The sequence below is a fragment of the Sapajus apella genome, unplaced genomic scaffold (genome assembly GCF_009761245.1).
Source record: "Sapajus apella isolate SASKATOON/1434 unplaced genomic scaffold, GSC_monkey_1.0 scaffold101, whole genome shotgun sequence".
NCBI classification, from domain to species: Eukaryota; Metazoa; Chordata; class Mammalia; order Primates; family Cebidae; genus Sapajus; species Sapajus apella.
Genome location: NW_022437041.1, coordinates 6,611,361 through 6,683,449, shown reverse-complemented (window position 1 = coordinate 6,683,449; position 72,089 = coordinate 6,611,361). Strand labels below are relative to the sequence as shown.

The 72,089-nt window shown below is 40.6% G+C and overlaps 1 protein-coding gene across 1 annotated transcript; it reads left to right on the top strand.

The window, feature by feature from the left end:
• The first annotated feature begins 16,976 nt into the window (after nt 1-16,976).
• Nucleotides 16,977-47,059, top strand: TMEM212 (transmembrane protein 212). The gene is made up of 4 exons (XM_032258297.1): nt 16,977-17,272; nt 26,128-26,187; nt 27,644-27,967; nt 46,409-47,059. The coding sequence occupies exons 1-4, from the start codon at nt 17,114-17,116 to the stop codon at nt 46,427-46,429; spliced, it is 564 nt and encodes a 187-aa protein (XP_032114188.1). The 5' UTR covers nt 16,977-17,113; the 3' UTR covers nt 46,430-47,059.
• Nucleotides 47,060-72,089: the final 25,030 nt, after the last annotated feature.

Here is a 72,089-nt window from a genome sequence, read left to right as displayed (position 1 = left end):
TTTGCTGTCAATAAGACCTTTGTTAGCCAGTGTGGAATGAGGGAAAGCAGGCAGGCAAATTCGTCGTTGAGAATTTAACTTTTTTCAGGATAATTTGGCAAATACATATCAATACATTCAAACTTTTTCCTTACCTTTTAGCCTAGAAGTCCCAATTGTAGGATTTTTATCCTAAGGTAACAACTATGAATTCATTTTAAAAATTAAAAATAAGGGGCCGGGCGCGGTGGCTCAAGCCTGTAATCCCAGCACTTTGGGAGGCCGAGGCGGGTGGATCACGAGGTCAAGAGATCGAGACCATCCTGGTCAACATGGTGAAACCCCGTCTCTACTAAAAATACAAAAAATTAGCTGGGCATGGTGGCGCGTGCCTGTAATCCCAGCTACTCAGGAGGCTGAGGCAGGAGAATTGCCTGAACCCAGGAGGCGGAGGTTGCGGTGAGCCGAGATCGCACCATTGCACTCCAGCCTGGGTAACATGAGTGAAACTCCGTCTCAAAAAAAAAAAAAAAAAAATTAAAAATAAGAATATTAATTATAATATGATTTGTAATCACAAAAAATAAAAATCACATAAAAATCTTATGTGTATCTAAATTTTTGTACAATAATAAAATACCATAAAATTATTTAAAATAATGTTTTTGAATGATAGTTACCAATGTGAAAAAAGTAATCAAAATTTAAACTTAAATCTTAAAATCAAGCTGCAAAACCTGATTGGCCTGGGCCTGAGAATTGCTGTGTAAAACTAAGCAAAGCCTTTCCTTTCAATTACCTTTACAGGCACGGACTTAGACATAAAAAGCCTTCTGCGGAAAAATATTTGCACCACATCCACATTCAGGTTCAGTATAACAGATATGTCCAGCAGACTCATGGGGACAAGATATAGAGGACAGGAAGGGACTTGCAGAGAAGGATTCTGGGGCACTTGGGTGATTATATGTCACAGAGTAAATAGGAGACCGGTGAGTTGATCTGAATTTAGCAAGTTTCAAGCACAGCAGGAAACGGATCTCAAATGTGTCATCCCATGTATTTCAGAGGATCAAAGACAGTAATCACATAACCCCAAAGTGGTATTAGAGGTAGAGGTGTGTTATTTAAGAATGTGGGGCAATCAAATTGCTTCCAAGCTTGGTGTTTCATCTCCATTTTAAATTCACATTTTGCATTTTAATCCACAGTGCTTCCTTAATTATTTTTAATATAAAGCTAAAGTTCCTTCTCATATCCTTACGTTAAACCGATGCTCCAAAAGATGCTCTGTGGGTGTCCTGAGGCATTGAGTCCCTCCGGCACCCCACTGAGTGCACCAGGATCACAGGCATCTGATTCAAGAAACATTCTGGTGGATCTGGAAAAGTCCTGGACTTGCTTGTGCCCGAGGAGTTAAAGCTGTGTGAACATCAAAAGAGCAATCTAACTAGATGCTGGCGGAGCAGACACTGAGCTGCCAGGCACCAAGCGAGCTGAAGGCATCAAGACAAAGCAATGCGAGAGGTTGATGTTTGGGGGTGCAGCCTTGGCTGGTTGGGTAAGAAGGCATTCAGTAGGTCTCCAGCTTCTGGGGTTGGTGGCAGCACCTTCCCTTTGGCAGAGATAAAGTAGCTGTTTTGGCAGAGCCTCAGATTGACAGAAACAGAGACTCCCCAAAATACATATGTTGGAGGGGAGATGGCACTGATTTTACTTGGGTCTTAAATTCATTTAATACAGATAAGTCTTTGTACTAAAGTTGAGTGATCTCTTCTGTGATATTATTTGGGGCCATTGAAGAAAGGGCTGTGTCAAGTGGGGCAAAGCCTTGGCCACAGGTTATGATGTAAGACAATTTACTGGCCACTATGGGCTGGTGGCTTCCACTGGGCATCAGCACTACTGGGTACCACGTGACTCCCTGGCGCAGGTGATGGGTAGTACTTGCGCTGGCTGAGGCTGTGTTCTCTTGATCTTGGTCTGCCCCAGGCTGTGATAACTCTAAGTCTGTGCCTCAGATTTCCTTGGCTTTCTCTGACCTGGTTTCAAGAACAGTCACTGTTACAAATATGTATGCAAACATTTCTATTTTAGACTTACAGTTTTTGACCTTAACGTTCTGAATTTTCTCACCGTTTTTTCTGGTTTTGTTGTATTCATATCCTCTCAATGTTTGAGCTAGGGGAAGGACAGGAACAGAGTGAACAGTTGAGGGGATTTCATGAGATGTGTGGAAGGCGTGAGGTCAGGGATGGAGTAGGGAGGAGTGAACATAAAAAACAAGCTGAAAAGAAATGAACCAAAATGCATACAGTTGTGGGAGTGAGATTCTGTGTGGCTTTGTTTTCTTCCTTATGCATTTATTTTCAAAACATTTCTACAAGTAGATACTTACTACTTTCATAAACAGAAAACTATTCATGAATGTTATTATTTTCTAAGATGAGGAAGAATCACAATAAGCCAGCAAGAATTGTCTCAAAATGAGTATCATAAACAAATTTGATGTGATATTTAGATAGACCTACTGTGCTGGTAAATCCGAAGAATACAGATACATGGGCTTTCTGATTATTTTATTATGTGAAAGCTAAATTGGTTGAATAAGCATATCCAAAAAGTGCTTATTATAACGTGTGACTATTAACGTGGTGCTATGTCTTCAGTAAATTGCCACAGGACTCTGTGTCCCTTCATCTAATAACATAGATGGAAGTTTTTAAGTTGTGGTTATTAAATGTGTAGATGAAAACTAGGGAAAATATCAAAATTAAGATTCGCAATGATTTAGCTTGAATTAGAGAGTGGGTTAAAATTACCAAGAATTTAAACAGTAATAGTGTCAAGGTTGACAAGTCAACTCCACATATATGGGATTGGGGAGACGGGTAGTTTAACAAGACTTCGTATTAAAGATAATAAAAGGTCTATAATAAAAGACCTGAGAGGTTCAGCTCACTGCAAGCTCAGTGGTATCTCAGAGCATGGCAATCACAGAGCAATGCTACTGTGATGATACGCAGTATTAAGAGGACTGTCATTCCTGGAACAGAGAAGTGATATCTCTCCATTCTCTGACTAGATGACAAGTTTTATCACCTATATATATGTGCCGTTATTGGCCCAATTGCACTGGGTGTGTAGGATGTGGAGGCAGGAGGAGGGTGGTACCTCGCAGTGCCAGGGGGCACTGCTATGGCTGATGGTGATTTTGGAGTTTATACGTAATTCTACACCCAATACTTCCATGTGCTAAAGAGTGGACACCTTATGCAAGTTCCCTAAGTTGTAACTTCCTCCTCTGTGAGAGTATTTGTGAAAAAATATTGCATAAGGTCTTTAAAAAAGCTGTTAGAGCTAAGTTTTGTTCTGAAGTCTAGGCCAAAATTGGATTTGAGATTGATGGATAGAAGAGGTTTTCTACTTTCATTTGCTAAAACCATGAACTTGGATTTGATCCTGGAAGGAGAAAATGTTTCTTGCGAGGATAGTTATCAGGAGCTTGCTGGTTGGCCTGATTGCTATTGATTGACTGCTTACAAAAAGTTTTTAAGATGACCTCTAGATATGCTCTCTGGTTTAGTAATCTCATTGTAAAATTTGCAGAGTATTAGCTATGAGTGATTATAATCAAATAGACAATAAACTTCTTACAGTCAGGAAACATGTGCCTTTTGGGATTTTCATTTCCAGTCCTTCCCTTCCTTCCTCCTTCCTTCCCTCCATCCTTCCCCCTTCCTTCCTTCCTTTCTTCCTTCCTTCCTTTCTCTTTCTACAATGTCACATAATGCTAAGCACAATGTAGTAGATGACTGATTGATAGTGACAGTCCCAATCTTTATATAACTGAGCACCCCCAGGTCAGGCTAAACTGTTGCAAATTCAGACAAGACTAAGGAGGTTCTACAGCCAGCTGTATTTGCATAAAGCTAACAGTCCACTGGGGAAGAAAACTCCCATGGAAGGAAAGTCAAGGCCAGTAGCTGGGTCCAAAGATAATGGGCTAGACTACACTGTGACCATCTGCCAAGGACAAGCAGCAGGAGGAATCACTTCAGCAGCTGCAAGAAGGCATGGGGCCCAGGGCCACCTAGAGGCAGCTGGAGGAAATCAGTGTGGGCGCCTGTGTGGCCAGAAGGGCAGGCTCCTGAGGGAGACATCTCCTGGAACAGTCGTGCAGCCCTGCAGCTGGGTAAAGTCAAAGAAAATAGTGTAGCTTAGAGAACCAGAGTCCTTGTGTGTTTTAAATCATTCTGGAAAACAATCAGAAGAGAAAACTGGTGTACATCCTTCAAAGGGCATATTCCGGTATCATTCCTCATGAGGGAAAGCTGGTGAAAGCAGCACCCCCTCTGTGCTTTAGGAGTGCCTGCTGTTGACAAACACCACGTTTAGATTAGAAAGAGTCTAGTGATTATTCTTTCCAAAGTTATGCTAATATATTTAAAAAGAAGGCTTTTATTCACTAAAAGTGCACCAAAAATGATGCAAATCTTTCTTCTAAGAAAATAGAGCATAAAATTTTCCTAACTGAAAGAATTGTGTTTTTCAAAATGAACTATAGAAATGATTCCTCACCAGACGTCCTCACTCATGTGAAAGCTAAAAAATGTTGATCTCATAGAAGTAGAAAGTAGAACAGAGGATACTAGAGGCTGGGAAGGATAGGGGAGGAGGGAAGGGTAAGGATAGGGAGAGGCTTATTCAAGGATGCGATATTACAGCTAGAAAGGAGGAATCAGTTCAGGTTCTACACCACTAGAGAATACTATAGTTAACAATAATAGACTATATAGATTCAAACGGAAGATACTGAATGTTCGCAATATAAAGAAATGAGAAACATTTGAGATGACAATTATGCAAATTAACCTGATATCGTCATAATAGATTATGCATTTTGAAACACCACCACGTTCCCCATAAATATCTAATTATATGTCAATTTCTCAAAATGTAATTAAATATATGTTGTAAATGCTTCTCAGATTTGACAAATGTGTATGTGCTCTTTGAAATGTCTTTAGTAATAATAAAAAAAAAGATCGTTTTCTCTAGCCCAGAATTAACAAGCAAAATTTAAGCAGTTTTTTTTTTTTGAGAATTTTTGTTGTTACTAATACATAAAATGAATTCTTCACAGTGTTGGTGGGCTTGGTCGGTCATAAGCAAACATTTCTAGTACTTTAATAATGCTAGATTTTAATGTGCTTTTTAGTAGCACCTTATAATCATATGGTCTGCCCTCATTACTCTATTTTTTGATTTGTGGATATTGCATCTGTACATCAGTGAGCAATCCTCAGTTTTCAGCTCAGGCCAGCTCTGACCCTGATGTAGGTAATTAAAAGCCTTTGAGTTATCATTGGCCTTAAAGTGCATGAAGTTGGGTTTCATGATTTTTTCTAGTTGCTGTTTTTTTCCTACATGAAGGAAAGACAGAAAAAGGGAAATTGCATGTGGCCTGAAGTGGATGTCTTCTGAGGATCACAACTTGTATTAAATGTGCTGAGCCTTACCTTTGTTACACAAAACATGTTCCATCTCCATGTTTACAAAACGTGTTATTAGGAAGCATAGTATAATAAAATACGAAATGAGGCAAAAGGGTAGGAATTTGGCTTTTATTTTGCTTTTGGTAGGGAGCTTTTGTCTCAATCTTGGAACAAACTGAAAACCAGGAGTGGCTAAATTATGCTGCAAGAAATGATTAAGCAAGAGCAGGACCCAGATTCACCTCTTTGGAATTATGTGAATGAAATCTGCTCGGAGGAGAAAAAGGGATGGAAAAGATTAGTGGATGACCCTAGAAAGGTTTGTGTTTTTTTTTAATATAACTTGGATCAATTGAGTATTAAGAAATGCAAAGGGCAATTTTTTGATAATTTTTGTGTGCATGTCTGTATGTGTGTGTGTAAATGGTAAGTCTATATTCATAGATCTTACTATTTCTTACCCCTTATACACATGCCCATAGACTTACTTATAAATGATCTATGTAAAAGTGGGTTTGATCAAACATAGCAGAAACTTCTTCACTGTTCTTCCTACGCTGTTTCTTTTTTTTTTTTTTTTGAGACAGAGTCTCACTCTGTCACCAGGCGCCAGGCTGGAGTGCAGTGGCGCAACCTCGGCTCACTGCAGCCTCCGCCTCCTGGGTTCAAGCAATTCTCCTTCCTCAGCCTCCCAAGTAGCTGAGACTACAGGCGCGCACCACCATGCCCTGCTAATGTTTTTGTGTTTTTAGTAGAGACGGGGTTTCACCATGTTGGCCAGGATGGTCTCGATCTCTCGACCTCGTGATCCGCCCGCCTCGGCCTCCCAAAGTGCTGGGATTACAGGCGTGAGCCACCGCGCCCGGGCTTCTTCCTACACTGTTTCTTACCTTCCTGCCTTTCTGTCATTTACCAAACATTTATTTCCAAAGTGTTCTTTAAAAAATTATTTCTGTCCTCTAATTTATAGGAAATAGACAATTCACTTGTCATATAAGCACCTCTTATACCAAGTTTACAAGAACATCAATTAGAGTCTTGACCTAGCACTTTTGAAAAGTTTCCCATCTTTGATATAGAGCATAGCAAAAGAAGGGGAAAAGCCAGCCATGGTGGCTCACGCCTGTAATCCCAGCACTTTGGGAGGCCGAGGTGGCCAGATAACCTGAGGCTGGGAGTTAGAGATCAACCTGCCCAACATGGTGCAACCTGTCTCTACTAAAAATACAAAAATTAGCTGGATATGGTGGTGCATGCCTGTAATCCCAGCTACTTGGGAGGCTGAGGCAGGAGAATCAGTTGGACCGAAGAGGTCGGGGGTTGCAGTGAGCCAAGGTCGTGTCACTGCACTCCAGCCTGGGAGACAGAGTAAGACTCTGTCTCAAAAAAAAAAGAAAAGAAGAAGGACAAAAATAATGGTGGATACTACTTTTGAGCATTATCATCCAGGCTCTGAGTGGTGGGGAAAGGAGGACCCCTGTAGAGAAAGAATTGGGAGAAAATATACAGTTCACTCCATTTTTAAATATCCTCAGTGAATGTGGTATAAAAACCACAAGTATAGTTTTATCCTCAAAGGACATAAAGGAAATAAAATCTTCAGAAAAGAAGGGGTGTGTTTGTGCTGGGGAGAGAGTTGGGAAGAACATTTTGTAAAAAAAAGTAATACTTCAGCCAAGTACTTTGTTCTTTCAGCCTGAGGCCAGAACTATAAAAATTAGAAGAAACCCTCTCTTTGGGACTAGAATGAAGAGTTCATATGATAGATCCTGGTAGCTAACTCTGCATGAACATTACTCTAAGCTCCTTAAGGTGATGAAAATGCTGCCCATCTGGACTCCAATCTTCCACTTTTCTTTCCAGTGAAAATCTAGGCCTGTTATTAGCATCACTGCCTTGATCATTGTTGTTACAAATAGCTACTGATAAATAACCAAAACTGAAATACATGTTTAGCAGCAATACACTAGACATGGCTTTGTTACATATATCCAGAAGATTTTAAACTCAGCATTAGACGGTTATAACAAAGGTGACTTGGAGAATTTGAACATTTATGCTGAGCTTATGCCAAATCTATCCAAATTTAAAGAACCAAGTGATGATACTGAGGACTCATATGTAATAGGGGAATTTTTTATCCTTTAAAACCTAAAGGTGAAATGAAAATTTGCCCTCTTCCTAAACTATAAATTTCTTGGGACACGGCTTCTTTCTACCTGTGGTATTACCACTCAGATTTTGAACAACTGAACTATTCTAAGTCATGACTCATCTGTCACTAGATGGGGTTAAAGCATTTTCATCCCCTGTTACCAAGGGGAAAGAAAGGTTCTAGTGGACTATCCTTCCTCCCACTCAGCATATGTGGGATTATTAAGCCCCAAATAGAACACTGCTAAATGTTTTTTTTATATTTTGTTTTTCTATAAACAAACTTTATCTGTGGCCTTGTAGCAGTTAGTCAGTTCCAGGAAACACACAGCTAACAATGTCATTCCCCCTGTATTGCGCATAATATAAAAACAGAGTTTAAGTAAATATTTGAATTAGGACAAATTGAAAAATTTAACTTTGGAATAGCCTGCCCCTAGCATTTATTGACCACTTCTTTCCAGGATAGCTGTTTCAGCTAATTAACTATGTCATCCCTGTTCCATTTAAATGAAGCTAGTTCAATGTAACATACTATGTACTAGCAGAGTACGATTTTAGAAACTCAGCACTTGCAAAAGGGAACTCAAATTGGAAGGTTAAGCTCCTGCTGGGTAGCAGAGGAAAGCTAGTCTATAAATAGCAGTATAGCAACACCTAGTGCTAAACACAGATATAGCAGAAAGATAATCAGTCACAACAGCCTTATTAAATATTAGGTTAGTATTGCAATTGGATGACTTTTTCTTGGTATTTTAACTGGAATTCTTTTGTGAAATGGCATGCTTGGACTGGGTAGTCTCCAGGGTTCTTGCTGGGTCTGCCTGCGGCTCCCCAGTTGGGTTATTACTATGTGCCTTTCATTGTCATTGCCCGATATTCTTTTTAGTCTATTAGATAAAGGGTCCTTGCAGAGGCCTAGCTTTTATCTTTTATGTCAATTTGCCTTGTGTGCATTGTGTGGAAGAAATGGAAGGGCTTCTGTACTGGGACATTGTGACACAGAAGTCCTACAAACATCCACTTCTCATATTGTGCCACCTCAAGAAAAAGAAAAACCAGAGCAAGGCCAGGATACGTGGGCTGCTGAAAAGAGAAAATAAACCGCGGGCCTTGTGATACAAAACTGATTCCCTCAATCTGTCGTTGGCAGGTGATGTTTAGAGTGTGTTACCTGGCTCTTTATGTCGTAAGGATGCACTTGATCAATTTTCCTACTTTAGAAAAGATCACATTATCATCTGTATGAAACTACACAGAAACGTGATTTGCACAGCCACATAGTTCCAAGTCAAAACATTCATATCAGTATTTTAGTTTTCTACAGAATTAGGGGAAAATATTCTCTATGAAAAGAGGTCTGCTGAAGGAGATAAAAGCTTTGAACATGTAGAGATATTAATACATAAAACCACAGGCCAAGCGAAAGAGCTCTTAAATTAGATACATCATCATGAAGAGCAACGACTTTAAAAGTCAACACCACTAGTGGATTTTAAAGGTGTTTACCAGAGCTTTCTCCCAGAGACGGGCAGTTAGTCTGTGACATTGCATCTTCCTCGGTTTAACACAGAGTCATGTGGCAATGTGTCATGACCTGACATAGCAAGGCCAACATAATCTCAGCCATGGGTCACTTCAGTACACCTCTCCCATACATCTACATAAAATGCACATGTATTCACAATGCAGTTTCCAGGTGAGCTAACGTGGAAGATCTTTGTATTTCAGTGTGGATTTTCATAAAGAAGAGGACTGGGGCAGTTTAAGACCAGAATATTAAATATCACGTTTCTAAGGGAAGGCCTGAGGAGTTAGCTTTCACAGTAAACTGGTCTGTATAAACCAGCAATTGTAGGCTTGGTGGAGTGGCTCATGCCTGTAACCCCAGCACTTGGGGAGGCTGAAGCAGCAGGATCACTGGAAGCCAGGGGTTCAAGACCAGCCTGGGCACATAGCAAGATCCCACCTCTACAAAAAATAAAAATTAAAAAAATTAAAAATAAACTAACAACTGTGATGATAAGCAGTGGTTTTATTCATTCACTCACTCACCCATTTATTCATTCATTAGTTCGTTGACTCAAGTTCATCCATCTACTGTAGACCACGGGCATTGTTCTTGCCTCTGGGATGCAATGGTGAATAAAACAAGATCCTTGCCTTAATCAAGCTGTTATTCTAATTGGGAAGACCCACAGTGAAGACATAAGCCAAGAGCTCTGGAGAATAAAGTCAGGCGGTAACAAAACCATGAAGATCGTTAAAGCTAGACAAAGGGATGGAGGGGGAAGACTGATGAGGGAAAATCTTTGAGCAGAGGTGTGGATGAAGTTGAGCGAGTGAACCAAATAGTTTGTACCAACCTTAGCTCACTTTACTTTCTGTGTGTGTTGAAATATACAGAAAACTGACGCTCCTGATATTTTTAACATTGCTTAGAAAACACAGAGAAAGGACTTTGTTTCCTGATCAATCAGAAGCTGGTTTACAGAGATATCCTCTACCTAGCGTTGGCCAGTAGATGGGGATTTGCCTTTGAGCTCTCTGCCACACCAGATCCTTGTTGAATTCTCATTTCTCCCTTCCATCTGTGCCATCAACTCCATGCCTACAAATGTTATTAGTTTTTTCCCCCAGGTTTTCATCCCTTTCCAAGAACATGGGAAGCAACAGTGACATGACTTTATGTTCCATTGTTCCTTGGCCATCTTGGCATCTGCTGTGTTTGTTGACCAGTTTTAATTATTTTATGACACAGACAACAGGAGTGGGGCTGAGGTCACCAATTTGTGACTCACAGGCTGCTAATTATTTAGCTGGTAGATGCTGGGTCCCAGTGATTGCCTTTTTGTGTTCTGCTGGGGTCAAAGCGAGGCCTCCTTAGAGCAATACTGGGTGAAATCTCTTGAGCAAGAATTCAGCTGGCCAAATCACAGTATATGCAGCGCTTATTATATGCTCAAGGTTTGTACCAGATAGAGGGGAACACAAGTTGGCATATCTACTGTAACAGATAAAGTCTTCTTTGGGACAGGCAATCTGGTCACATAGGTATTTTTGCTCCTTTGGGATTTATTTTAAGTTATGGAATCTTAGAGACAGAAGGAGTCTTGGAAATTATCCAGTCCAACCTCCACATTTTACTGAGAAGGACCAAGATTACGGGAGGCTTCAATTTTCTCAAGGTCACACAGCCCTGGTTTCTTTCTACAGCAGCGGGCTGTTCCTTGTCCTGTTCAGGAACCTTGCCTATGACAACCATTCCAGTCGATCTCCACATCAAGAGCAACAGTCTACTCATAAAGCAATGGAAAACAGAAAACTATGCACAGAAACACTCGAGAGAGATATGCTGAGACTTTTATATCATTGCATAGAAACAAACCTTTGCCTTTGCTTTTAGCTCTCTCCTCTGGCTTAATTTGTTTTTTAAGAGAAAGTAAGGAATCTCTTGATTCTGTTCTTTTTTTGTATGTAACTGGGTGCAGAATCAGCAATTCTGATCATACCTCCTCGGTGTATACACAGCATCATCCCATTCCTCTTATGTCCTCAGTTTGAGTACAGGCTTATATGTTTTTGTATGCTTCATGGTAAATTTCTCAGATGTATGTATCTCAGAACCTCAGTTTCACCATCTGTACAATGGGACCAGTAATAGTAACTGTTGAGGGCTTTAGCAATGCATTCTCATCATTCCTCTCCTTTGCCTCTCACATGGGTATAACTGGGTCAAAAAGTGTGCTTAGTTTCTCATGGATCAAATTGGTTCTTTCCTTTTTCAAAAATGCCAAGAGAAGAAACTAAATAAATATACATTCCTTGTTTAAGAGGACTTAAAAGTTCCTCCCTAAAAGCAATTTTTAAAACAAGCATCATCGAAGAATGTTTTGCGATACTCAGTTTCTCGTTTCTCATTCTGCTTTTTTACCCTTTTCCTCTATGTATTTCCCTTTTGTCCCCCCTACAAACAGCTTTTGTAAAACGTACATGAATGACCCAAAGCTTCCATGGTGCCTGTGTCCCTGAATCAACTGTGTCCAGACCCGAGCTCTGGATCTGCCAGTGACGCAAGAAGCTGTTTTTGGCTTCAGGAATGTTTTCCTCTACGTTCTGACTCCTCTCTTGTTCTTCTTTCCTCTCCATCTTTTCTCCACCTCTCTTCCCCAGACACCCCCACTGTTTCTCTCTTCCTGTTTTCTTAGTTTCTTTTCCTCTCCTTGGTGGCCGAAGCACCAATCAATCACAGCTGTGGTCACAATCACAGTTCTGTCTGTGACTCCTCTATCTCCATGATAGAACAAGATAGGAGTAGCCTCTCCAAAAGGCAGCTGATATCCGCAGTAGGCAGTGGGAGGCTGCCTGGCGTGGACGAGTCAGCCAATAAGAGGTTTTCCTTGCAGCTGCAAGCCTTGGGGAGTGAAAGGACACTTGCTGGTGACACAGTTAAGTGTTTCGCTTCAAAAAAAACATGGGAAAACTCTGATACCTTCCAGATAATTTCAAAACGTATTTGCGGGTCAGATATACAGAAGGCAAATAAAAATCTGAGTTAGCTAAGTACAAGCTGATGTACAAATCTCTATTTAGGTTCAAACAGCTTGCAGATTGGATGACATTAAATTTGACGATTCCCAGTTAGGGATGATAAAAATTGAACTTTTTTTTTTCTCTTTAAACCCCAAGCCATTACAAGAAGAGAGGGTTTACTCAAAGTTGAAGTTGAATAGCTAGTAAAAAGCAAACGGAAATGTGCATTACGGGTAAAGATTGGAAAGATTTTAAATCCAGTTAAGAAACTGGACTATTTGGAAAAACACAAAAGTCTATTTTAAAATACCCGTATTGTGTCTGCACGGGTGGAGCAACTTCACGGTCTAACCTAACACACCTGCCCCATCATTCCTATTCTAGGAAGACAGGTTCTGCTTGGTGCTGCGCAGGGGCAGAGCAGCGTTTGCCTTGTGTTCCCTGCACATCCCAGATTCATCAATATCATCCGGGTTATTGAGCCAGCATGGTGGTGTGCCTGAGCAAAGCCTTTTATTTCATGCAGTTAATGCAGCTAAATCTTTTTTTTTTCCTTCTCTCAACTTTTATCTTCACATTTCCAAACTTTGGGGGAATGAGGTTAGAGGAACACTTGAGGCCATGAGTTCAAGACTAGCCTGAGCAACAGAGAAAGATCTCATCTCTACAGAAAAAAAATAATAATTAAAAAAATTAACCAGGTTTGGTATGCCCCTGTTGTCCCGGCTATTCAGGAGGATGAGGCAGGAGGATTCCTTGAGCCCAGGATTTCAAGGTTATAATGAGGTATGATTGTAACACTGCACTCCAGCTTGGGTAACAGGGCAAGGCATTATGTCTAAAAATATTAAGATTACAAAATTTTTAAAAAATTAAACCTACAAAAAACTTGAAAAAAAATGTAAAGAGCCACTAACATCACCCAATTTCACCAATGGAGCATTCTCTTATGTAAATATAATGTCAATCATCTTCCCAGCGTACTTAACATTGATACACTAGTATTATCTAAAATAAACTCCATACTTAAACTTCCTCAATTGTCCCTGTAGCCTTTTTATTGTCTTTTATGACTTGAACAATTTTGAAGAGTCCAAGCCAGTGTTTTGCAAAATGTCCCTATAATCTGAATTTATCTAATTGCTTCTTTATAATTAGATTCACGTTAAAATATTTTTACCAAAAATATGACACAGATGATGGTGTGTGCTTGCATTGTATTGTATCTGGGGGCAATGATGTCTGTTTGTCTTGTTTTTGTGAAGTAAAGTTTGATCACTTGGTTAAGGTGGTAACTGCCATATTTCTACTTTGAAGAGATATCCTTTTTCATCATAATTTTTTTCTCCATTTACCCAAAGGTTTTAACATCTATTGATGATTTTTGCTTTATTGCACTGGTATTAGCAGAGTTAATTTGTCTGATTTTTTCGATTCCTTTTGTATGCATCAGATAGAACCGTCAATATCGGGGTCTTTCTGACACTGAAGCTCATACTCTTTCTAGTACACGAGCTATCTTTTTAATATGTAAACAAATAAAGCTAGTCATCTGAAGCCGCTAGGAAAAAAAAAATTTTAATTTTTCTCTTGTTTGGAGATCCATCATGTTTCATCTTGGCAAAAATGAACTCCTTCTGTAGCTTTGAAACCTGCTTTTAAAATCCCAAGACTACAGCACCCACAGAGCTGTTATTTTTAGGGCTCACGTTTGAAGGAACGGACTCGAAAGATGTTCCCATCAGTTTCCCTCTCTCAGCATCACTGACATTCTTCCGCTCCGTTGGGGGTCCAATTTCGCTTGACTGATTTACTGATTGATGATTTCTTGTGTTTGGTGTGGAGGGGGGAGCATTGGAATAAAAATGTCAATTTGGGCTTTCTGTTTGTTTTTAGTGGCAAAGCTGGCTTGAAGAGTTTGGTGAAGCTACTGCCTTTTTCCCTGAGGCAAGATCCTGGAATTCCCTGGGTTGAGGAGAAGGTGGAGTCTGCAAAGCAGCCTTATGGAGACCTTGACCGTACCACCTCCAAGGAGAACTTACAGACCCAGTTCTAGTCAGTCAGTGCCACGTGGGATGACTAGAGGGAGCCGGGGCCCTACAGGCCTTGCTGGCTGCTCCGACGTGAGTACACAGACACGGCTGATCAGAGAGGAAGCCCAAGACGGAAGCAGTGACACTTTCTTTTCTTTCCCAGTGCCTGCTTTCACTGAAAATGTCCTTGCTTTAATGAAATGAGCGTGACTAGATTCCCACGGGAAACCACACAGAGAGAAACCCTATTCTACCTCTCTCCCTTCTCTGTTATATTAAGTGGCAACAGCTCCTCTCATCACTAATAAATTCAGGTTTACAAGTCACAATAGCAGTGCCGGGGTTAGGCTGTGAGTGTTACAAGCACTCAAAAGGGCCCCCAAATTAAAACAAAAAGTATTCTCCTTGTTTGCGATCTTTGTACTGTTTAACGTGAGTATTTCAACAGTCTTTATTTTCCAAACATGCAAACAGGAGAGCGTGATCTGACCCACAGCGTATTGACATATTATCTAGCTATAACCCTGAGATAAAAAGTAAAGGAAAAAGTCAAAACAGCTGCTCAAACCAAATACTAATGCAAACAAGCCTTTCTTCACTCCCAACCCCTATCTCCAATATCAATGGAACAAACTAGCATTAACACTCACAGACAGTGGTGGATGCCCTTGGAGCTGTACTCGTGCCGCTTCCGGGGAATGGGGAGCCCAAATACAAATCGGAAAGTCTAATGTATTAACCAACTAACTGAACAAATACTTATTACTATATGTATCTGCTCTGGGCCAGACTGGGTTCTAGATGTCGGGAATATCTCATCTATTTAAGGGATGTATAAGACTCGCAAGGTCTCTGCCCTTGTGTAATTTATCTAGTGATGTTAGAAAAAAAAAATCAGAGAATATAGCCTACAGTATTGAGAGGAGATAGGAAATAGCAACTGTACCAGAAAGCATGGGCTGGTTTCCTGGATTCGGTATTTCCAGGAATGCAATTGCTTAAAAATCTGGGTCAAACTGTGGAATGACCATTAAAGATAGAAAGGCGGGGGGTGGGGGAAGGCAGAGAATCAAAGAGAAGCCTCTCTTTCCATCACTCACGGGACGGTCCTTTGGACGTTTTTACCGAATTGTTATTCAGAAAGAGTTAAACATAATGTTTATAGATGATAAATTGCAGAGCAAGACTCCGTCTCAAAAAAAAAAAAAAACGCCAACCGTGACTGCACCTTCGTTCCACGCTACAAGAACCCCAAAGGTGGAATATTCCGACTTAACAGCAGTAACTTTCTGAACATCCTTGGTAGGCTAAGCTCTGGGCTAGGCATTTATGGGTTTAGCTCACTGAATCCTCTCAACCAAATTCCTGATGAGATAAACACTAATTTTTATTCCCATTTCTCAGATGAAGAAAAGACCTAGAAAAGTAACTTGCCCTTACTCAAGGGCACAAATCTGGTAGAGAGTAGAGCCAGAATGGGATCACAGCTCCATCTGACTCAAAATCAATGTCCTAAACCACTATATTTGCATTTATAAACTTATATTTCATCATTTTATTTCAGTAAAAAGGAAAAAAGTGTTAAATAGAAAAATTAGTCAGATAGCTCCAGAAGGTAACCTGTGTTTTTAAGATATTACCTTGGAACAGACATCCAAATATATCCCGTCAGTCAAAATCAAATGACACCATTTTCTCAAATGCACGAAAAGTAAGAGATGACTTGTAACTGCCTAAATGTAGCTAAGTTCAATATCTCAAATCAGAATTGCAATTCAAGAATGAATGGGGATCAGAGTTTTATTCAACTGATAAATTACTCCTCAAAGTTTTATTTTATTTTACAACTGCATACATTCCCATCATCATACTTTATTTGAAAATTGAATTAATAATCATTCTCAGCAAACTGACACAAGAGCAGAAGATCAAACACCGCATGTTCTCACTCATAGGCGGGTGTTGAACAGTGAGAACACATGGACACAGGGAGGGGAGCATCACACACTGGGGTCTATTGGGGGAAATGAGGGAGGGACAGCGGGGGGTGGGGAATTGGGGAGAGATAGCAAGGGGAGAAAGCCAGATATAGGTGATGGGAGGAAGGCAGCAAATCACACTGCCATGTGTGTACCTATGCAACAATCTTGCATGTTCTTCACATGTACCCCAAAACCTAAAATGCAATAAAAAAAGAAGTTACCCTTAAAAAAAAAAAGACAAATATTAAACATATAGACTATTTTAAAAAAATAGTAATAATAAAATAAGTTGACACTGGTTTAGTGAAAACAATGCAAAATTCCCTAAGAAAGTTCATGCCCATTTGGGAAAGAATCCATATCAAAAATCTTTATCAAAAACAATTGTAGTGAAATTAAACTTTGAAAGGAGGTAAACGTCTTGCTTTTGCTTGAAATCATTTAAATTAAATATAATGAAAAGTGATCAGGGTGCTTATTTTTACTTTGTTTTGTGGGAAATTGTGCTGGGAATGTGGATCTATTGTACACAAAGGATGTTGGCTTTATGCTGGAACCTAGCAGGTTGAGTTGAGAAACAATTAGCTCAGTCAGCAAGCCTTTGAATCTGATGAAGCCAGGAAGTGGTCACTCCCCAGGACAGGGCAGAATGAAGGGAACCAAGGCAGCAATCCAAAGCAAGGAATCATTTTTTTCTCTCTTTCTCTTAAATAAATTGTTATCGGAATTTATTGTGTCAAATTTATCCCAAGGACTATGTGAGTACATTTCACCTTTGGTAAAACAAATAGAATCTTGTTTCCAAGTAGATCAACAGTTCATATGTTTCGTGGCTACTGTCTCTAAGAAACTTCTATTTACTGAGGCCTGTCATACTGTCGTGTTTTGGTAACAAAACATCTTTTGAGACCAAGGCCCCAAGCCACCAAGGAAAATGAAGGGCCTCTACCAGGCTGCTGGTCGGATTCTTGTCACTCTGGGGAGCCTCAGTGTATGCTCTGGAGTTGCTGCTTTCTTCCCTGTCTTTTCTTACAAGCCTTGGTTCGCAGGTTGGAGTGTTCGGATTGCTTGTCCCATCTGGAATGGAGCTTTGGTATGAAAATATTTTATTAAATATATTGAGAAAATAAAGGAAGGGGAAACAGAAGAACATGTCCTTTTAAATTGTTCTAACAATACAAAGAAGTCAAAATTCCACATAAAATCAGAATCTGCCTTGGAACATTGTTTTCTCTTAATTGCATTTTAGGTATAAAAATTGTCTTAATAATTGTTTCATCATGTATACATGTGTATTATCTTTAATGGCATGCTGCTCAAGAAATTCTTAAAAAGTTATTTTATTTTAATCCTCTTATCTGATATGCCAAGAAATTAGAATCTATCTTTTGAAATTTGAGTTTTGAATTTAGAAAAAAACATAAATCTTGAAATATAATTTTAAAATAGAGAACAAAATAAAATAACTTTCAAACTAATGTTTTCATTACAAGCACTAAGACGTGTGTACATGGCCCCAAAATTTACAAATCCCAGATATTGGCTTTTCTATCTTTCCCTTTGCATGCAACTGTTTGAACTGAAAATAATTCAAGAAGAGGGGTGATGGACTTCACAATTCACTAGGAAAGTACGTGTGCCATGTACAGTGTCTGACACTAAGTGGTCGCTCATTGTACGCTCAGTGTACGCTCACTGAATCATTGCACAGATAAACAATTGGCCTGGTCCCTTAGCTTTCCAGACAAAGAAATGAGCACATCTAGCCTTGGGAGTAGCTGGCTTCCATGCTTGTATAATTTAAGAGAAGTTACAGAGACCTACCTGTCCAGCAAATCTTTCTCTCATTGATTCCCGTGATGCCTGACACCACTGGAGACTGGAGAATTTAATTTTGAAGTTTTGATCTTAAAACATATTCTATTAAAATATAGCCACTCTTCTGTGAAATAGCATCTTAAATCTTTAAATAATTAAAACTTTAACTGGGATATCACCTAAATGCTAGATCTCAGGAAATATAAGTTTTAATCTACTTATTAGACAAATATTTATGAATAGCCTACTATGTCCTTGAGTTACAATGAAGGAACAAACAAGGTCTTGATCTTAAAGGAACTTGGTCTAGTGGTGTTTGATGAGTATGTGCAGCTAGATGGAGGGATGACGGGGGAGTGGATGGAATGAGGAAACCAGAGGGCTATGTTTTTCTTTCTCAGTTTTTTTTCTTTTTCAATACATTCCTTTGCATCTATCACCCTAATCTGGATCTTCCCTTCTTTTCTCCAACACCTACCTGAAACCATGCATTCATTCAAAGAAATCTTTGTTAAAGTTCTGCTAGAATGCAGAGATGGCAGTTACATTTATTCGAGTGGCTTCTAAGCTTGTTTTGGTGACTCAGAGTCAGAAAAATATTTTACATGAGGACCCAGAATGTACATAAATACATCTACCTTCTTCTGTCTAGATAAATAGATATCTACATCTATTATGCATATATACGTATAATAGATGTTTATGTATCTGTAAAACAAAAGTTTCTCAAAACAGTGCTTAGCCTCTATGTGAAACATATTCTGATATTTTCTATTTCATTTAATTTTTTAAAAATTCTATTTCATGAAGTTTAACCATATCACAATTACAGTTCAAGTCCACATTCTTTGCCTATCCTTGGAGAGTCTAACATACTATATTCAACAAATATTCATGATTTTAATGAAGATTACAGATGATTGAATGAAAGCATGTTGTAGGCCAAACATCTATTTTTACCAGTTAGGACCAGAGAAACGAAGTGAGGTGTCTCCACCACATAGCTAATGGGTGACTATTTGATTTCAGGGGTGGCAGCATCAGGCAGTGGAGTCAGAGATAAAGGATTTAGAGAGGCAGACCTGTTTCAAGTCCTGACTTTGATGTTCTTGGGAGGAGGTCAAAAGCAGGACCCTCAACCAGCCAGTTCCTCATTGCCTTTAACTGTAAAATGGGAAATATTATAGACAAAAAGAGCAGACATGTAAAACTGTCTAACGCTAAGATGCACAGCGAGAATGAACACAATTTAAACAATGATTGTATAATAAAGAGCTTCGCCAATTTTAAAGCCCTCCTCAAATGCTAGTGAATACCATGCCTTTCATGTGTGCCCTAATCTCTGTTCAAGCCCTTTGTTCTTAACCCTGTGTCTCCTGCCTCACTTTCCTGTCCTATTCCCTCATGACCTGCTGAGTTCCCCAGCCCGTTACCTCCTGGACTTCCATCTCCCACCACTCTTCCCTTAGCTCACTTCTCTCCCATCACATCAGCTCCTTGCTGTTTTCAAACATGCCATGATGTGTTTCTGCCTCAGGGCCTTTGCACTACCTGCCCTCTGCCTAAAGCCTCTTCCTGAACTCAGCTCACTCCCTAGCCTCCTTCAATTCTTGATCAATTCTTTATAAATGTCACTTTTTTACGGGGGTCTGCTCCCATTACACTGTTTAAAATTGTAATACCTGACTCCCAACTGGCATCCCCAATCTCTGATACCCTGCTCTATTTTTTCCTATAATACTTATTAACATATAAGACATTACATAATTTTTAAATTTATTGTTTGGTTCAATAAATTTAAAAATTATATAATGTCTTCTATGTGTATTCCCCTCTCCTCCAACAAATGTATATTGCCCAAGGGCAGGTATTGTTTTTTCTATTATGTATACTGCTGTACCTGAAGAACTTGGAACAGAGAGAATGACATAGTATGTGTTCAATAAATATTGCTCATTAAGGATTGTTGAATGACTGAATGAATCTCATGCCCTCCATTCCGTTGGTGCAGAATTTCTTATACAGTTGAATACCAATTAGGTTGCAAGGACTAAAGGTCAGGGCGGTGTTTACATTATACTAATGCAGGAAAAAATTCTCATGGGAAGGAAAGTAATACAAATGCTCAGTCTTTCAATAGTGTCTAAATTTGGACCAACGTTATTTATTTATTTTTTTTCCTGGTGAGTTTCCTACTGAACCACAGTTCTGTCTGATCAGGGTGAACTTCAAATGGACTCTGACTCATTCCACAACCTCCCTTACCAACCACTTCTTTTTTTTTTGAGATGGAGTTTTGCTCTTGTTGCCCAGGCTGGAGTGCAATGGCGCAATCTCGGCTCACCGCAACCTCCGCCTCCTGGGTTCAAGCAGTTCTCCTGCCTCAGCCTCCTGAGTGGCTGGGATTACAGGCATGCACCAACATACCTGGCTAATTTTGATTTTTAGTAGAGACACAGTTTCTTCATGTTGGTCAGGCTGGTCTCGAACTCCTAACCTCAGGTGATCGGCCCACCTCGGCCTCCCAAAGTGCTGGGATTACAGACTTGAGCCACCACGCCTGGCCACCAATCACACCTTAACTTGCCTTCAAAGTATATCTTCATCCAATGACAAGATTTGTACATTTCAATCATATTGACATTTCCTTTTGTAGATGACTTCATATTTCTTTGGAGAATTGTAAGAGACAGATTTTTGCATATGATACAGTACTTTGAATTTTTCAAAGCCTTTCATTCGAGGCTTTTTAAGTACTTCATAAAGATTGGTCCTCGGACTCCCTAGCTCCCTTTTGACATTTATGTGACAAGCAGTTTTCCTGGAATTTTGGAGCTAGGTTATTTAAAAGCATCAGCTGCTAGAAAGTATTCGGTGAGGAGAACGTAGTACCTTAAGGATTAAGCTCTGTTAATCCTGGAAAACATGGCTTGTAGATCACTTCTGATGAAAAGACTGAAGCACAATGAGTTTAAACACAGGTCCTGAGGTGCTGGAGATCCCAGTGACTTGGCCAACGGCAAGCACAGCGCTGCACCCAGAGCCCTGCTTAGAGAAGGGAATTTGGGAGAAAGATCAGGCTAGACTTCGTTATGCAGGCCCCAGTTTCCCCAATGGTTACAGAAGGGGCTTGATTACATGACCTTGCAAGTCTCTTACAGCTTCAGAGTCACATGACTTCCAACTGCCTGACGGTGTCAAATTAAAACCAGAGCTGGACAGTTAGCTAAAACAAACAGATTTTATGCAGGATTATTGCAATGGGGAAAAAGAGACATCAGTATAGAACAAGGTTTGGTTCCAAATACGGCGTGAGCAAATGGGGATTTATAGCCGAGAAGCAGGGTGAAGGTCAGTGGCTGAAAAATTACTAAGGAAATATCAGGGGCAAGGGGGATTCTGGCTATCCCGACCTAGCAGTCTTCCTGCTGAAGACAGGCTGGGGTGGTCAGACATCACTTCAGGGATCGGGGAGGAGGAGAAACCTGACTAGCTATAGAGCGTGATCAGGTATTGAGGGTAAGGGAGTTCTCGCTAAACTGACTCATCAGAGTTCTTGTGCTCAAAGTGGGTTTTACAAGAACATACACAGATGGGCCTACAGGAGAAGGTTCAGGAGCCTGACTCAAGTTTGATCAAGCAAAGAATTTGTCAGTGGCCCATTTTTCCACTTAGATATCCTAAGCTTCCTTAAGACCAGCTTGTCTAAAACCAAATTAATCATCTTGTCACCCAAACCATTTTTTTCTTCTCCAACTTCCCTATCATTGTCTTGGCAACTCAATTTCAAATCCTGGAGTGATTCTGACTCAACCTGTTCCTCTAAACTAGCTCTTCTCAAACTGTAGCGTGCATACGAATCATCAGGTGATCTTGATGAAGGCAGGTTCTAATTCAGCAGGTCTGGGGCAGGGCCTGAGAGTCTGCATATCTAACCAGCTCCCGGAGGATGCCCATGCTGCTGGCCCTAGGACCACACTGGGGGCAGCAATGCTCCAAAGCAGCCCAATCCAGCCCCATGACCATCAGTTGCCATGTAACCTTAATTTTTCCTGCAAGACATATCCCTTGGCTGCATTCCTTCCTTTTCTGTCTCACTGTATATCCTCCCACCCCTTACCACTTCCCACCCCTGCTCAATTTTATGCCTGGATAGCTTTGAGAGCCAAACTGTGGGAATCTATCCATTAGTGAATTATAAAATCAATCTATTGAGTAGCTAGCAACATTTACAATGAATAGAATAGAATATTAGAATGCATCACACATAATGAGAGTTACATATTATTTGATCAGATATAAAAATATTTATAACCATGATGTGAAATGTATTAGTTACCGCGGCTAGAGCTGAAAAAACAAATCTAAAAACCAGCATTCTACAGTTACTTCTAGGTCTATATTCCAACCTCGTATGCACACAACTGGCTCATCTTTCTAAACCTCTTCAGTAGTCAGGCCACAGTTTCTTCAAAAGGCTTTAGTTAGTATTGCTTCATTGTCCCTAAACAAAGTCCAGACATGCTAGCCTGCATTGTGCAGCCTTCCTTACCCTGGTATCGCCTGGCTTTCCACTGCGATTTTCTACTCCTCCCTGCCAAGAACTGACCCTCCCTTCAGTCCGGACTCTGCGCTCACTGCTCCCTAAGCATGACAGCCACTTCCCCACCTTTGCACACGCTGCTCCCACGGCCTGAGCTGCCCTCCCTCTGGTACCTCCCATTGAACGCACATCCATCCTTAAACCCACTCCAGATCCTCTTTCTCCATGGCGCCTTCATCACTGATGTTTCCCCTGTAAGTGATACCTTACCCCTGAGCTCTCCTCGTGTAGGAAACATTCATCCTTCTTGCCTAGGGTTGTAGCCATTCTCACGTGGCCATTAGTTTTACACCTGAACCGTAAATCCCACTGACAGTCAGAACCACTATTTGTACAATTACTACTGGGGAATCTTGTTCATCTTATTTGGTCTTTCTGTGCCTCATTTTAAAAGTGGGAGAATATCTACATGACAAGGTCATTGTGAGGATGAGATGAGTGAACACATGTGAAGTGTTCAATATATATTAAGCACTCACTCAATACATGTTAACCATTATTATTACCTTATCAGCACAGGACCTGGCACATCACTTGTCTGTAGTGGACTCGTAACAGATGCTTGCAGTGAATAAATTTTCCCATATGAATACGGTACCTCTAAAGGTTTCTATTTCTGTTGTGGGGGCTCCCTGTTTCCTTCAACTCATCTACTTCTGAGAGCTATGTCCTCTACTTAGGCAATTTGAAGACTTAGTGGGAGGCCTCACAATCATGCAATCAAACTGTTGGCAGCAGCTGTTGCAAAACCCAACTCACAGCCCTGGAAGCGCCTGGAGAGCCAGGCAGCAGCCTGTCAAGCAGAGCTGAGGAAGGCGAGTGCAGCATGCGGGCGTTCTCTTCCTTCCCCGCTCACCAACAGACACAGCCTCCGCTCTCCCCTTCCTCACAACCTGGCCTCCCTGTCAGCCAGCTATTCCCCCTTCCGACACCCCCTCTCCCACATTTTCTCTTCCCCTTGACTTGTCCTACCTACTCTCAAATCTCTTCCTTCTTCATTCTTCTCTCCTCCCTATCTAAAAATAAAATTTTTTTTTTTTTTTTTTTTTTTTTTTTTTGAGACAGAGTTACACTCTTGTTACCCAGGCTGGAGTGCAGTGGCGCGATCTCGGCTCACCGCAGCCTCCGCCTCCTGGGCTCAGGCAATTCTCCTGCCTCAGCCTCCCGAGTAGCTGGGACTACAGGCACGTGCCACCATGCCCAGCTAATTTTTGTATTTTTGATAGAGACAGAGTTTCACCTTGTTGACCAGGATGGTCTCGATCTCTTGACCTTGTGATCCACCCGCCTCGGCCTCCCAAAGTGCCGGGATTATAGGCGTGAGCCACTGCGCCTGGCCGAAAAATAAAATTTTCAAAAAGAAATGGAGGAAAGAAAAGACATCTGTGCATCTCAGGAAAAATAACGCTATTCTATCTCCCATGTTTGGTGAGGAGCACCAATAAAGATGGATACGCTAACCTCTTGAGCTGCCATTCCATTAGCAGAGTAGATTTATCAATCTTACTATAAGAGGCATTCATACTCAGCCTACTCCATGAAAGATCCTTCTCAAAGTTTTATGTAAACAAAGCAAAATTCAAGCTGGCAGCTACAAAAATAACAGGCAACTGAAATTCTGCAGCATTTTTCAACTTTTTGAAAGGAAAGAAACAGCTCATGCCAAGGTAGTTAAGGCAACCTGGAATCTCAGCATCTGAGAATGACAGCTATCTACTCCGAGTTAAAGCAGCAGAGGGGCGTGAGCCTGACGCCCTTGCTTATCTGGCTTCAGTGTTTCTCTCTCAGACAGAGGAGCGATGTGTCAATTGAGGGCCATGCCTCCCTGAGCAGAGAAAGCCCCAGGCTTACTCCACAGCACCGATGTTACAGTTGCTCTTAATAATTCTTTTGTTTTCTTGTACTATTTATGCTGGCTCACCCTCCATAGGGTCCCTTGGAAACTTTCCTCTTGCAGAATCACGCCAGGAATCTCTTTTGACTGCAGATGGTTCTGTTTTTATCCATGGGAGTTTTATGGTATGGCGATGCCAAGTCTGGAATTGTAGGCTCAGCCACATGAGAAGTGTGTGTGTGTTTGTGTGTGTGTGTGTGTGTGTGTGTGTATGTGTGTCTGTGTGTGTGTTTCCCTCTCTCTCAAATTCTCTAAATGCAACGTTCAAAATAAAATATGCCAGGAAAATGAAAAGCTAAGTCTCAAAACAATAAATATGCCCGATCCAGCTGCTACAAAAGCAGCATACCACAAACCATGTTGGTAAAAATGCTGATTTGTTTTCCTCTTTAACTTTGCTGATTGTATACATACAGTCACGCTTATTTCTCTGTCAAACCCTAACTTGTACTATTTTTGGAGCTGTCCATATTCTATATCTTATTTTAGGCATCTCTCTTCCTCTTTCTCTCTCAACATCAAAAGAGTCATTAACCAAGAACAAATGATTTATGAGGATTGAGAATAAGCTATTTCCAATCTCAGTGACCACAAAGGTCTCCTCCATCAGACCTGGTGCTGAATCAAAGAGCCAAGAAATATTTTTTTTCATTACCTACTTCTAAATTTTGGAGACACCATTCCCTCTTTTGTTTAACTACTTTCATTCTGCACTTTGGGCCTTTTTTCTTCAACAGAGACTGTAAAGAAAAACTCTTTTGAGGCAGGGCGCAGTGGCTCACACCTGTAATCCCAGCACTTCTGAAGGCCAAGGTGGGCAGATCACAAGGTCAGGAGTTCGAGACCAGCCTGGCCAACATGGTGAAACCGTGTCTTTACTAAAAATATAAAAATTAGCCTGGCTTGGTGGCATGCACCCATAATCCCAGCTACTCAGGAGGCTGAGACAGGAGAATCGCTTGAACCCGGAAGGCAGAAGTTGCAGTGAGCTGAGATCACGCCACTGCACTCCAGCCTGGGTGACAGAGCAAGACTCCATCTCAAAAAAAAAAAAAAAAAACAAAGAAAGAAGAAGAAAGAAAGAATAAATGCCCCATCATGCATTCTAATGATAATCTTTGTTATTTGAGGAATAAGGATCGTGTATTTGTATCCTACCAGCAGGCCGAGGCTGCAGAATCTCAAAAGAAAGCAAAGAGCAAAAGAGAAAGCCACTTCCGGGTTTCATGACAAGTTCCCATTCTGGTTCCTTCCATTTACAGTTTCATCAGTTTGTCAGAAAGGTGAACAATAGACGATTAATCAAAATAAAACATATGCAAGGGTTATAAAGCCAAGCTATTATTGTAGTGACACCTTAAAGTAGTGGAACGGATGATTCTGATGGCAAAAGCAACACAGAGAATCAGAAAAATGAGCTTGTGTGAATCATGTCTTTATGACACTAATGGCTTACTTTCCCCGTCATCACAGTTTTTTCCCACTGATGAGGAGGAAATCAGAGCCATAAATCCACTGAGTCATTTGCTGTTCCTTCAAGTTCATGATAAAGTTGTCAAACTGTGAGACAGATTGAACTCTTTCCAGAGGTACCTTCTGTGATGGATGTTATTTTTCCATTTTCTTGTCACAGGCCATCACAACTGGTGTGCTCCTACTGCTGGCTTACAGAGCGTGGACCCAGAGACACCTGGTAAATATACAGATGGCAAGCAGGATGGGAGAGTGGCTTTGAAGGTCAAATCACTGTTAAGTGCAGCATGGAACATAAAAAATATGATTTCCAATTAGAATTGAATTTGGTCTAATTGACGCCTTACTACAATGGATTTCAGTAATAAACTATGTTTTAAATGAATAATTTTTTTTTTTTTGAGACAAGAGTTTGCTCTGTCGCCCAAGCTGGAGTGCAGCGGCATGATCTCAGCTCACAGCAACCTCCACCTCCCAGGTTCAAGCAATTCTCTTGCCTCAGCCTCCTGCGTAGCTGGGACTACAGGTGCGTGCCACCATGCCCAGCTAATGTTTGTATTTCTAGTAGAGATGGGGATTCGCCATGTTGGTCAGACTGGTCTCAAACTTCTGACCTCAGGTGATCCACCCACCTTGGCCTCCTGAAGTGCTGGGATTACAGGTGTGAGCCACCACACCCGGCCATGAATAATCTTTATCTGATCCCTCCTCCAAATATTTTCTACAAGTTCTTGTGATGATTATTGTATTTGGGGAGGACAGAGCCAGTGTGAGTGCTCCTAAATTTCATTTTGAAGAATACTTTCAGTAATATATTTTTTAAGTCTCAACTCCTTAATCTGAGATCTCCTTCCAATCTTCTTGCTACCTCTCCTAAAAAAGGATGAAAAGTCTACGCTATCTTGCATTTTGACAGCATAAAACCAGATCATCTTATGAAAGAGAAAGACCATGGTATCTGATGATAGATTTTAATTCCCGCTGATGCAGGGCTTCTCAAACTTTAATGTATATGTAAATCAGCTGGAGATCTGGTTAACCTGCAGATTCTGATTCAGCAGATCTGGGTGAGGCCTGAGATTCTGCATGTCTGCCAGGCTCCCAGGGGATGTCAGTGATGCTGGACCATGGACCACACCCTGAGTAGCTGAGAACCTTGAGTAGCGATTTTGTTCACTTGTCTTTGTTTTTCCCAGCCCAGACCAGTTGCATTCACGTGATGGGAAATGCATAAATAAATGCTTGTTGAATTGAACTAATTTAATGTTTTCCCTGGTTGGCTAGTATATTATTCTCCTTAGGTATAGATTAAAAATGAAGGGTGGGGGGAGGGGAGCATCAGGAAGATTAGCTAATGGATGCTGGGTTAATACCAAGGTGATAGGTTGATCTGGGCAGCACATTGCCATGGCATACCTTCACCTAAATGACAAACCTGCACATCCTGCACAAGTACCCTGGAACGTCAAATAAAAAGTGAAAAAAAAATAAAAATACAAGGGACATTTTCAAGGGAAAATGAAAATATAAAGAGAGGATCGTGACCCATTTCTCCTTCATTGTCCAATAGGAGAAATTCATAGCCAGCATCTCTTTTTTCATTTTCCTCATATTGCTAAGAACCTTTCGAAATAGCTTGTCCCTGAAGTAACAATTTATTTTTGGTTTATTTTCAGTGGGAAGCTACTTTCACCTTCGTGATTTTGAGCATTATGGGATGTCCACTTCACTTTGTGGTAGCCTTGGAATCTGCTCTCCTGGGCCCATATTGCTTCTATTCATTTTCAGGGATTGCAGGCACTAATTACCTTGGCTATGCAGTCGCTTTTCCTTATCAGTATGCAAAATTCCCATTAGCCTGTGTGGACCCACCACACTATGAAGAGTACCACCTAACACTTCAAGCCCTCGATCTGTGCCTGAGCTTTGCCCTGCTCTGTACATCCCTGACAGTGTTCATCAAACTTTCTGCAAGACTTATCCAGCATGGACACATAAACGTAAGTTGCAACAAAGGGGGAGCCAGTTCTTGTTCCATCCTGTATGCTAAAACGGAAAGTCTGGTATGTGAATACTTGATCTTTCTCTGTTATTTACCACTGTGTCCTATACGCTGTTGATATCCAGGTCTGGCACATAATAGGTACTCAATACTTGTTTTTGAATTAATAAATGGAAATATGTTGACATTATAACTGAAGTTATGGCTGTAGGTAGCACCAGCCAATTTTTATGTCAATCCACAATTTTAAAAATTATTTACAGGAACAAGGCAAGGGTGCTCACTCTCACTACTTCTGTTCAACATAGTACCAGAAGTCCTAGCCAGAGCAATTAGGCAAGAAAAAGAAATTTTAAAAATCCAAATCAGGCCAGGCGCAGTGGCTCAAGCCTGTAATCTCAGCACTTTGGGAGGCCGAGGCGGGTGGATCACGAGGTCAAGAGATCGAGACCATCCTGGTCAACATGGTGAAACCCCATCTCTACTAAAAATACAAAACATTAGCTGGGCATGGTGGTGCGTGCCTGTAATCCCAGCTACTCAGGAGGCTGGGGCAGGAGAATTGCCTGAACCCAGGAGGCGGAGGTTGCGGTGAGCCGAGATCGCGCCATTGCACTCCAGCCTGGGTAACAAGAGCGAAACTCCGTCTCAAAAAAAAAAAAAAAAAAATCCAAATCAGAAAGAAGGACACAAAATTGACTCTGTTTACAGATGACATGACCTTATATTTAGAAACCCTAAAGACTCCTCAAAAAAAAGTCAGAACCAATAAATTCAGTAAAGCTTCAAAATGCAAATTCAACATACAAAAATGAGTTGTGTTTTTATACACTAACAACAAACAATCCTATTTACAACAACATCAAAAAGAATAAAATATTTAAGATGAATTTAACCAAGAATGTGAAAGATCCGCATACCAAAAACTATAAAATATTAATGAGATAAATTGAACACACAAACAAATAAATAAATAAATAGATAAAAACCCGTAATCATAAATCAGGAAAATTAATGTTGTTAAAATGTGCATTCTACCCAAAGCAATATATAGACTCAGGGCAATTCGTATCAAAAGTTCAATGGCATTTTTCACAGAAATAGAATACATAATCCTAAATGCGAATAGATTTTATAAAAGACCACAAATAGCCAAAGCAATCTTGAGAAAGAACAAAGCTGAAGACAACCTGATTTCGACTATATTACAAAGCTAAAGTAATTAAAACAGTATGATAGTAACATAAAAACAGACATTAGAACAATGGACAAATCATAGAGCTCAGAAATAAACTCACATATGAATTTTTGTGCTAAAATATAATGACTGTGTTGTTCAAGAAAGAGGAATATTTAGGACAAAACAGAAAGCCTAAGCCTGTAGTGAGTGCTCTATGTAAGTTGTAATAAGTTAAGTAAAAATAATTTTTTTTTTGAGACAGAGTCTCACCCCGTAGCTCAGGCTAGAGTGCAATGGTGTGGTCTCAGCTCACTGCAGCCTCCACCTCCCAGGTTCAAGCGATTCTCCTGCCTCAGCCTCCCAAGTAGCTGGGACTGTAGGTGTGTGTCACCACACTCGGCTAATTTTTGTATTTTTAATAGAGACAAGGTTTCACTATGTTGGCCAGACTGGTCTTGAACTCTTGACCTTGTGATCCACCTGCCTCAGCCTTCCAAAGTGCTGGGATTACAGGCATAAGCCACCTCGCCCTACCAAAAGAAATTGTTTTTTAAAAAGGGAGTTGTATAATTCAGTTGGCTATGATTAAGAAGAAATTATAATAGTTTTTCCTAGAGATGGGTCTTTGATATTAAAATAATACACTAATATAGAACTAAATAATTAGTTAAGACAAGATTTTATTACAAATATTGACTTATTTTTATGCAAGAAGTTTTAAATTTTTAAATTGTATGACCAGTCTCTTTGACATTCTTCAGATTGATATCTCAAAAGCACAGCTTTTTTCTTTGACAGGGGCTTGGATAATAGCTCTCTCCTTCACCTTTTGTTGGCTCCTGTAACTTTTATCATCTAAAGTAGGAAACGAAATTTTTTTTAACAAGCAAATAAAATATCCTGCGGAGCCAGGCACAGTGGCTCATGCCTGTAATCCTAGCACTTTGGGAGGCCGACACAGGCGAGTCATTTGAGGTCAGGAGTTTGAAACCAATCTGGCCAACATGGTGAAACCTCATCTCTACTAAAAATACAAAAAAAATTAGCCCAGGCATGGTGGCACGCACCTGTTATTCCAGCTACCCAGGAGTCTGAGGCAGGAGAATCACTTGAACCTGGGAGGCAGAGGTTGCAGTGAGCTGAGATCATGCCACTGCACTCCAGCCTGGGCAGCAGAGCCAGACTCTGTCTCTCTTTCTCTCTCTATATATATACACCCTTTGCATACTTATTGTATTTATATAGCATATCTATTTATATATATTCATATGAGTCATGTGGAAGTGATACTTCACTTCCAAACTGCATGAAAGAGTTCTAATCAAGTAACTTTTAAAAATTAAGTGCCCATTGGACTGGTGAAAGTTAGCTCAGATGTCATTTAATTCCCATAATTTTGGTAATCTGTGATAAAGTTAATTTGGCAAATTTAATCCGAAAACTCTATCCAGTAATTAAAACTCTTAAAGTCATGTTAAACACTTGGTTTTTATTTTCACTGGAAATTTGGATTGTTAAAGTTAAAATAGCAGGCTGGATACAGTGGCTCACACCTGTAATCCCAGCACTTTGGGAGGCCAACGCGGGCGGATCACGAGGTCAAGAGATGGGTGGAGAACATCCTGGCCAACATACTGAAACCCCGTCTTTGCTAAAAAATACAAAAATTAGCTGGGCGTGGTGGCACGCACCTGTAGTCCCAGCTATGTAAGAGGCTGAGGCAGGAGAATTGCTTGAACCCGGGAGGTGGAGGTTGCAATAAGCCGAGATCACTCCATTGCACTCCAGCCTGGCGACAGAGCAAGACTCCGTCTCAAAAAAAAAAAAAAGGTTAAAATAATGGGAACATAAAATACGTTTTTGGTAAAGTTTATAAAGCACAAAGATGGTGATTTTGCTTTAAAAAAGGAAAATAGTTTTTTTCTAGTTAAAAACTGTTTGCTTTAAAATGAAGGAAAAATTACACAAATAAAACTAAACAATAGGAACAATTATGCCAAGCCAACAAAAGTTAACTCTGAACTCTGTGATTACAAAAAAAAAAAAAAAAAAGTCAATATGGGGGAAGGGTAAAACCAAGTAACCATTAAAAAGCAGAGTATAAAATGTAAGGGAATTATTTCATTTCATAGATTGGTATCATCAGCTTCTTAAAAAATCTTTAGTGAATTGTAAAATAACCACTTTAAGGACAAAATTATTAAATGTAAACGCTACAGAATTTAAGACCTTGTTTGGGTTGGTGTAAGAGTCATAGCTCACTACTAATCACTATCAAGTAAATGTAATCCAAATGCACATGAGGTTATTCCTAAAAGAAACAGCAGCCTAGTAACCCGGATAAGCGCCGCTGGAAGGTCTGTTTGCCCTGAGAAGAGGACTGCCCAAAGCTCCCTATAAAATAGCCAGTGAGCACCCCAAATGAAGCAGTTAATATGCTTCATATGCAAGCCATATTGGACTGGCTTTATGATGACAGGGCTGTCCTCCCACCAAATACACCCATTACCCCGGTCATGGTAAATCTGGGAGCTAAGTGGACCCTTTTACATGGGTGCCCCTCCCACAGAATCAGAGGACTGATTAAGAAACCTTATCAAATTTGCTGTCCATCATATGTCTTACAGATGCAACTCCCTGCTGGGAACCCAAGCCCTTTTTCAACACAAAAGGTAAAATGGTCTGGGAGTAGAAAAAGCCTGGGACCAGAGCATAAAAGCATACAGATTAATAGGTTGATAAAATTCAAGATGTTTACACAAACTTTATGTAAGGTAGTTGAAGTCCTTTACCAAAATGTCTTATTAAAATGGGTACTGCATCTAACTGGGATGTTTCCCCTTTCTAGTACTATGAAACTGAAGGAATGTAAACCTGCTCTTTTAGGAAATGTTAATTAAACATGATAAATGGAAACTAGTAAAATCACCTAAGCCCACGAAGTATAGGGTTGAAGCTACTGTGCTGGTCTCAAGGTACCCTCCACTGCAAAGCCCTTTGTATGGTGCATTTATCGAGGCTGATGGCAAAAGACCGTGAGTACTTTTCAATAACAACCACTGAACTAGAGAATTTCCACTTGATGGGGCATTTATTGCCTCGCTATAGAATATTAACAGAAGCTACCCCTATGCTAATGGAAATAATGGTGCCCAAAAGAGTTCCATGATAAAATAAAAATGTTTTACATAAAAAAAGAAATAAACCTACACATATGAATGGAGTAATATTTGACAAGGGTGTCAGAATTGCACAGTGAGGAAATGACCGTCTTTTTAATAAGTGGCGTTAGGAAGATTGGATATCTACATGCAGAAGAGTGAACTTGGACCCCGATCTTAGGCCACTGAAAGAAATTAACTTGAAATGGATTTAAGACTTAAATGTAAGATCTAAAGCTGTTAAACTACTGGAAGCTTTGGAGCATAGGCATAAAGCTCCATGACATTTGTCTTGGCAATGCTTTTTTTTGGATGCGACACAAAAAGCACATGCTACAAAAGCAGAAATAAACAGTGGGACCACATCAAACTGAAAAGCTCTGCACAGCAAAGAAACCAATCAACAAAATGAAAAAGCAGCCTACAGAATGGGAGAAAGCATTTGCAAACCGTACACACGACAAGGGATTCATATCCAAAGTATATAAGGAACTCATATGGCTCAATAGCAAGAAATAAATAATCTGATTTTAAAATGGGCAAATGACCCGAATAGACATTTTTCAAAGAAGAGATACAAGTGGCCAACAGGTACACAAAAAGGTGTTGAGACGGTCTTCAACGTTACAAAGTATCAGGGAAATTCAAATCAAAACCACAATGAAACATCGCTTCACACCTGTTAAAATGACTATTATCTTATCAACAGGATAAGAGAAAGCAAGTGTTGGTGAGGATGTGGAGAAAACAGAATCCTTGTGCACTGTTGGTGGGAATATAAACTGGCACAGCCGTGATTGCAAACGGTATGCAGTCTCCTCCAAAAATTAAAAATCGAAATACTACACATCCAGCAACACTACCTCTGACAGTATAACTGAGGGAAACAAAAACCTATCCCAAGGAGATATCTGCACTCTCATGTCTGCTGCAGCATTATCCACAATAGACAAGACGTGGAAACAATCCAAGGGTTCACCAATAGATGGACAGATGAAAAAAACATACACAATGAGGCTAGGCGCAGTGGCTCGCTCCTGTAATCCCAGCACTTTGGGAGGCGGAGGCAGGCAGATCGTCTGCGGTCAGGAGTTCAAGACTAGCTTGGCCAATATGGTGAAACCCCATCTCTGCTAAAAATACAAAAATTAGCTGGGCATGATGGCATGCGCCTGTAATCCCAGCTACTCGGGAGACTGAGGCAGGAGAATCACTTAAATCTGGGAGGCAGAGGTTGCAGTGGGCCGAGATCACGCCACTGCATTCCAGCCTGGATGACAGAGAATCTGTCTCAAAAAATAAAAAAAAGAAGAAAGAAAATATACACAATGAAATATTACTCAGTCTTAAATATATGAGGAAATCATGCAACAGCATGGATGAAACTTGAGGGGATGATGCTAAGAGAAGTCACACAGAAAAGTACATACCGTATCATCTCACTTATACATGGAATCTTCAAAAGTCAAACTCAGAAGATTGTTAGGTAGTCATATGGTTGTCAAGGGCTGACGGGTGAAGGAAGTGGAGAGAAATTGGTCAATGGGTACAAATTTTCTGTTATAAATTGAATAAGTTCTAGGGATCTAACATACAGCATGATGACTATTTAACAACACTGTATTGTATACTTGAAATGTGCTAAGAGAGTAGATCTTAAATGTTCTCACCACACACACCACAAAAGGTAAATATGTGAGATCATGGATGTGTTAATTAACTCGATTGTGATAAACGTTTCACTTTTTGTGTATACACACACACAAACACACACACACACACACACAAAATCGTCACTATATACACTGAGTTTATATAATATTATTTGTCAATTATACCTCAATAAAGCTGGAAAAAAATAAAATATATTTTTTAAGTAAAGTGATTTAAAAAAACACTGAACTTTTTATAAATAATGAATCTGCATCCCTTTATCTGATTCTAAGTTTAAGAGGTCATGAGAATACACTATGTTTACCCCGGGAAAGCATATGCTAAGATAAACCAACTTTGAATTTTATTTTATTTTTTCCTTTTTTTTTTTTTGTCTGGGTCTTACTCTGTCACCCAGGCTGGATGGAATGCAGTGGCATGATCCTGGCTTACTGCAACCTCTGCCTCTTGTGCTCAGGTGATCCTCCCACCTCAGCCTCCTGAGTAGCTGAGACCATAGGTGTGAGCCACCATGTCCAACTAATTTTCTTATCTGTTGTAGAGACAGAGTTTCACCACGTTGCTCTGGCTGGTCTTGAACTTCTGAAGTCATCTGCCCTCTTCAGCCTCCCAGAGTGTTAGGATTGCAGGCACGAGCCATCTCACCAGGTCAAACCTTGAATTTTAACCCTAAACATCTGCCTGATGCTTTGCAATGCGATTTTGCAGTTTACAATGTAGGACTGAATTTGACAATTGCTTTATTTAAATTTTACACAATAAAAAGTACTAACAGAGATAAAGACTAAGAACTTTTTGCAGAAATTGATGTAATAATATCCTTAATATTTTTAATAGTTCAATACAGATACCTTAACTTGGCTTCTATCTCATGATTCAGATGTGCTGTGACTTGAAAATACATAGAAGAAATTCTCCCAGTATTTCCATTCCTACCCCAACAAAGAGATTGATGTATCCTAACATTGTTTAGCTTTCTAACTTTTTCCAGAAAAGCTAATCATTCCACTAATGATACGACAATAACAGAGACCTTACTATGTGTCAGTGTACTTCCCTGCTTTACAGACAGAATTCTGAGGCTAAAGAGTTTATGTGTCTTGCCCAAGGACGCACAGCTAAAGAGAGCTAGATTCAGAACCAGAGCCATTCCTCCTAATCATCGTGGCCCTCCTCATTACTGGCCTCACAACCTTTCCGCCTCTGCTTGTTTGTTTAAGTGCATGGCTCCGGCCTCCAGGAAGGTTGGAGCAGGGCCTCTGGGAGAAGAGCAGAAGTGACTTGATTCTAAACTCTTACAGCTGATGCTGATGCTGATCCTTCGTGGGTTGAACAGCTTCCCTTTGGAAAGAGATACTTCCCGCTGCGAACTCTCATGGTGGCTTTACGATTTAGATTAGTATCATATTAGGGTCAAATGAATTTGGGTAGTGTTAGCCAATTTGTTTTTTCAGGTTGATTCCATCCACCCCAACCAGCAAAGCTGCAATACAAGAATTTGGCACTTTGTGGTTGGTTCTGCCCTCTTCAACTTCTACACAAGTCTGCAAAGGAAATCCTGTGCGTTCTTAGGAACAGGGTTGATTTTACAAGGAGGCCTGCCAAGAGTTGAGGGAAGCAAACCCAAATCACCTCCCCCACTATACTGCCAGGGCATCTGGAAGTTTAGTATTTGAGATTTCTTCCTTGTGACAAACATCCACACTTTCTGGAGCCCCCCCCGCCGCCTTCTTTTTTCAAAGGAATGCATGCCTAGGAGCACCACACACTGGGGCTGGCAGTCACGACCCCTTAACATGGGCCATTCATCAGACATCTGGCTGTCACCTAAGGCATAACACAGAAGCTTAATGTGGATGGAGGGCAGGGAGAAAGGGAAAAATATATGCAGAGCTTGGTGAGCCTCCTCCGTGAAGATTCAACAGTGAGGCCACCTGAAGTGCCTGGGGAGAGAGAAATGAATTGAAAACAGAGATCAGTTGGGTTCAGAAGTAAGGTTCTCCAGCTTTGGCGGTTAGCTTTTCCCGTCTCGCTCAGGACACAACTTCTTGGTGTGTGCCTTCTCATCCGGGTATAGAGCCAACACAACTATAACGCATTTCTTAGAGTGGACCAATGATGTCAATCACACAGGGTTCTTGTGAGGCCAGATTTCCGCATGCCATCTGAGTCCTATTATGTCAGAAACTCTGAGTTAGAGGCGCAGAATGTGCATTTTTAACACATACCCCAAGAATCTAACGGCTAGAGGAAGTTAAGAATCACACTGTATTTTGTAAAAGATTCTCTTCCTAGCACAAGATTCTCTTAGTGTCACTTCTTGACAGCCTCAGTTTCTCTATCTGCATAAAATACAACACTTATTTAAGTGAGAGTTCTAGATAAATTTAATAAGCAACATTTCCTTGAGTGTTTTTGGAAGACTTAACACCCCGTAATCCATAATGGTGGCAGATCATGTTTCATTAGAGAGGGTGAGTGGCTGCCATAACGGGACATAATCTTCTATATTAATAAATACGCCACTGCCCCAAGCCCATGAGGCACACACGCTGCCTAAGCAAACCTTTGCCACCATGTAGAAATCTCTGCTATGCTAGGCACAATTTCCGGCCGTGAAATAAGTGTATTGTTCACTAAAATTTTAGAAAATACACAATTCTCTTAAAAGAAAAAGCAGATAATTTTTCCAAATACAGAATTCTACAGAGTGAGTCTATATTTCATTTACCCTCATACAGTGACGTTGTTAGAGTCCCCACATGCAGAAAGTGATAAGCAATATTTTAAACATTTCATAAAAAATTATATTGGTATTCAGTGACCAGGTACAAAAAAGAAAGTTAAAAAATTTAAAAAATATTATTAAAAATTATACTAGAGGGCTAGGTGCCGTGGCTCACACTTGTAATCACAGCACTCTGGGAGGCCGAGGTGGGCGGATCATGAGGTCAGGAGTTTGAGACCAGTCTGGCCAGCATAGTGAAAACCCGTCTCTACTAAAAATACAAAAAATCAGCTGGGTGTGGTGGTGCGCACCTGTAATCCCAGCTACTCAGGAGGCTGAGGCAGGACAATTGCACGAACCCAGAAGGCAGAGGTTGCAATGAGCCAAGAATGCACCACTGCACTCCAGGCTGGGTGACAGTGTGAAACTTCATCTCAAAAAAAAAAAAAAAAATATATATATATATATATATATATATGTTATATATATAAAATATAAAATATGCTACTACTGATTCACACTTCTTTTTTCTTATTTAAGCAAAACACTGACAATGCTTTAAAAAGTTGCACTTTTAAGTGTCACCCTAAAAATTAACATTTTTAATGTAAATTTTGTGCATATCAGAAAATTTAAGAGTCATGAAAGTTTGTAAGCAAAAGCCACGGTTTGCAAAAACATTTGGAAAAGTGGTAGTTTTGTATTTGTACAGTCATGAACTGTGGAATAAAGTCAACTATTGATTTTAAGATCCATATGTAACGATCAATATTATAAAGAAGATATTCACTTCTAAGAGTTTTTTTCTATACGTTCAAAAATACGTTTTCAGAAATGAATCAAGCACCCCCTAAGGAACCACCACATCCATTATTTCTTTCCTCCCTGTGTTGCCTTGCTTCGGTAGAATCCAGGTCATCTTGTTAAGGTTCACACAGTGACGGTGTGTGAATGTTCTGTCAATTGGTACCCAACCACAACCACAGTGAGAAATGCTTGAAAAAGGCATGAAAGGTTTTGATGACTTTGATACAAACACAAAGGGGCGAGCGAGTCCTCTCCACCGTCCAGGGCCTCACGGGAAGGGGTGGGGGCTGAGAAAGGGATAACAGCCACCTGCTTAGAAGGCTTGTTGCAGAATGCTGAAGAGACTCTGTCTGCTCCAAGACCCAGCATAGGGGGCCAGCGAGCATAACACAGAGTCTGAGTCGAGGAACAAAAACGCAAAACAACCATAGCCGGAATTGTCTACATTCTTGGTCCAATAAGTAATAAAGTGATGGGAAAGAAAAGAATTGGGATGCCGGACGCACTGCAGCTGTCCCCTGCAGCTACTCAGCCCCTCCTCCAAGGAATGGAATGGCCCTGTTTGTTTTCCTTTCATTATTTGGTGTTGTGTTTTGTGTCCTTTTTAATGAAAGGGGGAAAGAAAATATTTCCTTTTTGTCATGTAATACAGTGGTTTTACTTTTTTCAATGAATTGAGAAATGTTTGCTTCACGTAAGAGATGCAGTTAAACCTTGAACTGCAATCCCAAAACATATGGAGGCAAATATTTGTCAGTGGAGGACCCTATCCCACTCAGCAGAAGACAAATGAGCAGCAAACGTGCTGGCCCCACATCTTCCACGGGACTTACACTGGATCATTAGCAACATGAATGTGCTTTGAAACGGATTCATCTATAAGGGCCTCGGGTGAGGCTATAGTAAGATATTTCTGATGCTCTTGGAAGTGACCCCCCTTGTGTAGATCTAATTAGAACTCGTGCAGGACCACAGAACAATAAAAACTCATTGTATATCTTCCTTGCAAATTGTGTCAGGAAGTCTCCTCACATGGTCAGTAGAGAAATCAGAACTGGAAAAATAATCACAATGTAGGGCATTACTACCTCTGTTTCTCTATCATATTGACAGTGACATAAAACAGGGCACTAGAAGAATTGCAGGTGGCATTGATTGGGCAGTTACTGTTTGTCAAGTGCTGTACCTCCTTTATTCCTCACATCACTTAAAGGTTCACTGTGCCCATTTCACAGATGAGGGCACTGAGACAGCCATGGACAAGGAAAATGTGGCACATACACACCATGGAATACTACACAGCCATAAAAAACGATGAGTTCGTGTCCTTTGTAGGGACATGGATGAATTTGGAAGCCATCATCCTCAGCAAACTGACACAAGAAGAGAAAATCAAACACCGAATGTTCTCACCCATAGGTGGGTGTTGAACAATGAGAACACACGGACACAGGGAGGGGAGCATCACACACTGGGGTTTGTTGTAGGGGCCAAGGGAGGGACAGCGTGGGGGGGAGGGGGGGAGGGATAACATGGGGAGAAATGCCAGATGTAGGTGATGGAGGGATGGAGGCAGCAAACCACATTGCCACGTGTGTACCTATGCAACAATTGTGCATCATCTGCCCCTGGACCCCAGAACCTAAAGTACAATTTTAAAAAAAAAGTATTCAGTCTCAGGTCTTGCAAAGTCTGGGGTGTAGGCTCCCGACCGCTGGACCGTGTCACCTCCTTTAGGTGGCGTATCAGCAGTCCCGTGGGAGTCGCGTCTACCGACCCTGTATCGTCACACTTCTCTTGGAAAATCTTTTTTATGCTGCTCACAAACAAAATAGCATTCATATCTTAGAAATGAAGGCGATTTTTCCAGGATATTTGCGTTTCATTTAATCATCGGGACCACACCAAGGGTGATAGCAACTTACTGAGGGAGGAAATGAGGCTGAAGTGTTTATTGTAATGTATTAAAGTCAGTTTGATATTTTGTCAAACAGGGAGTGGTAGGTGGGAGGGGTCAGGATCCTGAGAACCGCTTTGTGTATTTTTTAATTTATAAATTATCATAGGCTCAACATATTTTCCTCTTGACATGCAATCAATGTAATCTTTTAATATAAAATATTCTCATTGGTTTTTTCCTTGCTTCCCAATCTTAATCTAAAGTGTTATTATTATTTTTTTTTTTTTTTTGAGAGAGCGCCTCACTCTGTCGCCCAGGCTGGAGTGCAGTGGTGCCATCTGGGCTCACTGCAACCTCCACCTCCTGGGTTCAAGCTATTCTGCCTCAGCCTCCCGAGTAGCTGGGATTACAGGTGCCCACCACCTATGCCCAGCTATTTTTTGTATTTTTAGTAGAGACAAGGTTGTACCATATTGGCCATTCTGGTCTCGAATTCCTGACCTCAGGTGATCCACCCGCCTCGTCCTCCCAAAGTGCAGTGATTATAGACGTGAGCCACCGTGCCCAGCCATAAATATTTCTGAAGAGATATTAAATATAACTTATTTAAAATGAATAAGAAATACATTTGAAACAAATAAAAAGTATTTGTTTTATAAAAAAGCAGAAATTGAGTAAAAAGCAGAAGTCCTAATTTCCTATAGCAAAGAAAACTGCACGTAGATTGATAAATATATCTGATTGATTACAGTGGTGCTAACATGGGAGTGCAGTACCATTTAGAATGTAACAATGTTGGTTTGATACTTTAAATTTTCCTAATTAAAGAGGAGAAGACTCAGGGCTGTTACTGGATGCCTGAGTTTTCCCATAGGAAAGAAGAGAGAGAAACAGAGGAAGTAATTAGGACGAAAACAATGGAGGGGTGTGGGGTGAGGAATGACACAATGACACTTCCCCTCCGAGACTGGCCAGAGAAACCAGAAGGGACTTTCCTCATCTCTCAGACCCCGGCCAACCTCCAAGGACCTTTCCAGATCTGTCGTAGTCTGTGGCTTGGAAATGAAGTGTCATTCCATTTGAGTAAATTAGCATCAAGGAGGAACTACATGAAGCAAGTGAAAAAGGCAGTTTTTAAAGAATGGAATGGCTGACTCTCTACCTGTCCTAAGCCACACTCACGTGTCCCTGGTGTCTACCATATCACCGTGTTGCTATGTTAGCTCAAAACACAGTTTGGGCTGGGAATGTTACTCATGTGACATCTACTCACAGATTCCCAGGTCACTTCCACCGCTTTAGGGCAGCATATTTCTTTGCTCAATATTCAATCTGTCATAACAAACTAATGGCAGTCTTTAAAAAAAAAAAGTTACATTATTTACATATAAATTTCAGTTTATTTGCAAAAAAATTGTTTGTTTGCTTTTTTGAGATGACGTCTTACTCTTTCGCCAGGCTGGAGTGCAGTGGCACAATCTCAGCTCACTGCAACCTCCACCTCCTGGGTTCAAGTGATTCTCCTGCCTCAGCCTCCCAAGTAGCTGGGATTACAAGCACCCGCCACCACACCCGGCTAAGTTTTGTATTTTTAGTAGAGATGGGTTTTCACCATGTTGGCCAGGATGGTCTTGATTTCCTGACCTCGTAATCCACCTGCCTCGGCCTCCCAAAGTGCTGGGATTACAGGCATGAGCCACTGAACCTGGCCAAAAAAAAAAAAATTGTTTTTAAACGCTTTTTCCTGACTTACATCATATAACTAACCTAATGTGATAGCTGTAAAGAAAAGCTGGCATGTAGAGCAATGACACTCCAAGGTGCTGGACTGTAATTAATGCCTCTTTGACCAGAGGAGTATCTGCTGTTCACTACAGCGTGACTTTTCCCTTGTCATGTGTAAGGTTTGTGAACCCAAATCCTAAATACAGTATTTATTATTCATACTTGCTCCTCAACATTTATTGTATACATATCATGTGTCTGATATCTAGCCAAATGTTGCAGACAGAAATATGAGCCAGACACATCCCTGCGTACCATTGACTTACAGGGATTAAAGGGAAATGAGGCTTGGCCCAGGAGGACCAAGAGAACAGATGAAGAATAACAGCATCTGAATTAGTCAGCAGCCATGGCTATGGAGACCAGGTGATACCTTTGAGAAATATTTAGAAGGTGGAATCCACAGGATTCCATTTGTAACAGCACGTGGGACAAGAGAGGAACCCAGAAAGATGCTAAAAGTTTCAGGCCTATCAGAGACCCAGACAAAGTGGCTGGATTTAATGTGGGTCACACTCTTGTCACTGAGAGTAAATACTCAGTTTCACATGTCATCATTAGTCAGAAGGCATTGTAAGAAATTCACAGAGGAAATTAGAGGTTTCTTGCCTACCACTCTAGCCAAAGAGGTACTGAGACTTGCCCTGAATACTCTCTAGTTAATCCTGGTTACCTATCAGATGCAAATGAGACCTTGCTTTGACCTTATAATATATCATATCTAGCTAGCACTGAAGGGGATGGGCTGTGAGACAATTTTAATCGAGGCCGAATGTATTTACAAATAAATTCTGCTTTTCTTTTAATAAATCTCCCATGGCAAACAGTGTGACTTTTCTCCTTTCAGCCATGCCTGGACAGAAGAGATCGTGTCTTCCTTTGCACCAGCATGGCAGTCTATGGCAGGTCCCCATTTTCTTGATATATTGCTTCTTGACCGACTTCAAACTTCTTGAGGGCAGAGACCATGACAGTTCAACTCGGATTTGTAGCACCCGGCATAAGGCCCGATTTAAAGAGAAAAATAGGATCTAACTGTTAAGTGAACTAACGCTTCTTTATTGCCTTTTCTCATGTGGGCCCCACTTTGGAAAAAAGAAATGGAGAACTTAGAGGTCTTGCAAATAATATATTGGAAACTTCAGGAAAATATCTAAGCAAGATTTAACAACAGGGACCGTCACGGATTAAGCAGTGACTGACTAAAACCCAAGGCCATTGAACTGAGCACCTCTGGAGGCCACCGATCTCATTAGTCTGCAAAAATGGCTTCACAACGATGTGAACAGCGCCCCCTAGAGTTACTAAGATGAAGCTTTGCTATCTGGTCAGGAAGCCTAGGCTTAACTTTAACAACTGAGCCATCCACTTGCCTTTCAGGGTCTTGGTTCACTCAACTATAAAACAAAGTGGACTGGCTCAATATTTCCCATCATTCTGTGGGTTAAAGCCCCTTTCATAACAATAATTTCATGAAAGCTCTCAGTTAAAAAATTTCATTTTATTATGGTATAAAGTTTTTAAAGATTGCAATACAAAATTTAATATAAACTTTACAATATCCCTAACATAGCTAAGTAAATTTGTACTTTTTCCATTTGAGAAGTACCATGTTACTTCATTAAGATTAAACTGAACATGTTAGCATCAAGGAGGAACTACATGAAGCAAGTGAAAAAGACAGTTTTTAAAGAATGGAATGAAACATTTTTTGGACAAAGGTTATAGTTACATTGTATTATGTTCAGGATTTTGTATACTTTAGGAAGTCAAAGTATACTAAAATTTAGAATTACATTTAACTATGTGTTATACCCAAACAAAAATCAACCAAAATATATGATTTAAGGTTTGTAATTATTACATCTGATTTGGTTTTATTACTAAGCAAATAGGGATATGAGAAAGAGTATCAAGTTAGTATTTGTGAGCAATTCTCTGCAAATAGCACATTGCCAATCAGTGACAATGAATGAAAAACTAAATCAGGCCGGGCGGTGGCTCACACCTGTAATCCCAACACTTTGGGAGGCTGAGGCTGGTGGATCACCTGAGGTCAGGAGTTTGAGACCAGCCTGGCCAACATGGTGAAACCCCATTTCTACTAAAAATGCAAAAATTAGCTGGGCGTGGTGGCAGGCGCCTGTAATCTCAGCTGCTCAGGAGGCTGAGGCAGGAGAATCGCATGAACCCAGGAGGTAGAGGTTGCAGTGACCCAAGATCACACCACTGCACTCCAGACTGGGCAACAGACAGAGACTCCAACTCAAAAAAAAAAAAAGAAGAAAAAAGAAAAGCGAAGTTATATATAATCTTATCTAAATATAAACATATGTATATGTTTGTATAAATATGTCTATATAAGTACATGTGTATATACATATGTGTGTGTGTGTATGTGTGTGTGTGTGTGTGTGTGTACATATATTTGAGACTGAGTCTTGCTCTGTCACCCAGGCTGGAGTACAGTGGCATAATCACAGCTCACTGCAATCTTGAACTGGGCTTAAGCAATCCAGTCCTCAGCCTCCCAAGTAGCTGGGACTACAGGTGTGTACCACCACAGTCAGCTTATTTTTTCTTTTTAACACAGAACTATGAGATACATTCTGATGTACTTCAAATGCTAAGCAGATGAATACAATATATGGTTTGGTGAAGATAATCTTGAGGAACACTGACAAAATTATTATCATTTTAACGCCTTTTGTTTCAACATCAACGTCCCTTTGTCAGCATCTGTGATCTATATATCATCTGTCTATTTCCAAAGACCATTATGAGCTCACACCTGTAATGTCAGCACTTTGGGAGGCCAAGGCGTCAGATCCCTTGAGGTCAAGAGTTTGAAACCAGCCTGGCCAACATCGTGAAGCCCTATCTCTACTAAAAATACAAAAATTAGCTGGACATGGTGGCACCCACCTGTATTCTCAGCTATTCAGGAGGCTAAGGCAGGAGAATCACTTGAACCGGGAGGAAGAGGTTGCAGTGAGCTGAGATCATAGCACTGCACTCCAGTCTGAGGCAGAGAACGAGACTCCACCTCAAAACAAATGAACAAAGACCATAATGATTATATGAATTAGGCAAAGTAGACAATTAAATGGATGACAGTTGAAAACAGTTATAGCATAAGACAATGTTCAGATGAGAAACAAACCAACACTCACCCTGAAGTTTCCAAAGAATTCTTTTTTTTTTTTTCTCGATTTGGCACCCAGGCTGGAGTGTGGTGGTGCAATCTCAGCTCTCTGCAACCTCCACCTCCTGGGTTCAAGCTATTCTCCTGCCTCAGCCTCCAGAGTAGCTGAGATTACAGGCATGCACCACCATGCCTGGCTAATTTTTTGTATTTTTAGTAGAGATGGGGTTTCACCATGTTGGTCAGGCTGGTCTCGAACTCCTGACCTCGTGATCTGCCCACATCAGCCTCCCAAAGTGCTGGGATTACAGACTCAAACCACCCTGCCTGGCCCAAAGAATTCTTAAAAAGCAAATTGATTTATTGTTAACATTTAAATTGAAATTAAACTAGGCATCGTAAAGCTGTTAATGATGCAATAACTTTTTTGGTAGAAGGTCTTTTCTGTCTCCCAGGGGACTATAGCCATGGTCCCTTGTTTACATATTGTCTATGGCTGCTTTAACACCACAGTGGGAGAGGTGAACGGATCCACAAAAGTCTTCTAGCCCACAATACCTATTCATTATATAGCCCGTGGCAGAAAAGTTTACCGATCTTTCTTCCAGAAAATTGATATGCATCTATGAAGAAAACAGACAAAAAATGTGGAGTCTATTTTCAAGCAGAAAGACACAGAATAAACAATAAACATAAACAATTAGTATATCAGAAGAGGGTAAGTGCAGTGTAAAATAAAAAAGAGGCCTTGGTGGGGCATGTTGGCTCACACCTGTAATCCCAGCACTTTGGGAGTACAGGCGGGAAGATCACGAGGTCAGGAGTTCGAGACCAGCCTGGCCAATATGGTGAAACCCCATCTCTACTAATAAAACAAAAATTAGTCGCGTATGGTGGTGCACACCTGTAGTCTCAGCTACTCAGGAGGCTGAGGCAGGAGAATTGCTTGAACCCAGGAGGCGGAGGTTGCAGTGAGCCAAGATTGCGCCACTGCACTCCAACCTGGGTGACAGAGTAGGATTCCGTCTCAAAAAAAAAAAAGAAAGAAAAGAAAAGAAAAGAAACCAGGAAAGTTCGGACTGGGAGTGCAGGGGTCAAAAGGGTAGCAGTTTGCAATACTAAATTTCATTTTTATGTCTTCCTAGCCATAGCTTAAATCTTACCTAACCTTGCAGCAGAAGCATTTCAAATCTAAAAATCACTCATGTGTCATAGGGAATGTACTATGGAATCTAATTCTCCAGGAAAGGGTAGACAGAAAAAGTGGATTTGCATTTTCATGCCGAAGAGCAGTGGTGTGTTGGAGAATAATTGTTTTCACCATTCTTTTTGAGACATGGAGAACCTGGCGTGCGGGGCCACTTCTGAAGTCAGACAGTTTGAGGTTTAATTATCTCTTCTATTACTAATCATCTGAGTAGCCTTGAGCAAATTGATAGTAAACCTCTCTGAGCCTAAGGTTCCCCATTTATAAAATGGAGATAACCCCTACCTCATATGCTGCAAGAATAAAACGGATAAAGTTTCCTGTAAGAGCCTGACACAGGGCATACACTTGATAGGTGCTCGAGAAATGTTCCTTCCCCTCACTCCTAATGAAATTAAATACTTGGCTCCCAATCAAAGATTTTGGATAGTGCCCTTTAACCTTCTGTTAATTTCTGAAAAGCCCCAACTCAATCCAAATCAGGCAAAACTAACAGCAAACGACCAGCAGAGTATTCGACAGAGAGATTCCCCGCTTCCTTAGACAGGCCTGCCCACAGAAGTGATGGCTTTTCCTGAGTGTTTTATGATCACGCCAGATTATTTTATTGCACATATATTTCTTTTTTATGTCTTTCCACCACCCCCTCTCACCACTACCACCAATTTTGTTCTCTGTTGATTTCTCTTAAACCCTTAAGTGGTACCATGATGCAGTTGCGTGAGTCATCCTTCCATCCTTCACTGGGTTCCTGTGACATAAAAAAGGGCTAAATTAAATGTCAGAAGTGGCACTTTATTTTCTTTGATAAACTATAGAAATAAACACTTCTTCATTTGTTTTTCTTCCCAGGGTCAGACGAATGGGCAGTAAATTTGGAGCAGTGTTTGTCTTAAATTTGCCTTATATGTGATCTTTATTTTGAAATATTTACAAAATAATTTTGACCTTTAAACTCTTTTCCACTATGTTCTTATTAAATAAAAATTTTAATTGTTTTATATTTTAGCCTTTTAAAATTAACCTTTTTCTAATTTATATATTATGACATACAAATTGAAATTGTATTATTGTTATAGAAATTTTAAAATTTGAAATATAAACTTACAGTGAATGAATGTTGTCATTAAGTTTCTCTTGTTCCCTGTGTGATGTTTCATTAAACTGTAATTCCATATTACTTAAATTAAGGAAACATTTTTCTCAGCTTTACTTCATTGTCATTACCAAAGGGACTCAAAATCTCCAAAGCACACTTAAGACACTGAATTGTGCCGTAACGAGAAGGGCCTTCTGCATAGCGAGTGTGACCCTCCCTTCTAGAGGCTCTGGCTCTTGTCTTTGGCACACATGACAGTTTAATAGTTAGAAGGCACCTTCGAGGTCTGTTAGGCCAACTTCTCATCAAACGTCCCAAGATCCATAAGCCCCTTACAGTTCAACCATTCCCAAAAGGCAACCCATTCAGCTATTGAGTAGCTTGAATGTCCAGAAACCTGCTTCTTACAGTCTCTCTGCCCTGGTCCTTTAACTGTAGTTCTTTATAGCATAATGCTGTGGCTCTCACTCCAGACGGCAATGATGCACACTGAAGTTGGGGATGCACCGGGGTCTGACAGTAGAAAGAGGGCGGGGCTTTGGAATGAGGAGCGGTTGGCCCAGAAATCCAGATCCTGGCCCTCTGTGATTTTAGGGCATCCCCTCATTTTTCTCCTGGTCAGATGGAGCTGATGGGGGCAGCTAACTCACAGGCTTGCTGAAAGAATTCAATGATACCCCATAGGTAAAGCGCATAGCACAAAGTTCAACATACTGTCAGCACTCAAAATTAGCATGTAGTGTTACAGATTCATGCAACAGGTTTATTGGATGCCGTTGAATAACAGTCTTTGTAGAGCCCATTCATTTGATATTTAATGAGTTGAGAATAAAAGTTTTACATATAAGTCTGGGTGTGAGGCCGGGCGCGGTGGCTCAAGCCTGTAATCCCAGTACTTTGGGAGGCCGAGGCGGGTGGATCACGAGGTCAAGAGATCGAGACCATCCTGGTCAACATGGTGAAACCCCGTCTCTACTAAAAATACAAAAAATTAGCTGGGCATGGTGGCGCGTGCTTGTAATCCCAGCTACTCAGGAGGCTGAGGCAGGAGAATTGCCTGAACCCAGGAGGCGGAGGTTGCGGTGAGCCGAGATCGCGCCATTGCGCTCCAGCCTGAGTAACAAGAGCGAAACTCCGTCCCAAAAAAAAAAAAAAAAAAAAAGTCTGGGTGTGGTGGCTCACACCTGTAATCCCAGCACTTTGAGAGGCGGAGGTGGGCGGATCACCTGAGCATGGGAGTTCAAGACCAGCCTCACCAACATGGAGAAACCCCGTCTCTACTAAAAATACAAAATTAACTGAGCGTGGTGGCATGCCTGTAATCCCAGATACTAGGGAGGCTGAGGGAGGAGAATACCTTGAACCTGGAAGGCGGAAGTTGCGGTGGAGCCGAGATTGTGCCATGGCACTCCAGCCTGGGCAACAAGAGCAAAATTCCATCTCAAAAAAAAATTACACGTAGCACTCTGGACACGAAACTGGTAAATACCTGCATTTTACAGATGAAAAATCTGATATGCAGACAGGCTAAGTGACACGTTCAAAGGCACACAGCTGGTCCTGAAATTGCCGGAGCTCTAATTCTTGATAAAATGCCCAGCAGTCACCTTAAATTCCTTCAGAACAGAGTGGGATATAAATAAGAAAGCAAATGTAAGTAAACACATAACCAGCGCACCCAATAACGGGGAGGAATGCTCAGATAATATGAGCATGATGCAGTCACTTGAGTCATTCTTCACTGGGTTCCTGTGACATAAACGGAAGTCCTGTTGTTGGTGTCTGGAAGTCCTGGAAGTGCCTCCCAGCCCCTGGGCTTTCAGTCAACACATGTTTATTTGTCACTTTAATGGAGCAATAAAATATCTAGTCCTGGGACTGGAAATACACAAGTAGGGATTTCAAATGTACATTATCTGAGTAACTTTGACATTTTTGTACAGAATTCTGATGATTCCAACCAGAGACAAAACTTTTATGGCACCAAGTGAAGTCGTCCTATACCACGTCTTTTAGGTTAACTGAAATCCCATGTATGACATGGAAAATTATATTCCGATATCACAAAATAATATGGAGGTATTTCTTGCCCTTACAGTCAACAAGAAATGAGGAGTCATTTTGCTACGCCCTTGCCTGGGAGAACGAAGAGGTTATTTCTTGCCTTCATATGCATGCACAGAAGTCTGTTTTCCACACTAGAAGGAATAAGCACCTTTCCTTTAAACAGTTGCCTTCCAGTTTTGTGTGGCTGTTGATATTACAGAACTAGTGGCAAAGGCCAAGGCAGAAAAACGAGCTGGGTTACTCACAACTCTTTGAATGTGGACACATCGGCTTGTGGGAAGGAAACTATTTAAAATGGGGCTTAGGGAAAGGGGGAAAAAAATCCCCTTTCCCCATATGAGATTCTTCCATGGTGTTGTCATGCAATCTTGAAAACCTCCATAGAACAGTAGATCACTCTCATTGGATATATGCAAATTATCTGAGACCCAGTGGTTTCCTGCCAGGAAAAACTTATAATAACAGAGCAAGAATGCAATCTGAGCCCTTGCTTTCTGAAATCCCTGAAAGAACAGACTCATTCTTGACAGGGCAATTTCAGCCCTTGACATTCCAGGAAATAGCTCCATAATGTCATTTGGGCTGGGCTTGTAAGCAGTACTGAGACGTAGAGACACAAATGCAGTATGTAAGACTTCAAATATCAGTTCACCAACCATTCTTAATTTTCTCATGGAGTTTAACGACAAAAACCACCATCAGAAGAAAAAACAAGCAAGCCATCCTAATTAAATTTAACATTGTCACTACTAATCAAACCCAATATAGGAAGAGGAAGGGTTTCTGCCAAGCAACTACAGACACATCCTGAAACCTATTTCCTTTCCATTTCCTTGGTAGTGGGTCCATGGTATATCCAGGATATGACACCCAAACATGACTGTATTTTGATCATTAATATATATGCATAAGTTAACCCCACCCAGGGGCCTCAAAGGCCTTTAGGAGACGTGCCAGCCTTCACATTTCGATGTGTTTCATTTTCTCTGGGTGCAGTACAGCTGAAAAAGGTTATGAGACTCAGGTTAAAAGTCAGGAAATGGATCAGGGCCCCACACTATGACATCATTTTCTTGCAATGCAACGAAGCCATGACATTTCCTGGAGGAAAAACTATGAGAGATGACAGGCAGCTTGGTTAGCTCCAGTATTTGCAGCAGAAGGTGTCAAGCCTGCAAGCCTCCAGCCCCAGCCTCCTTCCCTCCTGTTCCTTGGCTGGGGCTTCTCAAAAGTGAAGCGAGAGAGAACGAGAGCGAGCGAGAGCGACCAGCCCGCTTTTATTTTTTGATAGTCCTGGTATATTTTTAAATGAAGGAGTGCTAAAACTTAGTTATAAAAACTGTGTGATTTTTCATTATGAAAGCAATTAACACTCTATGACAAAAAATATATGTAATATAAGTTTGCAATTTAGAAAATAGTTTCCAGATTTATTTTTTAAAGTGACATATAGGCAGAGCCACCAGGTATGACTGTGCAGGTGGACCAAGGAGAAGAGTGGGGATTAGAATCTGGCTCGCTCTTCAGTTGCTAAACCTGGTGGAGAACTATATCTGCCTTTTTCTGATTCACACCAATGTCACACCACAAGTGATAGGTGGTCTTACAACAGGGCATAGGTTTCAGTGAACAATAAACCAGTCTCCTACTTTCAATCCTAAGTATCTCTCTGATTGTAGGAATGACATATCTTGGGGGTAGCTCTAGAAGTATAAATTTGAGGAGCTGCCTGATTTTGAGTCCTGGCCAAATGAACCTCCTGGCAGGTCACCCCAGGCACATAGGGAAGCGTTTCAGATTTACAAAAAGGTATTGTTGAGGAGATAACACAGGATGTGCAAAGCACACGGTTTGGAGACAGGAGCCCTGGACTAGGTTTCAGCCTGACCAGGTGCTTTTGTGCAAACTGCACAATCGTAGTGACACTACTGGCCTCCCATATGGTAGACCTTGGACTCCACATGCAGACGGACCTGCCCCAGCCCTTAAAAACCAGCTTAGAGACCTGAGTCGAAGCCAGAAGAGCTTAAGGCTCCAATCAACATACTGCGACGCCACATCAAGCCACACTTGATTCTCCATCTCTGCCTTTATGGCTGGGTTTAGATAGCTGGGCTTCTGCGTCACACCTCTGTTCCAGTGTCTGGGTGCCTCGTGGGTGCTGCCTAAAGCTGGGTGTCTGGTCGGCTTAACGTGCCCCTTCTGGGGACTGCATGAATGTTCCATAAACAACAAACTGAAGGGTCCAGGCTTAGGACTCTTTTTTCTTCTACGTGTCCTCCCCCTTGGATTCTCCTGGGAGTCAGCAGAATCCATCAAGCAGGAACTGCAAACATGACAGAAGAAAACAACTCGTTAAACTGTTGTTTCCATTTCAAAACAAAATACTAAGACACTTGTACTTCAGTGAATGAGAGCAAGCAGGGGTGAGAAGTTTCTATTGCAAAAAAAAATCAAAAAGTTATGACTTCAGAAATGTAAATTCCTAGTATCCTTGATAGATTTATATATGTAAGCAATGCTTCTAGATATGCCAGGTTTGCCATGAAGATTTAAGCTCTCTATGGCAGTTGAGTGGCTAGGTGTCAACCCTCGTGAATCAAGAGTGCTTCTATAAATCATTCCACAGTAACTGGTTGGACTTACAGCGACAAATGTGCTCTCTCCTGGAGAAATTAGCAAATATCTGAAAGGCTTATACATTTCCCCAGGATTAGTCAAAACACAAGCCTAGTCGTCACACCTTTCCCTCATCATCCTGTGGTTGTTTTCTTAAATGCTGTGCGTCTTCATAAATGAGTCACTCTTTCCAAGATCTGTCAAAAGTATCAGTAGTTATAAGGCTGGGAAGCATACCAACCCTAGAAAGAAGTACAGAACTTTCAGTTACAGGCAAGAATGTAAAATGTCCAGAATTGCTAGCGTTTTATTACTTTGCCAAATTTGCATTCTTACACCATCGAATCATTCCTTTTTAAGGATTCATTCTTTCCTATAGTTAAACCTAGGAGGGAGAAAAAGGTATTTATTTTACATGATATATTTGTATAATTACAAAATCTGGAGCCTGCATTTTTTACCATTTGAATAATGCTTCTGCTTGCCTATACACGTTGGAAGTGCTGTTTAACCTAAATACACAGATCAGACTTAGTTTAAGGGTCTACCCTTTCACCTTGCTCTAGGCAAGGAGAAAGATCAAAACTTTCTGTATTTTTAAGGATGACCCCGTCTTTGTTTTGAACACTTCTCACATCTCCTGTTTGTAGAAGCTCCTACAAAAACTGCATTGTTTTTCTATTCTATAAATCCTCTTCTTAAAAATAAGAACTGCATTGCCCATCTGGCATCCTAGAAGAAATAATTTACCTATGAGGGTAGAGTCTTCAACCTATCATGATTTTTTTAAATACAGCATTAAAAAGAATACATATTTTCAATACAAAAAGTCAGAATTGGTAGGTGAAGAAGGGTATTCAGAATTGATATGTTATAATGATAAAACTGATTTAGAAAAATGCAAAACTTATGTTATCAATTCTGCCTTAAAATACCCAAGTGACCAAAATATTTGACATATTTTATTTTTACTTTAAAGTTACTCTAATTTATGTATTTATTAATTCATTTTTTTCAGGTTGAAATAGAATAAGATAATTCTAATTTCACTTAGTTCATTAATCTGTTAAGAATTAAGAATATGCATGCCGGGCTCAGTGGCTCACACCTGTAATCCCAGCACTTTGAGAGGCCGAAGCGCATGGATCACGTGAAGTCAGGAGTTCGAGACCAGCTTGGCCAACATGATGAAACCCTATCTCTACTAAAAATACAAAAATCAGCTGGGCATGGTGGCAGGCTCCTATAATCCCAGCTACTTGGAAGGCTGAGGCAGGAAAATCGCTTGAACCAGGAGGCAGAGGTTGCAGTGAGCCGAGATTGTGCCACTGCACTCCAGCCTGGGCAACAAGAGCAAAACTCCGTCTCAAAAGAAAAGGAAGAAAAATAAAGAATATGCAGGATGGTAGCCAGAGGTCAACATCCAATGAATTGGGAAATGCAATCTCCCGGTACACAACATAAAGACAATATAAAAGTGAACATCACAAAGAACTTCGAACAGGTTAAATACCAGGATAAGGACTGAAAAGCAAATCATTTTACTTTTTAGGGTTTCTGTTTTCTCACCCAGAAAACAAAGGAGCCAATTAATTGAATGTACAAATTTCTGGGCTAAAAGATATATGTGCCAATGTTTCAAGTGAATTTAATGTGTACGAACCTTCACATGCTTTGTTTGGCAAATTCCATCAGGAAAACATGCTCAAAGTTGAATTATGACTTCAGATAGGGAGATGGACACTATCACAGACATAGTGAAAAACAGGAGGAAAAATATGGAGCTTGGCCATAAACAGGAGGGAATGCCTACGTGGAATGCAGAGAGCTGCAAATCGAGATCAGGCTGAGTGCACTGCAAAGCTCAGGTCAATCAATCAACAAGGACTTTATTCTACTCAGGTTGCTTTATTTGTTAAGAGATTCTTAAGGGGGTGCCTGAGATAACATAGCCAAGGAATATAAACTGGGCTAAGTATAACAGATTGCAAAATATCCTAGCATCTAGCTTTGTAAGACTAGCAGAGGAAGGACATCTATAACTAGAGAGTCCTTAGGAAATATTTTAAGAATGCTCTGGGGTTCCACTTAAACAATGGGTCTTGGCTGAGATTTGGAAACAGCAGTTGCAGGCGGCAGGGGAATGGTAACCAAAATGGAATTATTCCCTTTGAACAACGAACATTTGAGAAAGGGAGTACAAACTGTTGCAAAGAAGCGCTTTGGCTGTACACCAAGGAAGAATCTTCACACGTTCTCAAAATATAAACAACACTGTGGTATAGTGAGAAGATTTTCCATAAGACGCATTTCACCCAGAGACAGAAAAGTGGGGAAAACGTGGTGCTCTGGACTGCTGTGTCTCTTACACAAATGAGATCTTGGACAAGTCCAGTGCATTGCCCTTTTTCCTTTGCCTGCCAGGAAGCTGGAAACAGAATTTAGATTTAATTCTAGGACACACACTAAAAGGTCTAACCTTGTCTTTTACGTTTAAATTGCTGCTTTGTCTTCTGCTCTTATCTTAAAAATGTTGCTATATTTGTATCTGTCATTATATGCCACCTTATTCATTCATCTAGCTCAAAGATATTTATCGAGCACTTACTTTGTATGAGACACATCAAGTTCTTTTAGAAGACACAGAATGTGGCTCTGAACTGGCAGGCAGGAGACCTGAGCTTTAATTTCAATTCTGTTTCTGACTTGTGCTGTGTTTCGGTCTTAGGGCTTGATGTTTATATTCAGAATATAGTTCAGGCATTTTTCCAGCTGAACAAAGGCTTGGGGGCATATGGCTGGTTTTCCTAATAACTCACCCCATCTTCCTCTCTTTTGAGAATGGATTTTCCCCCCAAAGGTCTTTGATCCTACAGCTGCAGACATTCTGGCACCAGGGAGACTTAAAGGTCAAGGACTGAAGACACACAGAGGTCGATGAAATCAGGGGACATCGTAGTAGCCGCTGAGAACCTGTGGGGGAGAGCACTACGGCTTCCAAGATGGATGAATGACGTCATTGCTGGTATAAATAAGTGTGCACTTGCTAAGCTCTGACAGGAATCTAACAGGTGTGCTCTCGAGCAGTGCTGTTGAGAAGAGACCCTCCAAAGAAAAACAGCCAGAAAACTGCTTCCTTCCACCTGTGAGGTCTTCTTTTTCATTGCAGACTGCCAAAGACTGAGCAGCATGGGATAAAAAGGCAAGTGTGTAAACTCGTGCCTATTTGCTCATCTGTGGAATAGGGGAGTCGGACCCACTACTGTAATCTTCTAGCCCGTCTGACTCGAATTGTCCCTGGTTTTAGGGCTCTCAGTTCTCTTTCCGGCCTTCTCGCGCCACCACTCCACCCAGAGGGTTGCCCTTACCACACTCTTCAAATACAATAAAAAACAGTCTGCAAATAAAGACAGTGAAAATACTTGTATCATGGCAATCCTGAAAGACAAGATTGAGACCTACTTACGTATTATTGAGTCACATCAAAGACTTGCTGGATGGCTGGATGAGGTTATTACTTTTCAAAATGCATCACTTCCTTCAGAGTAGATCCAAATCCACAATAAACTATGTTTACCCAATTCTACTATGTATGCATATATGAACCCAAATGCCCACATTGCTTAGCACAGTGATGTGTATCTAATAAATGTGAAAGTATCTGAGTAACTTTTGAATCTAAGAAATAGCTGACAAGTGTTTTTATTTTACATCAGTCATTTATATGTAAAACAAATATCTAGGAAAACAAAGGCACAAATACAGAGAAGGCCCAATTCCTGCCCTAAAGAGTTTATTAATTTAGTGGAAGTGCTTAAAAATGTAACCAGCATTGTGTACAAAACATCCAATAGTTCCATGGTATTTAAAATATGCACATATTAAATGCTACAAGCTTATTTTCAGTGAATATTAATATTGGATACCACCTACAACGTGAAGTGCTGAGTATGCAAAAAGGTAGCAAACATCTCTGAATGTGATATCCCTATAATCTTCAAAATGATATACAGTTGTGCCTCAGTAAGGGGGCAGGATTTGGACCTCACATATACCAAAATCTGAAGATGCTCAAGTTCCTTATATAAAAGCATTTATGGAAAAGTTGTATTTGCATATAACCTAGGTACATCCTCCTGTATACTTTAAATCATTTCTAGATTACTTACAGTACTTAATACAATGTAAATGCTACGTAAATAATTGTTATACTGTATTGTTTGTGTCATTTTTACTTGTATTTTTAATTTGCTTTAAAAACTGTTTTGATCTGTGGTTGACTGAATCCATAAATGTGGAACACCTGGATAGGGAGGGCCAACGACAGATGATTCATTCATTCCTTCCCTCTCCAAACAAGTACTGAGCGCTTAGTATATGCAAAACACTATGACAGGTGCCTTGCAGGACTGAGGCACTGTTCCTGTCTTCAAGGATTTTAAATTTAGTGGGAGTGGAGAAACCGCTAGCAAAGCAGAATTGAAAAGATGTATCAGTCAACAGCTACAGAGAACACTCCAAGGACAGAGTAATTATGCCCTGGAATTAGGAAAGCCTTCACAATGGCGTGGCACTTGATCAAGACCTGCAAAGATCATAGCATTTTAATGGTGGAGACAAAGAGGAAACACACCTCAGAAAGAGAGGTCAGTGAGAATAAAAGCGCAGAAGCATGAAAATCAATGCATGCTCTGGGAACAGTAAGCAGGCTGGTGTAGCCAAAATGGACAGGGGAAATGAGGCCATGAAGTTAGGATGCAGCCGGCACAGGAGGGGCTTCCAGTGCCGTGCTAAACCGACTGATCTTATTCAGATAACAGTAGGGAGCTAGTGGAGCCTCAAGAAGGCAAGAACAAATCAGAGGCTGCATATTCAATAGCAAATATCAATACCTTCTGAAATCAGTGACTGCTAAGACACAATCAAGTAGGGTGCAAAAAATGGCTTCTTCTAAATCAGGAGACCAAGATTGAGAGGCAGTAAGAGGAAGCCTTGTATGTGGATGGACTGACACTCTTCACCTACCAGGCTCCAATCCATTCTTTATCTTTCAAAGTGGACATTTATTCCACAGGGAAGCCTCCCCTTCACCTCAATTGAGGTAGGTCTCTCTGCTCTGTACCCAGGGATCCCTGTACTTTTCCTTTGTGGCTGGTAGTAGACTTTATAATTGTCTATTTACCTGTGTTTGATTAATATATGTGTCATGCATTGGACTATAAAGTATGCGCAAGCAGAGATTATGTTTCTGCTTTGCCAGCCAATTTTTTGGAAGGCTGCCCACTATGCCTGACCCAGAGTATGAAGTAAAATATTTGATAAATGAATGAATGAATAAATAATGAATGAATAAATAAAATATAGCCGTGGAGCACAATGATGAGGGATAATACCTGGAACCTTATAAGTAGGTGTGGTAGTTTTAAAATATGAATGTAAAATTATTTGATGTTGTTCTCATCAAAACCTGGAATCAATATTCTTTGCCCTTAAATCTGGGCAGCCTTACAATGAACAGAAAGCAGCAAAATGGTGTGTGACTTCTTATGCCGCTATATTGGAACCACGTGGTTCTTTTGGAATGCTTGCTCTGGGAGAAGCCAGCTACGATGTAACAGGTCTGACCACACTAAAACCTCCAAGTCAGAGAGGCCACCATGCTAGAGAAGCCATGTACAGGCACTCTAGTTGACAGACGGACCTCATCTCTGCCAAGAGATGTGAGTGCAGTTGTCTTAAACTCTTTGGACCGACTCCTCTGACAGCTGACATGACATCAGCAATTGTCCCAAGAAGCAAAAAATTGCCCAGCTGAGCCCTGACTGAATATCAGACCCATAGAATGCATTTGTATGATAAAATGTTGTTTTATGCCAGTAAATTTGAGATAATTTGTTGCATAGCAATAGTAGCTAAACTATCAGCCAAAGTCTCAATAGAATCCTCCCCAATCAACTGTAACAGATGAGGAAATTGAGATCCAGAGAGATTAGCTAATTTGTCCAAGGTTCTAATTTGGCAACAGTAATGCAAAATTTGGGAACCAGTCTTCTGACCCCTGGCCATTGCCTTTTTCTCTCTAATACATGATAATTCATTAAGAAATTTTCTTATAATTATACACAGAGTCTAAAGACCATCTCTTTATCATGCCATATTTGTATCCCCATTGATAATTTTATTCCCATTGATAATTAAATAAATCTGTCAAACTCCTTTACATATAAACAAAAAGTGAACTGTGGCCTTAGTTATGTGGAGTTTACAAACGCTGTAGATAATTTGGACATTTGAATGTAACTACCTCCCAATTAGAGGAAGAAGCACCCTCAAGTGTACAAAACACAGTAATATTTCTTCTTAAATTTATGCCATTCTAATCCTTAACTTCCTACATTTTGAAGGCTGTCAGTTCCAAATTCACTGAAAAGAACTTTTCTACTGAAGGAAAAATGCTGTCTCGATTAATATCAACCTTTTCCCCTTCAAAACACGTGCTTGCTAGTGATTTATTATGGACAAGCTTCTTCCTGCTCCTTTTGAAAGTTATTATTTTTTTTTTTAATCCTGCAAGTAGAGGACGAATTCCTCATCTCTTGCCCCAGGCCAATTTAGTTAAGGCTAATCTTCAGGAGAGAGTTTGGGTATTTACAACTCACAAATTGAAGCTGCTTATAACACAAAAGAGAAAAGGATCTTGCTGCTGTGTTTGATGTCCACTGGGAGCTAATCCAAAAACAAATGAGGAAGACCAGCCCATGCGGCGTGTATGGGTAAAGATCCTTTTAGATCTTGGAACCTCGCAATTATACCTTAAAGATGGAAATTTTTTCCTTTAAAAAGATCAAAGATTTGATCCTTTCGTTTGTGGCAATGCCATTATTTTTTTAAAGACTGAGGAAAACAACAACTAAATAATCTGACGCACTTGTGCTGCATCACTGTATCTCAAAGAAAAACGTGTACACTGATGATTCAAAAGTTAATGTTTACCTTATTGCAACATTTTTCCTATTCATATAGTGAAACCGTTAATTATTTAAGGAAAGGCAAATGTTCAATTCGATTCTATTCTGAATTTCCTTCTCATCATTTCGACTTCACAGATTTCAACAAATGTTAGTTCTTTTTTTTTTTTTTGAGACGGAGCTTCACTCTTGTTACCCAGGCTGGAGTGCAATGGCGCAACCTTGGCTCACCTCCTGGGTTCAAGCAATTCTCCTGCCTCAGCCTCCTGAGTAGCTGAAATTACAGGTGTGCACCATCACGTCCAGCTAATTTTTGTATTTTTAGTAGAGACGGGGTTTCACCATGTTGACCAGGATGGTCTCGATCTCTTGACCTCATGATCCACCCGCCTTGGCCTCCCAAAGTGCTGGGATTACAGGCATAAGCCACCGCGCCCGGCTCAAATGTTAGTTCTTTAAAATCGCACCTGTGATATAGAAAGATGCATACATGGCTTTAAGTGATGTTATGTATTAGGACTCTTAGTTGCAAATGATGGAATACTAAGCTCCAACTAGTTTTAATAGAAGGGTTTGACTGGCTCACATAACGGAAAAGTACACACTCAGATTTTGTTTCGAGCTCAGCTAGAGGCAGAAACGTATGTTTTTCTCTCCAGACTCTGCCTCACTCAGCTGTTTTCCTCTATGTTGGCCCCTTTCTCAGGCTGATTCGATGCACGTAAGGAAAGAAGACCTCTGGCAGGTCTCATCTTATATTCCGGCAGCTTCCAAAGCCAGCCGCATTCTGGATCAGAAACAGTTCTGGGGCTGATTCTGTTTGGTCCACGTTGAGTCTCATGCCCACCCTTGTGGAATTCTCTTTGGTACTAATGATGTGTTTTAGAACCTACCAAAGTAGTAGTTAGATTTTAACGTAATTTATTTTAACGAAAACTCTTGCTCTAAAAGAAGTGTGCAAGATGGCATGCCAAGTTACACATGTCAACTTTCCAGAAACTCTGCTTTTCTCTTAAGCTATTTTCCCATACATGGCTTACCTTCTTTTCAATCCCAAATTTAACAAAAGTGTAATCTATATTTACTTATTCCCCTTTCTTGCTGTAATCCTCCTGCCTTCTAAGTTCACTTCTCTATAAAATGGCTTTCGCAAAGATCACCTGTCACCTCTCACAGGCAATCCACTTTTTTTTTTTTTTTAAAACGGAGTCTCGATCTGTCGCCCAGGCTGGAATGCAGTGGTGTGATCTTGGCTCACTGCAACCTCCGTCTCCTGGGTTCAAGCAATTCTCCCGCCTCAACCTCTCAAGTAGCTGGGATTACAGGCACCCCACCAAGACGCCCAGCTAGTTTTTGTATTTTTAGTAGAGACAGGGTTTCACCATATTGGCCAGACTGGTCTCGAACTCCTGACCTCGTGATCTGCCTGCCTCGGCCTCCCAGAGTGCTGGGATTACAGGCGTGAGCCACCGTACCCGGCCCACTGTCATCTTTTTGGTGTTTCTCTTACGTGTCCTCTTGGCAGCATTTGCCACTGTGAACCACTCCTTTTTATTTTCTTGAATCTCTCCCCCTGAAGCTCGCGCCCTTTTCCTGTGTCACACAGCCTTCTTTGTTTTCTTGACTAGCTTTTACATGATGAGCACAGTCCCCAAATGTAGGTGTTCGCCAAAGTTCCATCTTCAGCTTTCTTTTCTTCGCCCTTTGTAGTCTCTCATGGGGCAACCTCATCCAGTTCCACGGCTCCCATAGTCACCTATTGGATGTTGATTTTAGCGTCTCGGAGTCCAGTTTTGTTTTTGTTCTTAGGTGTTATACAATAGTTTTTTAATCTCTGTTCCTCTCCTCCATCACCTTCAACTCAGCATTGTCAGAAGGAAACATTAATTTTCCCCAGCTGGTTCTTTGTGCCCTACAACATGTCACTGTCATTCTTCCAGTCAACCCAGACAGAAGAAAATGGAATAATTATCACTGTTTATTCTCATCTCATATCCACTTGGACCTCCAGAGGTGCCAGCCTGCAGTCTTCATCCCCACTGCCACCATCGTTTAGACCTTCATTCGCTCTCCTCTCTTATGATAGAATTCCGATTTCTTATTTACTATATCTAAATCACCTTACTGAAAACACTTTTTAATACTCTAAAAGTTATTTCTGCCATCCCGTGTTATAAATTCAAACTACTTAACATCCAAGGCTTTCTAAGCTCATTTCCACGTGTCCATCTTCAGCACTCTGGTCGGGCCACACCAGGCACCCTTCACAGCTCTGCTCATGTTAATCCTTCCATCTCAACAGTGCTATTTTCCTCACCTGCCAATGCCCTGCTCAACCTTTAACGTCCGCCTAGGGTAGACACCAGTGTTGTTCATTGTATTTTCGGTGCTCCTCCTTCTATTTTATATTTGATTTTTATATTTTTGTGTTAGAATCATTTTTCCACCATGGCGCTCCTCCTTCTAACCATGTGGTGGATCACGTGCCTCTTCTCTTGTATCCAGCAGAGTTACGTGGCTTGCTTTGGTGAACAAATGTAAGTGTAATTGACACACGTCACTTCTGGGCAGAAGCTTTAAGATCATGTATGAAACTGGCTATTCATTTTTCTTTGCCAAAATGTCAGCAATACTCCCAATAATAGTTTCTCTGACAGTCGAAAGACGATAAGGACCAGAGCCCCCACCCAAACCGTCATGGACATGCAGCATGAGCAAGAAATGAACGCTGGTTGTGTTTGTGTAACAAAAAGTCTGGCGGGCACACTGGCTAATGCCTGCAATGCCAACACTTTGGGAGGCTGAGGTTAGCAGATTACTTTAACCCAAGAGTTCGAGACCAGCCTGGGCAATATGGCAAAACTGTGTCTGCGAAAAATACAAAAATTAGCTGGGCGTGGTGGCCTGCGCCTGTGGTCCCAGGTACTTGGGAGGTCGAAGCAGGAGGATCACTTCAGCCCAGGAGGTTGAGGCTGCAGTGAACCATGATTGTGCCTGGGAGACAGAGGGAGACCCTGTCTCAAAATAAAATAGAATAAAATTAAAATAAAATTAATTAATTACGATTAAAAAGTCTGATTCTGGCCGGGCTCGGTGGCTCATGCCTGTAATCCCAGCACTTTGAGAGGCTGAGGTGGGCAGATCAGCCTGACCAACATGGAGAAACCCTGTCTCTACTAAAAACATAAAGAATTAGCTGGGCCTGGTGGCACATACCTGTAATCCCAGCTACTTGGGAGGCTGAGGCAGAAGAATGGCTTGAACCGAGGAGGCAGAGGTTGCAGTGAGCCGAGATCGCGCCATTGCACTCCAGACTGGGCAACAAGAGTGAAACTCTGTCTCAAAAAAAAAAAAAAAAAAGTCTGATTCCATTTTTTGATGTTGGACTGTGGACATTTTTTCAACCATGCCCTTCCTTCTTCCCTTCTGCCACACATCTGACCAAATTGATTATAACACCTTGGTCCTCCCTTCTTTGATCACAGTAGGTGGCTGAAGCCCTGCAAACACCTTTCTGCCAGAAGGAACACTCACCCTGGCCCCGCGCCAGCCGCCATAGGCCAGTTTCATTTTCTTGCTTTCTCCAATGCCTTTTCAGACCTGCATGGGAGCCTAACATATTCTCCCCAGAAAGTCTCACTATGCAAGAAACCTTTTCATACCTTCTTGGAATGCGTGTGGTGTCATTAATCCTGATACTGGAATCAAAGTTTGGGTGTGAGGTCTGCCTTACTTCTGAGAAATAGCCCCAATCATTTGTAATTCGGAAATATTTGTTACTATCGGAGCCATAATGGCTGCGGTACTGAAAAAGTTTGATATCTTCATCTGTGTATTTATTACGTTGGTGTTATTCAGTGTGTGAAAACTAATTGATCTTTACACTTATAATTTGTGCTTTGTTGTGTGAAATAAGTGTCCCCCTTACCTGTGGTTTTGCTTTTCATGGTTTCAGTTACCCACAGTACAGTACAATACGAAATTCTGAGGAAGGAAACAAGAGATCATGTTCACATAACTTTTACTACAGTGCATTGTTATAATTGTCATATTTTATTAGTCATTTTTTGTTAATCTCTTACTGTGCCTAATTTACAAATGAAACTTTATCATAGGTATGCACGCATGAAAAAACATGGTCTATACAGGGTTTCGTGCTGTCTGCGGTTTCAGGCACCCACTGGGGTCTAGATTAATTTAAAAAATTTGTTACTACTTTTTCATACTCCCAACTTTGTCTTCTTTATCACTCTCTGAACATATTTATTGAAATGCGAGTCGTGTGTGAGTATGTATGTACATAATGGAATGAAGTTAGTAACACGAGAACAAAACAGACACAATTACATCATTCTTGAGGTTCCTAAACCACTGACTGTAAGGTGGCAGCCACCACGAAAAGCCTGTCACGGTTTTTTGAAGTAACTTTACTGTTAGAGTTTGGGAGACACCATTATGCATCCTTAATGCGACTCCTAAAGACCAGCAGGCTGAGATCTCCTCCCTAACCAGAAATTTCAAAATTTTGAGGAAATAATTTTTGTTCACCAAAGTAAGGAACGTCTGTCCTTGGTCTTTTCAGCCCACTACCATACATATATTACATTGTATAAATTAACTTTTGTTTAAATTAAATTGTATTCCATGTTATTTTGTGGACCGCTTTTTTTTTTTTATATGTTTAGGTAATGAGTTTCAGGATCTACATAGAGCAAGTGTTCAACAAATAGTGGATCACAGACCACCAGCTATGGGAGAATGTTCTACCTTCTGACATGCTAACTCACAAAAAGCAGCTAGATGTTAGCTAGAAGAGCCAAGGGCCTGGCTTTGGAAAAAACTTCCCAAGTTCCGATTCCACTTCTGTTTGCTATGGGTGATGTGACCTTGTGCAAATCCCCTTAGGGTCCTAAGCTTCAGTCACATTCTTCTGCTCACACAGGATAACAATACCCTAATGTTATCACAGGCTTTTTAGTAATGTGATCATAGGGATCCTGTGTAGAGTACTACATGTAATGTAATTGCCTCGCTGCCTTTCACAAATAGCACCTAACAAAAGTCATCAATGGTTATTTCCTGCCATTAATGCAGCAGCACAACTAACCCTTTTTCTAAAGATCTTCCATAAAAAGAATTTTTAAAAAAACTTACACAAAAAGGTGAAAGTGCTGGTTTTTATCTGGTTTTTCTTGATACACACATACTCAAATGCTCCACCATGAGTTCTCAAGATTCTTCCTCATAGCCCAAAGGCACACTTTGTTTTTGGTTTTTAATTAGAAGTTTTTTTTTTAATTTTGGGGGGTACACAGTGGGTGTATATATTTATGGGTAACATGAGCTATTTTGATACAGGTATGCAATGTATAATAGTCACATCAGAGTAAATGGGATATCCATCACCTCAAGCATTTACCCTTTGTGTTTCAAACAAGCTGATTATGTTCTTTTAGTTATTAAAAAAAAAAAACTTTTTTCTTTGCTGGAAATGTTTTCTTTTTTTTTTTTTTGAGACAGTTTCGCTCTTGTCACTCAGGCTGGAGTACAATGGCGTGATCTCGGCTCACCGCAACCTCTGCCTCCTGGGTTCAGGCAATTCTCCTGCCTCAGCCTCCTGAGTAGCTGGGACTACAGGCACGCGCCACCATGCCCAGCTAATTTTTTTTTTTTTTGTAGTTTTAGTAGAGACGGGGTTTCACCATGTTGACCAGGATGGTCTCGATCTGTTGACCTCGTGATCCACCCGCCTCAGCCTCCCAAAGTGCTGGGATTACAGGCGTGAGCCACCGTGCCCAGCTGGAAAAGTTTTCTTATGTCTTCAATCTTGTTTCTTGCTGTTGGTCTGTTCAGGTTTTGGATTTCTTCATGATTCCCTCTTGGTAGCTTGTATGTATCCAAAAATTTATCCATTACTTGTAGATTTTTCCAATTTATTGGCATATAGTTGCTCATAGTAGCCATTAATGATCCTGTGAACTTCTGCAAGTATCAGTTGTAACTATTATAGTTAAGGTGGTTTTCTCTGCTAGTATGATCTTTCTTTTAATCTTTTGTGTATATTTGTTGTATGTTTTTTGATTTGAGGTTACCATGAGGCTTGCAAATACTATCTTATAACCCATCATTCTAAGCTGATAACAACATAACACCGTTTGCATAAACAAAACAAAACAAAAAGCAAAATGAAAACTAATAAAAATCTACACTTTAAATTCACCCCCTTGCTTTTTAACTTTTTGTTGTTTCTAGGTAATTCTTATTGTACTATGTCTTGAAAAGTCATTGTTGTTATTATTTTTTATTGGTTCACCTTTTAGACTTTCTACTTAAGAGTAGTTTACATACCTCAGCTACAGTGTTATAATTTTCTGTGTAGTTACTATTGCCAGTGAGTTTTGTACCTTCAGGTAATTAATTGTCACCCATTAATGCTCTTTTCTTTTTGATTGAAGTATTCCCTTTAGCATTTCTCATAGGACAGGTCTGGTGTTGATTAAATCCCTCTGCTTTTGTTTTTCTGAAAAATGTCCTTATTTCTCTTTCATGTTGGAAGGATATTTTCACTGAATATACTATTCTATGGTAAAAGGTTTTCTCTTTCAGCATTTTAAATATGTCACGCCACTCTCTCCTAGCCTGTAAGGTTTCCACTGAAAAGTCTGCTACCAGATCTATTGGAGCTCCATTGCATGTTATTTGTTTATTTTTTTCTTGGTGCTTTAAGGATCCTTTCCTTATCCTTGAGGTTTGGGAGTTTCATTATTAAATGTCTTGAGGTAGGCTTCTTTGGGTTAAATCTGCTTTGTGTTCTATAACCTTCTTGTGCTTGAATGTTGTCATCTTTCTCTAGGTTTGGGAAGTTCTCTGTTATTATCCTTTTGAATAAACTGTCTACCCCTATCTCTTTCTCTACTTCCTCTTTATGGTCAAAAACTCTTAGAATTGCACTTTTGAGGTTATTTTCTAGATCTTGTAGGTGTTCTTCATTCTATTTTATTCTTTTTTCTTGTGTCTCCTCTGACCGTATTTTTAAATAAGCTGTCTTCAAGCTCACTAATTCTTTCTTCTGCTTGATCAATTCTGCTATTAAGAGACTCTGATGCATTCTTCAGAGTTTCAATTGGATTTTCAACTCCAGAATTTCTGACTGATCCTTTTTAATCATTTCAATCTCTTTGTTGAATTCATCTGATAGAATTCTGAATTTCTTCTCTGTGCTATCTTGAATTTCTTTGCATTTGCTCAACACAGCTATTTTGAATTCTCTGTCTGAGAATTCAAAGGTCACATATCTCTGAGATATGTGACCTTTCACAGAGTCCCTGGTGCCTTATTTAGTTTGTTTAGTGAGGTCATGTTTTCCTGGGTGGTCTTGATGTTTGTTGATACTCATCAGTGTCTGGGCATTGAAGAGTTCTGGGCTAGTTTGTTCCCATCCTTCTTGGGAAGACCTTCCAAGTATTCAAAAGGACTTGAATGTTGTGATCTAAGCAGTGTTTGCATTAGGGGGTACCTTAAGCCCAGTAATGCTGTGGTTCTTGCAGAATCAGATTTACTGCCTTACTGTCTTAGATAATTCAGAAAAATTCTCTGGATTACCAGGTAGAGACACTTATAGTCTTTCCTTACTTTCTCCCAAACACATGGAGTCTCTCTCTGTGTACCGAGTCATCTGGAGCTGGGGTGGGATGACACAAGCATCCCTGTGGCCACCTCCACTGGGACTGCACTGGGTCTCACCCAAGGCCTGCTGTTACCACTACCCGCTACCACCTCTGTTCCCTCAAGGCCTTAGTGCTCTGCAATCAGCAGGTGATGAAGCCAGTCAGTCTTGTTTTTTCGGGTCCTGAGCAGGCCTAGAGATTCTGTCCAAGATCTAAGGTCTGGAATCAAAAACCTTAGAATTCTACCTGGTGCTCTATTGTGCTGCAGTTGAGCTAGACTTCAAACCACAAGTCACAGTCCTTCTCACTCTTCCCTCCCTTTTCCACAGGTAAAGGAGGCTCACCCCATGGCCACCGCCACCACAGTTCCACGGGGAGTACTGCCAAGCTACCACCAATGTTCACTTAAGGTTCAAGGGCTTTTCACCCAGCTTGTGGCAAATGCTGCCTATGGTGGCGAGGCTTGCTAGAACACAAGTTCGAACCACTGGAGTGGATGATTCCCCTCTGGCTAAGGGCTGGTTTAAATATTCCCTCCATGGTCAGCCATCAGCTGAGTTCAGACTGGTTTTGCTTTTCACTGTGACAGGAAAGCAGCCGGTTCAATGCATAGCCTCATAATCACTGCGCCCTCCTTTCAAGCACGCAGATTTCTCCACGCCATGCGGTCACTGTAGAAGGATGCAGTGGGGGTGGTTTCAACGAATCAATAGGGTCTTTCCTACTCTCTTCAGTGCCTCTTTCAAAGTTATGAAGTTAAAATCAGGTACTGTGAGTAATCGCCTGATTCTTGGTAACTCTTACAAAGGAGCTTTTTATAGTCATTGAATTTGGTGATCCTGCAGGGCAGGGAGGTGCCTGGTAGGGCCTTCTACTCCACTTTCTTGCTCTGCCCCTTTGTCCCCAAAAGCACACTTTGAAAAACGGATAGCATCTTTAACGTCAAGGTTTTTCCGGAGATGAACAGAGTTAAATAAATAGGTAATAAACGTGCCAGCTGTGACATTAAAGAGAAATGTGTTCCCCGGTTACATTCTTGGATTATCACAGTGAGACTGCTTTGGGGTGTGGCTTCCAAGATGAGTTTGTCATTTGACTCTATATACTCTATATCTCCTGAGACAAAAAAGCCTTTCTAATTTAATAGGACTTTAATGATATAGTAGGGGAAAAAGAAGAAGATTACAGTTCATTAAAAATAAGTCAATATTAAGATTTTAAAGTCTTTTCAACTTTAATTGATATATGAAGAGGGACCAAAGGCCATATTTCTAAAGACTTGGCTTTATGCAGACACAAGATGAATGTAGCTGTCATGACAGCTGAAGACAACACGCTTTACCTTTCATTCTACGTAAATTCTAGGGATCACGGTGAACTTATTTAGCCTAGGTAGCCAAAAAGGTTTTTTTAAGAGAATGAAAAAGACTGACCACTTCAAATAAGAGAACTTACTTTTATTATTTTCCTAGAAGTCATTTTTGAAAGATTAAAATAATAGCTTACTTGATTTGATTTCCCCCCTAAAGTATGTCAGGATTACTAACACCTTCTCGATGATCAGTTTCAAAGATGGGGCCAAGAATATCTGAGCTGTAGAGACCTTAACAGGTATGCAAATCTCTCTTCCTGCAAAACCATGTATTGATATATAAAGGATAACCATAACTATTCATTCAGCTTTTCCAGAGCCCCACCCCAAGAGGGGATTTCCCGAAAGTGTGGTTAAGGTTATTCTTGGCAAATGGGCTAGAAAAGGGTGAGATTCCTTGGCCCTATTTGGCTGGGACAAGAACTTAAATATTGTTTAGGGGCTTACTAGAATGCTTCCTCAATGATGTTTAAATTAGAGGCATTTAATCTTGCTCCAAACTGAAACCTGGACATCTATGAGCAAAGGTAGTAATTAACCTGGGTAAAAGTCCATTTTATTAACAGCGCCCCTCCTCTCTTCACACCCCATCTCCCAAGAGAGAAACCAGTCACAACACAAGAAGCCTTCTCAGAGCAAAGTAGAATACCCAGATGGCTTTCTTTGACGGTGGGCAAAGAAATGTCCATGATAAATCTAGAGAAGAAAACAATCTAATAAGGCTCTAAGCCTCTCACTGAGTTTAGCAGTGACAGGTCTGGAAGTTGGCGTCTGAAAGCTGAGATTGAGCGAGAGCAGCCTACCTGCACCAACACCCTTCAGCCAACACCCACGGGGGGACCTACTCCCTTCTCTCAATGCATAAGATTATCGCAAGTAAACTAGGTCTCATTGCCTACAAACTGTTCAATGAGGGAGAGCTTTATTGTTAACTTTTAAATTGATGTTTCAACTACTTGGCTACTGTGGTGAAAAGGTCCTCTATAGCTTTGTATGCACCTCTATACCACAAAATTATTTTCTTCATGCACTTAAGGTACTTAAAGCTTTTTAAATTAGTTTTATTTTGTTAAAGTATCTTCCAATCTCTTAAGGACTGAAAAATCACAAACCAAATACTTCTACTATCCTGCAAAACAGTAGCTAATGGGTAGCCCTAGGATGATATTTGCCTTCAAAACTAGAAAGGAAATATGGATAACATTTTTCACTCAAGACTTGTGAAGCATTAACACCGGAGCACTACAAGTAACATACTATTAAATTTCAGGCAAGCCACTTAACCTCTCTGCCCCTTTCTCCATCTGGAAATTTGGGAGATAAGTAGCCCACACCAACAATACTGTTTCAAAGACAAACTGCTACAAGATTGGAAAGCACTTTACAAATATTAAGTACTCTATAATTACTTCTTGTTGTGACAAATTCTATTTTCAGTTGCGTCCAGCAAACAACAAAGAAACACCCCCGACTTCTAATCTAAACTGAATGGTACAATCTGGACAGAAATACAGCAGGAAGGGAAATTAGTCTTAAGTAGATCTCTGGCTACTGTGAAAATTGCACTTCTAGGGAGAAATTTGAAGAAAGAAATTTTGATGTACTGAAAGGGGTTGTGAAATCACAAATAATGCAACATCAGTAACTGATTCTTTTCTTTCTTTTTATACAGCCCAACACATATGTCCTCAAAAATTCTAACTTGAAATGGATACTACAGCTAGGGTGGATATCTTGTTTATTAAATGTAAAGCATTGTTACAAGAGCGGAGGTAGAATTATCCTCAACCTGAAGTTTCACAAATTTGAAGCTCGAAGGAGTTTAGCTCACAAAGAAAATGTCTTGCTTATGAAGGTTGTTAAACTGACAAGTTATTTACCCAACAGGGTAGTCTTGATAAAACATTATATTCTCAACTGTTTAATTAACCAATTAATCAACAAATGTTTATTGACCACCTACCACTATGTGTAAGCTCTTATGTGAGATACGGTTTTTAAAAAAAATAACAAAGGAAAAAACAAAAGATTATAGTTCTTGCTCTTAAGAGTTCTGAATCTAATTGGACAGATAAGACATAGCCAGGCGACGAGATAAGAGGCACCACTAGGCTGTCATTGATATGTGCCAAATGGCTAATTCCAAGCTTAAGTGGGAGACAAAGGGGACAAACTGCTCTGGTCTAGGGTGGTCAAGGAAGGCTTCTAAGAACAAGCAGGGTAAGCACGGGATCTTGGTGGATGGAAGCGAGCAGTGTGGCGGAGTGGGGAATGGAATGATAAATAGGTTAGGTTAGGAGCAGGAGAAGAGGAGAACTAATTTGAAGGTGCAGCAATGGAAAGCAAAGTATAAGCACGCTGTACCTTCTCTCTCTCTCTCTCTCTCTCTCTCTCTCTCACACACACACACACACACACACACACACACACACATACACATACACACTGTGCATATGTGTGAGAGAGAGAAAATGTTCAGAAGCAGGCTGGGCACAGTGGCTCACACCTGTAATCCCAGCACTTTGGGAGGCCGAGGTGGGGGGATCACAAGGTCGGGAGTTTGAGATCAGCCTGGCCAATATGGTGAAACCTTATCTCCACCAAAAATACAAAAATTAGCCGGGCATGGTGGCATATGCCTGTAGTCCCAGCTACTTGGGAGGCTGAGGCAGGAGAATTGCTTGAACCTGGGAGGCAGATGTTGCAGTGAGGCAAGATGGCACCACTGCGCTCCAGCCTGTGTGACAGAGTGAGACTCAGTCTCAAAAAAAAAGGAAAATGTTCAGAAGTAAACATGCCACAATTTTAATCTTTAAATATTAAACAAATTTCTCTTTGCATTGTTTTTCTCCCTCACTGTCCCTCACTCCTGCCATCTCTCCTTCCTTTCTTTCTTCCCTTTCTTCCTCCCTCCCTCCCTTTTCTACCCCCTTTCTTTCTCTCCCTCTCCTCCTTTCTTCTTTCCTTTATCCCTGGTCTACTTAGGAATTGGAATACCTGTCACTTTCGACAGTCCTTGGACATAAAAACGCAGAAATTCTTGTGACGGCTCCTGAAAATTTCCAGGGCTTCCAAGTCTCCAGATTCCAGAATCCTATCAGAAAGGAGATTAAGAAGCCACTTAGTTTATACTCCTCTGAGACAAGTTTGACATGGGATCCCTGCAACAACTGAACACTTTCTGGGCCACTCCCAATATAGTTTTGATGCTATTAGAAGAAAACTAGTCTGGGAAATCTTCAACTTACTCTACTCAGAAATTAGATCGAAATCTCTCAGATCGTGATGGATTTTTTGACGCTTGTTTGTATTAAATGTGTTATTACACATAAATGAAGTATTTTGGTAAAATGCTGACAGCCTCATGTTGAAAACCTGATTGCAAATTCTAGAGCAGGCTGCAGGTCAGCAGAATCTATCTGCGCTCATTGCAGTGTCTTCCCCGTTGCGATCCGAGGGACATCAGGAGAGGAGAGAAAAGGAAAGGAAGGGACTTTCATTAGAGCCTTTCATTAAGGACTCCCATAGGAAATTACCCAAAATGTAAGTTGAGGTGCCAAAGAGTTCGTGTTGGCTCTCTTAGATATCTGATATGTTATGTCACAAATAGCAGCCACGTTAACTTGCTGGGCAGTGAAGTAAGGGGAATGGTAGGGAACAGACACACCACACCAGTTACCACCAGCATACATTATACATACAGAAGATTACGATTTAAAAAATGAAAGAACTAACCTTCCTTTCTAGAATTACAGAAAACTATAATTCACTGAACAATAAGGGAGTCATTTTTATAATCTTTTTGTTGTAATAATTGTGTTCTTTAAGCATTTTTCATAAAATATATCTTTTGCTCCTCAAACAAAGCAGTTCAATCATCAAAGTAGGTCACTGTGGCTTTGAGGACAGTTTACAAATTGGCTTGACTCTGGAGAAAACTTTTGAAGAAAACTCAGTAATGTATAGGAGCCTTTAAAATTGAGCTTAACCATCTGGATGTGTGGCATTTGGAAAAGTGGTCTATAAAAAAATCTGGAATTAGGCCCCATCATATCCATAATCTTTGGGAAAAACTAAGGACATTATTATGTATTAACATTGTTTTCTATGAATTTACTGGAATTAATGAGCAGTTTTTATTCTCTTAGAAAAATTCAACACACAGCCATACATTACACTGATATAGAAAGATCAAGATTATTAATTAGATCAAGCAGTAATTTTATTTTAAAAAGCTAATAAAAAACAATTTGTTCTCCACAACTTTTGCTGTTATGTTACTGCAAAAGAATCAAAAGAGTCAACATATTAATTTCTGAATCAGTCTTTTCTTCAAGATGCTTATTTTCCCTAGTATACTCATTTTCTTACTGCAAAAGATTGAGGTTGAGGTTCTCCATACATCCAGAGTTGATCCCCTCCCTCCTTTCTCCTCTCCGTCTCTCTGTCCCCTCCCCCTTTCTCTCTTGGCAATTCTCCTGAAATGCCTAAAGCAAAAGGGGGTTATTGATGTCTTCCAGGACCGTAATTGCAAGAACAGCTTTATCTCCTACGCAGACAGATACTACACAAATGTTTGGTTTGCTGCGTATCACACAGTTAACAAGGTTCTTATAGGTTCAGGGAAAATAGATTGTAAGACTGCCAGGAAGACTTCACATTCTGGAAAACAAATGAACAGATAACTCTGAAGAAATTGAAATTTTAGAACATAACCACTAATTAGACATAATCCTCCAAG

What these genes read in the sequence shown, in the direction of transcription:
- TMEM212 (XM_032258297.1), top strand. Translation starts at nt 17,114, where the DNA reads ATGAAGGGCCTCTACCAGGCTGCTGGTCGGATTCTTGTCACTCTGGGG. An exon ending in CCATCTGGAATGGAGCTTTG is followed by an intron (nt 17,273 to 26,127) that starts GTATGAAAATAT and finishes TTCTTGTCACAG; the next exon opens with GCCATCACAACTGGTGTGCT. An exon ending in CGTGGACCCAGAGACACCTG is followed by an intron (nt 26,188 to 27,643) that starts GTAAATATACAG and finishes GTTTATTTTCAG; the next exon opens with TGGGAAGCTACTTTCACCTT.